At 38.1% G+C, this 71,159-nt stretch overlaps 3 protein-coding genes across 10 annotated transcripts; 2 read left to right on the forward strand and 1 right to left on the reverse strand.

Annotated features, from left to right (window-relative positions):
* Window positions 1-7,990: 7,990 nt before the first annotated feature.
* LOC121798784 (U-box domain-containing protein 33-like) lies at window positions 7,991-13,900 on the forward strand. Its single transcript, XM_042197963.1, has 9 exons — window positions 7,991-8,582; window positions 9,117-9,238; window positions 9,535-9,656; window positions 10,082-10,186; window positions 10,413-10,809; window positions 11,049-11,186; window positions 11,521-12,051; window positions 12,240-12,995; window positions 13,157-13,900. Exons 1-9 carry the CDS (start codon window positions 8,297-8,299, stop codon window positions 13,337-13,339), a joined length of 2,640 nt encoding a protein of 879 aa, XP_042053897.1. The 5' UTR covers window positions 7,991-8,296; the 3' UTR covers window positions 13,340-13,900.
* Window positions 13,901-34,157: 20,257 nt separating this feature from the next.
* Window positions 34,158-39,006, reverse strand: LOC121798785 (SKP1-like protein 21). Of its 8 annotated transcripts, none has more exons than XM_042197972.1 (11): window positions 37,788-39,006; window positions 37,660-37,706; window positions 37,206-37,427; window positions 36,893-37,084; window positions 36,671-36,781; window positions 36,433-36,511; window positions 35,980-36,116; window positions 35,805-35,832; window positions 35,669-35,720; window positions 34,959-35,092; window positions 34,158-34,857 (listed from the first exon to the last, which is right to left on the reverse strand). In XM_042197972.1, exons 2-11 carry the CDS (start codon window positions 37,693-37,695, stop codon window positions 34,754-34,756), a joined length of 1,095 nt encoding a protein of 364 aa, XP_042053906.1. In that variant the 5' UTR covers window positions 37,696-37,706; window positions 37,788-39,006; the 3' UTR covers window positions 34,158-34,753. The 8 variants fall into 8 exon arrangements, with proteins under 8 accessions (XP_042053906.1, XP_042053905.1, XP_042053902.1 ...); XM_042197971.1 differs by having other exon boundaries at window positions 35,669-35,723; XM_042197968.1 differs by having other exon boundaries at window positions 34,158-34,650; window positions 34,798-34,857; window positions 35,669-35,832; window positions 37,788-39,005.
* A 20,456-nt stretch (window positions 39,007-59,462) lies between these two features.
* On the forward strand, window positions 59,463-62,182 carry LOC121797809. The gene is made up of 9 exons (XM_042196537.1): window positions 59,463-59,636; window positions 59,914-59,994; window positions 60,530-60,619; window positions 60,953-61,122; window positions 61,203-61,272; window positions 61,418-61,497; window positions 61,597-61,659; window positions 61,763-61,839; window positions 61,918-62,182. The coding sequence occupies exons 1-9, from the start codon at window positions 59,559-59,561 to the stop codon at window positions 62,016-62,018; spliced, it is 810 nt and encodes a 269-aa protein (XP_042052471.1). The 5' UTR covers window positions 59,463-59,558; the 3' UTR covers window positions 62,019-62,182.
* The last annotated feature ends 8,977 nt before the right edge of the window (window positions 62,183-71,159 follow it).

The following is a 71,159-nucleotide window of genomic DNA, read 5'->3' on the forward strand; positions in this document are numbered from 1 at the left end:
TCCCTAGGAATTATTGCTTCGCTTTCTCCTAGTCGAGTAAGTGCAAAGCAACGGACGTGTACGTTTGATCCAGGAGGGAGTATTTCGCGACACTTTGCTCGTGATTGTAAAAAGATTGAAGCATTTGATGGCTGGGAAACAACAACAATTCAGATGTATTATCATCCACATAAGTATGTTCTTAAGCTCGGGACTTCTGTGGGTGTCCTTGGACTTCGTCAACTTTGTGCAATTCTTGAGGATTTGCATACATTTGATCCGGGTGGGGATACCTCGCCAAAGCTTCTAGTCGCGACACTATTCGTTTTGTCGTGGTTTCTACCTTGAGGACAAGGTGGATTTTAACAGAGGGGGAGTTGATACGAGAATATCTCTACGAATATCCCCAAATCTCTCTTATTTAGTTTAATATTGATTTATCATATATTTCCCATATATTATTAGGATCTTTATTTTCTTGTTCTCTAAGTCAGGGTAGTCTTATAAATAGGAGGCATTGTATTCTTCCCATTCATTCAAGAAATATCAATTATCTTTCTATTTTATTTTCTCTTACTCTCTTTCCTTTCAAACGTGCAAAACGCACAAAATCATAATTTTGACGCCGGATTGATCGACGGGCAAAAGCTCCCGCGACGTTCGACGCAAAATCTACGAGTTAAGGAACTTCATCCTTAACAGAGGCATTCAAAATTTTTGGAATTTAGAGAAGGAAACTTAACGATTTTTCTCGGAATAAACATTGAACATGCAATCATTTTGTTTCTACATCAGCAAGAATAAAACTAACGAAGGTCAAATAACTGAACGAAGAATACTGACTATAAACTATCTCAGAGAGAGTATCCTCTTTAACATTCTGATTTAACCCACACACCTAAATCTAAGTATAAGATACAAACATGCACATATGTTGGTAAAGATTCAAACACCAGCAAACATCGTATGCATCACCACCTCATTAGTCATAATTTCGTCTTGAGAATTCTATGAAAACTGAAGAAACTCCCTGTGAAAGTGACAGCTGAGGTGTTGTGGCCGAAGCTGTGATGCTGTCTGACTTCTCCCAAAGATCGAAGAAGACTCTCATCCACTGGAAACCCCAATCGGTATCCTTATTGAGTCAATGTATGCCAACCAACAGGGGGAAAATCAACATCCGAGCAACATTCACTAATTTTTTTTAACAGTTCCACTGATTTTGTCACATAATATGCATCGATTTCCTCATTGACCCGGTTATTTTTAACGATTGCTGTATTGACCTCATAAGTGCATGAGGACGTACATTAATAACATATCTATTCATTCAAATATTAAAAAAAATGGTCTAAAACTCACAGCTCTTGTACAGAAACACAGCAAACTGAAAAAAGGAACGGTTAGTATGACTTGAATTTGTCTCCTAATTGGGATATGATTATTTTCCTAATTGGGATAGGCTTATTTTCCTAATTAGGATAAGATCTCATGTGTGCCTATTTATATGTGAGTAGATCACATAATTCAGTGATCGTGGTCTTAGATCTGAAATTTGTAACTGCAGTCATAATACAATTTGTTCTCCGTTCTTGCCCGTGGACGTAGCCAATTGGCGAACCACGTAAATTCTGTGTCTTCTTTACGTTCTTTCGTTTGTCGATTACACGATTGCTCTATTTTGTCACAACAAACTAGTATCAGAGCCAGGTTGGCGTTGGGTCTGGTCCGGTTTGAGAGACCCATGTTCGAGTGGGGCCGACGATCCTGACAAGTCTGAGTCGGGCCCATTATGTGTTTCGATGTGGTCTCGGTTTGAGGGGGAGGTTTGTTGAGGACAAACCTATCCCACATCAGAAATTTGAGGGAAGTTTGAAGGTGTATATAATTCCTGTCCAACCTCAATTAGTTTGATGCCTTTTGGGAGTGACCCAAAAACAAATCTGTGCGAGCTAGACCCAAAGCGGACAATGTCAAACTAATGTTGCCGACGCCGACAATCCTAACAAACTGGTATCTAGAGCCTGGTTTTTGGACTAGGGTTTTGAATTCCGCATCTGTTAGGGTTTCCGTGTTAATCGATCAAGATGTCTGCTTTGAACATGAAGGTCGACAAATTCACCGAGAGAAATAGTTTTAGCTTATGGCAAATCAAGATGCGATCTCTATTGAAGCAGCAGGGTTTGTGGGCGTCGCTCAAAACAAAGAAGGCAATGGAGGATGATGAGGAGTGGACAACCTTAGACGAAAAGGCACACTCGACCATCATGTTGTGCCTGTCTGACGATGTTATCATCGAAGTTACTGAGCAGGAGACTGCTGCTGCCCTTTGGACTAAGTTGGAGAGTCTTTACATGACGAAGTCTCTAACCAACAAGTTGCTCCTAAAGCAACGTTTGTTTCGATTATGCAATTAGGAAGATATGCCCATTCGGATCATCTGGAAAATTTGAACAAAATTTTGCTGGATTTGCGTAATGTTGATGTCATGAGCTGTAAGTTGCTCGTGGAGGGCAAATTCGAGGCAAGGATGAAGAAGTTTGTTTGGGCTAAGCAGTTGGACCCACAATTTGAGAAGTTGGGGCGAAATGGGCCAAGCAGTTGGACCCACAATTTATTGTTTTACATATGGGCTTTTAGTTGGACTACTTCTTGCAATTAATAGTGTATTTTGTTTGGGCATTAGATGGTACAATTAACATTTGAGGATAGTACTTTTAAGTTTTTTTTTCTTTCTTATTTCTTTTTTCACTAATTTTTTGATGCTATTAATCAATCAATGCCTAATGTTTTGTCTGGAACAGTACGTACTACATAATTGATGTTAATCATTTGTGTTAGTGTGCACTTTTTTTTATGAGTAAATGAATTTAAATTTTAAGATCGTGTCAGACTCGTATATATAGTAGAAAAACTTTGTATATATAGGCTGCAGTTACTCCAATATTAATTTAAAAAATTAAACAAAACATAATGGAGTACGTAAGAAACAACGAAATCGGCGTGCATCTATTGGTACAAATCAGAATAAATGAATACAGACAATTATTGTAGTGATTACTTTTGAACCAAGCCTAGATCCCAATTTCTTGAACTGACTTGAAGCAACCTTTATAAATTGTAGTAGAAAATTATATACTGAGTATCAAGTAATGGTAAGTGCATTTGAATAATTAGGAGAGAGAAAAATAATAGAGAGAAAGCGGTGAAATTGAATAATTAGGAGAGAGAAAAATAATAGAGAGAAAGAAGAAATAATAATTGTTCATGTTATGAAAAGTACTAGAAGGGAACCCATTTTATAGATAAATCAAAATGAAAATATAAGACTAGGTTCTAGTATTTTCTTAAAAGATCATGTTTTTTTTTAAAAAGTATTCATTCGGTTCTAGATAAACCCATTTTTTTTGTCTTGATACATTTCTTAAAATGAAAAGTTTATCTATTTTATTATTATTTTACTTTTCACTGTATAAAATTTTAGATCATTAAAAAAAAGATTATTTTCGTTGAGATGGTTAGGAGAGATTATATTTCGTGTTTACTGATCAACAGATGTTCGTGTTAGTAGTAAAATGTGATGAATTATTTATTTGAGTTAGCGTATGAGTGAGTGACCAAAAATATTTACACTCAAATAATTAAAGCAGGCCGTAGACGACGACGATTTAGTAGAGGAGAACCTTTTATGGACAATGGAATATTCCTGTATTTTATTTTTTTATACATTCTCCAATGGTTTTGACCTGTTAACCAAATAAATAATACTGCTAGTGAGAGTAATATTTTTTTTATTTATATCAATTTATCAAGGGAACTATCGACCATTAAATAGCCAGAATATTACTCATACGTTCGAACTCTTTTTGTTAGAATACGACATCATACATACATCGACACATGTGGATTTATTTAAAGGAAAATGATTTAGAGACATGATGACAATGCCATAACGAGGACTATATAGTAATTGTGCATTATATTATTATTTTTATTTGAAATAATATTATGTTTAAATACTTTATTACCCTTTACATTAAATTGTTCATTAATATACTTATTTAAGGACATTGCTCTAATTATGCATATTCAATTCTTTTGTTAACATGCAAACCATACAATTACGATTGATGACAATTCTTTTTTTATCTCATCTTTCAATTCATTTATTTAAACACACATATTTAACGTTTTAAAATATTATAATTCCATTAAGTCTATATATTTAGTGTTCATTTATTTATTAATAAAGGAATGATATACTTTATTAGCAAATAAATTATAATGGATTTCTTATCAAATTATTTTTATAATTTTAATTAAAAATAAATAAATAGCTACATAAAGTATTAAAAAAAATTTATCTAACTTTAATTAAATGTAAATAATCATATTTATAACATATGGCCAGAAATAATTACATTATAAATTTTAATATTGATAAATTTATTTTTTGTCACTTTTTATTCACAAGAATCTTTATAACATATGAGAGTTTTTTGCTCAATTCACCATAACATGCTATACATTTAAATTTGATATATGATGTAATAATACCAATCGAATTTAAGAATTTGATTTTAAAAAATATAATAATTTTTTATTTTTTATTTTCTTTAAATTCTTAAAATTTGGAACGTTAAAATCGGACCTCAATCAAAAAATAATCACACGTCTTAACTCGTCTCTTTAACATTTTAAATATATGCAGATAATATTTTCTGTTTTTCTTAATAAATTCACAACAACATGCAACAAATTAAAATTTAATATGTGGTGTATTAATACTAATTGAGTATGTGGTTTTGAAATAATTTCATAATTTCAATTTTAATCGTTTACTTTAAAAAATTATAATTTTTAAAATTTATGATTTTTGGAACGTTATGTTGAACCCCGATCACAAAAATAATCAAACGTTTGTAACTCATTTATTTTATATTATAAATATATATAATTATTTCTTTTCTTTTCTTTGTAATATATTAGAGTACTTAGCTCAAATTCATTGTAATATGCAACAAATTAAAATTTGAGTATATGAGTGTAAGAGTATTAACTAAGTTTACGGTTTTGATTTTAAAATTTTCATAATCTAAATTTTAATTCTCTACTTTCCAAATTTTAAATTTATTTAAACTCTCAACTTGTCCACTTTTTTATAAAATAGTACGATAAGACTTCTTGGCTCCACTAACTTATACAACAAATTAAAATTTGATATATAATAGTATTACTAATTAAGTTTAGTGCTTTTATTTTAAGAATTTTATAGTTTTAATTCTTTACTTTCAAAAATTTTAATTTCTTTTAAAATCTTAATTTTTGAAATATTACATCAAACCTCAATAAAAAATAATCACATATTCTTAACTCATCTATTTAATATTCTAAAGACATATACTTAAAGTTTTATCTTTTTCTTTACAAAATATTAGAGTTATTGGCCCATTCACTATGCAACAAATTAAAATTTGATAATCATACTGATTGAGTTTGCAGATTTGATTCTAATTCTTTATGTTCTAAAATTTTAATTTATTTAAATTCTTAATTTTTGGAATGCTACAATCGGCGATAACAAATATAATCGCATATTCTTAAAAGTCTATTTAATATTTTAAAGTTATATAGTTAATATTTTCTCTTATTTTAGTATAAATATTACTATAATTCTTAACTCAGTTCGATATATCATGCAACAAATTAACATTGATATATGACGTGGAGTATTAATACTTGTTGAGTTTGTATTTTAAAATTTTCATAATTTTAATTTTAATTTTTTTACATTCAAAAAATTTAACTTCTTTAAAGTCTTAATTTTTTTAATATTACAACTAAGATCATATAATCATATGTTCTTAAAATTTTAAAGCTATTTTAATATTTTCTTCCTAACTCTTTATATTAGATAATATTAATAAAATGAGTTTATGATTATTTATATTCTTAATTTTAAATTTCAATTAGTTGATATATGATACAATAAATAATTTAAAACGTGAGTAGTAGTCAATCCAATTATTTTCATAGTATTAAATAATTCCTAAAATTATGGAATATAATCTTATTTTTTCGGAAACCATAGTAATAGTATTTATCTAGATATATTGATGATGAGAACAAAATAGTGCATATTTCATGGTATTGTTAATGTTAGGGTAAAATAGTCTCAATCTAAAAAATAGTTATGGCAAAAAAATATAGGGGTATTATGGCATGGAGACATTATGTCTCTAAATCACTACCCGTTTTCAGTTTTCATAAAGAAACTCAATTCAACGTTATAAAGATGTTATTTCATTTTATTTGCCACTACATAATTGCACAAAAACTCACTATTATTTGCAAGTTTTAAGCTAATAAAAAAATAGTACGTGAAGCCTTGAAGGTGACTTCCTTTTTTATTGCATAATTGTCTATTGAAAACCAAATAAAATATTTCATCCTGCCTCCAGAAACGCGCAAAGATTAAAAAAAGTCGAATTGATCGATAAAAAAATTTCTTGATTGTTGACGTCACCAGAAAGTTCCAGTAATACATCATTTAGATAATGGAAACATACGATTACTGGGAAAATAAAGAGATTTCTAAATCTAATGTCAATGGTTTATCATAAATTTGACCATGGAGTAACTTTAAAACGACCACCCATCCATTGTAGTCACATTAGTATTAGTACGTGCAAATTAAGTGGGTGTTCGGTTGACAATATTAAATCTCATGATTAAATATGTATCATGTTTGGTTTATAAGATTGAACCTCACAACTTAATTCTAGATGAATAGTCTCATGATATTAGTAATGTCAACCGAACGCTACCTAATTATATGAATTATACATGGATAAATACTACAGACTTATAGCTCAGCAGTAGTACTAGTTTTTTTTCATCAAAAATCAGAAGTTTATAATTTATTATTTACATTTTAAAAGGTTTGAAACACATCAAAATTGGCTCAAACTTCACCATTTGAAGGGAATCATCCTTTTTTCATATTTACTATTTGTACTTGCATCTACACGATTGCCAATCGTCGAGTCTCTTAGTTTAAAATAATTATGCTATTATTATTCTGTCGACAAATTAAAGATAGCTCTTTTTGCTGACTTTACACATATATATTCCGTAGCCACCATCTAAAGCTATCGCATTTGATTTTTTTTCTATTTTCTTATTGTTCTTCTTCCAATTTCAGTTACGTGGACTAAAACAAATCATTATTATAATCCACATAACTAATTCTGAATATTTATGATAACACAGCATCTTAGGTCCATTGAGTTTGTTTAAGAAGTTATATGGAATAAGTTATTCCTCTTATCGTTCTACTCTATTTGATACAGTACATTTTTTTTGAGACGTCCACTCCATTTGATCCATCTCCTAAAACGATACATTGCTCTATCCATGCTATTCTAATTTCTATTTTATTTTTCTCCTCATTTAATTTTAAAATAATAATGCATGAGCTATCATGACCAATAGCAAATGTATCCATTAGACTGAGGCTTAAAATATAATGAGGCAACCATACATGATATTTAAGTTGAAAATGATTTTTAATTTATAGTACTATTTGAAAAAGTTTTTTTATTTATATTGAAATAGGATAAAGGAAGGAGATAAAAAAAGTAATAGTATGAAATTCTTATCGAAAGGCATCCAAAAAGTTACTACTAATATACTCCCTCCGTCCCAGTTACTAAAACATTAATACGTCACATATTGTGACAAAATACTACTCTCGTAACTATTTTGAAGTGTATTCTGTTAATGGATTTTCACGTAGTAATCTTGAGTATTTATTTTGATTAAATGTAACTGAAAAAACAATATAAAGATAGATGTCAATACAATCAAATACAAACAAAATAGTTAAGAATTAAATATAAAAAAATACTATTCCATATCGCAACTCTTAATTCATTTAATCATACTAAAACGATCTCAAATATAGTAATTTGAACATCAATCAATTAATATTTTTGATCAATTAACAAGACAGATTCAGCTTGACTTGCTCTCCAAATCCACTTCACCAAGACAAAACCTTCGTAATTTCCCAACAATTTCATCGACTTGTTTATAGATAAAACCTCATACAATTAAAATTCGGCCATCATCAAGTTATTTTAACTGTTTTTTTAATCGTATACAGCCAATGATTCCGGACAAGTAACCCCTTTCAGCAACCGCCATTTCTGCAAGCTAAAATCCGACCCACTAAAAGTCTCTTTCCGTTCTGGCATTTCATCATCCATGTTAAATGCATAGTTTATTTTTCGATGGAAACATTTGAGATTTTGTGATGGCTGTGATGGAAATTCCGGGGGCCGTTAACATAATTCGGTACCGGGAGATCGATTTGGCTCGTTTGAGTTTGAGAGGAAGTATGAGGGGTGAGCCGGAAATTGTGCAAGAATTGGAGCCCAGAACGACGCCGTCTCCGGCTCTTAGGGAGGAGATGATGTATGTGGCTTTGGGGAAAGATGTGAAGGAGAGTGAGAAGACGCTGATGTGGGCCTTGCATAATTCTAGAGGGATGAAGATTTGTGTTCTTCATATCCATCAACCTGCTCAGAAAATACCAGTGTGTTAGTATTCATTTCTTGCAAAATTCCTTTTTTTTTGATGGGATAATTCTTTTTCTTGGTGCATTGTGTACTCGTTTTCTTGATTTAGAGATTGGTCTTTTCTTAGTTGTTTTGGTATTTTTGATTGGATGATGATTATCTACTATTATGTATGTAGTTGGGTGAAATTCACCTAGGTTCGGTGTTTGGAGTTGTTTATTTTTTTCTAGTAAACCAATGTCCATCTCTTTGTTGGATTTGTTTTTCCTGTTTTTTATGCCTATTTTTACTCCAATGATAGCAATTATCATCGTGCCATTGTTATGAACTTATGATTGTAGTTTTCATTTGGATGACATGTTGTTTTGAAGGGCCCATGTCACCCAGAAACAAAACAATGCAATTCAACTAAGTTTTGAGGAAAAACGCTAGTTGAGGTCTAATCATTTGGCTCGTCTCGACAATATCGTTTGAATGTTTGCATATGGTTTTGTTTGTTTTGGTAGGTCACAAGTATGAATGGCTGACTTATGTTTTTTGCTTATTGGTTTGCAGTGGGTACTAAGGTTGCAATCAGTAGGTTGCAAGAAAATCAAGTAAACGCGTATCATGAAAATGAAAGACAAGATATGGTTAAGATTATTGACAAGTATATCCGAGTATGTGAACGATCAGGGGTATGAACTGGTCCTTTTGCTTTCTTAAAGTTTTTCTCTCCTGAAACTTTCATTCTAGCAATCCAGTTTTGTCTTTACAACTTGAAAATATACCTAAAACGACAACTGGTGTGGAATTTAGCATGTGATTATCAATGCTGTATCATATTTAACCTAGGATAGACATAGCTGCCTTGTGCTCTTACTATATTGATATGGAGTATTGTTTACTGAATTTGGTCTTTTGTTTAACATGCATCTGGAGATAATGCCATCTGCGCACTTCTTCTTAGTTCTGATTTCTTTTTCTTCTTTAGGTGAGAGCTGAGAAACTGTGCAAAGAAATGGACTCTATTGAGAAAGGCATAGTCCAGCTCATATACGAACATCAGATAAAATGGCTTGTCATGGGAGCAGCAGCTGATAAATCTTATTCGAGGTATAATGCGACATGTTTGATCTATACAATACAAAAATCTGGAATTTTATTGAACTGTGTAGATCATGTACACATTAGTCATTAGGGCTAAAAATTCACAATTTTGGAGATGTCTCTGCATAGTTTATATGGCCAATTATCTGGCCAAATGGACTTAGTGCCCAGAAAATCGGAATCAGTTTTACAATCTTATGGCAGCTTTTGATGTATCTTCCTAATCAATTTCTAGCCTACTTAATCAATTTGTAATCATATGAGATATGACTAGTGAATATTTGCCATTTGCTATTCTGCCTCATCATTTGAAGGTGATGGCAGCTTGTGACGTATCTTCCCTTGGCTTCATAGTTTCTTGACCTTCTGTCGTGACTTTGTTTTTCTTTTTATTGTCGTGATTGTATAACTTTATTATGTATACTTTTCAGAAAAATGAAGGAGCCCAAGTCTAAGAAAGCAATCCATGTGCGCTTGGAAGCACCTCCTTTCTGCCAAATTTGGTTCATATGCAAAGGAAACCGCATTTATACAAGGTATGTTAATAGTGTTGTATTATTTTGAGGCTCCTGCAATTCCTGTTTCCTAGTATAGAAACCATGTGTTGACTTTTGAACTAAATAGAGAGTGTAAACCCTATCATTTCTGGTTGACAATCAAGTTCTTTATCTGATTTTCTAGTGAAGATTCCTTCACAGCATGGAAAGTCTCTGTCAGTTTTCTTCGATCTGATGACTAGTTCCATGATTCATTTCTATCCAGGGAAAGTAAATTAGATGGAATTAACATAGATGTAGACTCTCCACCAGTTCAAGCAAGTCCGAATTCTGAAGCTGTGCAGACCTGGAGATCACGCTCACTTGCTGAAGGGGAAAGGGGTCAAATGGAGCTTCAAAGTTCAGCAACCAATCATCGTAGGTTTATGTCTGAAAATAATGGTATGCACTTTAGCAGCCCGGGAAGAGGTTCTCCTCATAGCAATTTGAATGAAGAACGTAACTCTGACTGGGACAACCAATCAAGGAGAACTCCTTCAGTAGGTTCACGCTTTTCTACATGTTCGTCTAGTGAAATAATTGATGATTCGATTGTAAGCCGCCTTTCAAGCACTCACGTCCATGGGGAGTATCGTTCATCTTCAGTGACATCCAGTGCTATAGTGAGTATTTCACTGAAGTTTAATAGAATTTTCTTATATAAGCAGCATTGTCTACATGCCTCTAACAAATCGAACACAGTTTACATTGCTCTTCCCATGAATATATAAAATAATCCTCAATTGTATGCAATATGGTGGTTGTGGATGTCTGGAAAGGTTGCCAAAGTGTCGTGAACTTGCAAATACTTCTCAGCAGGAGGTAATTTATGTTTTTCTGACTAGTTTATGAACTTGATCAGGATGGCAATATGGATGATGAACTGTATACTAGGCTTGAGCAATTTGTAGAGGAAGCACAAAGTTCCCGGAAAGAAGCTTATGAGGAATCACTCAAGCGTAAGAAAGCTGAAAAAGATGCCATTGATGCTTTTTGCCGAGTAAGTCTTAAGCACCACTGCTATCCTCTGGTTTCTTGTTCAGAAAAGAAGAATCAATTTCGTACACAGACAAGTATTATGTTGCTTATTCACATTTTAATTGCACTGGTTCTCCATCCCAGCCAATTTTTATTGGAGAAATTATTATTTTTGTCATGTGCAAATACTTTTTTATCAGCTTGCTTGAGCTGTTAAGATTTAGAAAAAAATTGCAGTTTTAGTTTTGGCGCTGTGATATCCTCCCAACTAATTTTCAGGGTTGCTAATCTTTTAAGCTAAGCTCTCATCAGTAATGACTTGAGAGAAGCTAATGCATGTTGAATTTATATTGTAGGCCAAAGAATCTAACGCGATGCATGTTGAGGAGCAAAGACACAGAAGAGAAATCGAAGAAGCACTATCAAGAGCTAGAGAAGAAGCTGATAATATGAAATGGCAACTCCGTGAGGTCACGGAAGCACTCAGAGTTGCCAAGGAACAGAAGCTTTCCCTAGAGCATCAAATTGCGGATTCCGATAACATGGTGGAGCAGCTGGAACCAAAAATGTATGCAGCTGTTGAACTTTTGCAGAGGTACAAAAAGGAAAGAGATGAATTACAGGTTGAGAGAGATAGTGCCCTCAAGGCGGCGGGGGATCTGAGGAAAAGACAAGCCGAGGAAGCATCAAGTTCATCTGTATCTCAGTTCTTTTCCGAGTTCTCTTTCTTCGAAATTGAAGAGGCAACAGCACACTTTAGCCAAACCTTGAAGATCGGTGAAGGCGGTTATGGGAGTATATATCGAGGGGAGCTTCGACATACTCAAGTAGCTATAAAAATGTTGCATCCAAATAGCTCGCAAGGACCTTTCGAATTTCAGCAGGAGGTAAGTTGTTAGATCTCTGCTCATTCATACGATAAGTTGTTGCACATAATTTGTAGGTCTTGTTGGTTGGTCGTTAGTTATGCGTACGCCACTGCCCTGATCCCACACCCTCGGCCTCCCAAATGCTGCAGTTAATATTTGATGAACACAATTTCAATTTTAAATGGACTCATGACACCTTGTTTCAGGTACATATCCTGAGTAAGCTGAGGCATCCAAACATAATCACCTTGGTAGGAGCTTGCCCGGAAGCTTGGGCCCTCGTTTATGAGTACCTATCTAATGGAAGTCTTGAAGATCGCCTCGCTTGCAGAAACAATACACCGCCATTGCCATGGAAAACTAGAATCTGTATAGCAGCAGAGCTATGCTCTTCTCTGATCTTTTTGCATTCTTGCCGCCCTGAGGGAATTGTCCATGGTGATCTGAAGCCTGCCAATGTACTGCTTGATGGAAACTTTGTTTCCAAGCTTAGTGATTTTGGAATATGCCGCAAGCTCCCCCATGAAGAATTATCAGAAAACACGACGCTATGTTGGATGACAGAACCAAAGGGGACACTTCTGTACATGGATCCGGAATTCCTCGCAACAGGAGAGCTCACTTCAAAGTCTGACGTGTATTCCTTTGGAATTATATTATTGCGGTTGTTAACAGGACGACCTGCACTGGGGATAACCAAGGAAGTCCAATATGCATTAGATAACGGTAACTTGAAAGATCTACTCGACCCAACAGCTGGTGACTGGCCATTCGTGCAAGCAAAACAGTTAGCTCACCTCGCCCTCAGCTGTGCTGACAAGAACCGTGGTTCTCGGCCAGAACTTGCTTCTGAGGTGTGGAGGGTGCTCGAACCAATGAAAAGATTCTGCGGAGGTTCGTCCATCCTTGGCTCTGAAGAGCAGAGACAGATTCCGGCATACTTCATCTGTCCTATCTTTCAGGTCTGTACATACTGCTTATATATATACATATGCTTTTAGACACCGTTGATCATAGATTTTTCCAAGAATCTTGAAACCAAGCCATCTTTCACTACCATAACTCCACAACTGAGTGTAAACCTTAGCATTTATTGTCCTAACTTCACCATTGCTATGTGCAGGAAATCATGCAAGATCCTGTGGTTGCAGCTGATGGGTTTACGTATGAATTGGAAGCGTTAAGGGGATGGCTGGAGAGTGGGCATGATACATCACCCATGACTAACTTAAAGCTTCCAAACTCCGATCTGGTGCCTAACCACACTCTCCGTTCTGCAATACAAGAGTGGCTGCACCAATGTTGAAGCCACTCTCTGTACATTGTCATATTAGCAGCACCTGTTTCCAGGCTTATTACGCGCGCACAAATACATTTGTTGTACAGTAGTTTACTACACCTGATTTGCTCATGGGATTTCAGTTTGTGCTTCTCTTTGTATCGTAATAGTGGCACCTGTTTATAATTATGTATAGCATTTTGAACAATGTTTTGTAATCAGATTTATTTTAGAGTAAAGGTCAATTTTGGTCCTAGACATATGACAAAAATACGAATTTGGTCCAAAACATTCTTTTTTTGACAAACAGGCTCATAACAAATGAAATCCTTGTCGAAGTGGTCCTTTTTACGGTTCCATCAAAAAACTAACGGTCATGCCACTGTATAATTAGCATTGACCATTAGTTTTTTGACAGAATCACAAAAAGGACTACTTCAGTGACATTTTCATTTGTTATGGGCCTGTTTTTCAAAATGTTTTGGGCAAAAATCGTATTTTGGTCATATGTTAAGGACCAAAATTGACCTTTACTCTTTATTTTAAACTCTTGATTCTTCAATAACGTATATACATTTTTTGCAGACAGATTTAGCATATTTTTTCCGTTCTATGCTGTCTGATTAGTAAATCATTTGTTGAAACTGCCATAAACAAATAAATTTGAATATTACATTTAACTAAAGAAAGTATGAAGTGACTATGCGCTATCCTTAAAAAATGAGAAATCCCGTTTACTTCACCATAGCACTGATTAACACCCGTAGTTACTCAGAGGCGCAGCCTTCTCCGTCTATACAACATACAGAAAGGCGACAAAACATCGAATGTTGAAACAGTTTGATGATCATCAGCCATTGCCAGTCTACGTGTTGGAAAGCTAAATTGAAGTGTTCCAAAGAGGATGTGGAGTCCCAACATGTTGGAAGTGTATAACATTTATTATGGAGGGTTCCAATAAGTATAGTTCCTAGAACATTTATATCTAGAGTCCTATATAATGTATCCTCCACGTACTCTCAAATAATCAAGTAAATAAAACATCTTTCTTCCTATCTTTCTTCATGGCATCAGAGCAGAGTAAAATCTGGCTCAGAAAAGATTCATCATAGCCAAGAAACCATACCAATCTCGGCCAAGAGGCTGAAACCGATCCCAAGCCAAATACCATACCAATCACGGCCAAGAGGCTGCCCAAAAATCCCTACACATAAAACATGTCAGGATCAGATTCCGAAGGAGAAAATAAACCCACAATCAAACCATCCAAGATGAAAACAAGCAAGCACGTCACTGTTGCATTCAAACTAAATGGGAAGAACTATCCTTTATGGGCCCGACTAATGAAAGTCGCGATAGGAAGCCGAGGAGGGTATTCCCACATCAAAGATCCACCGCCAGAACCAGAGAACCCCGGGTATGCCGAATGGGAGGAGACTGATCTCGTGGTGTTTTCGTGGATCATCGACAACGTCGAAAATGACATAATTGCCGACTTTGCTCACCACCAAACCGCAAAGGCAATCTGGGACAATCTCGCTGTAACGTTCGAAGGCAAGAAAGATCCGTATCTTATATACGATCTAGAGGATAAAGCCATCGCACTCCGCCAAGGAAGTCTGGATCTCGAAACTTACTACAGACGAATCCACGGACTGTGGATCAATGTAGATAGGTGTCGAAAACAACCGGTGGATTGTTGCGACAAGGGGGTCAAGCAGTTCCGAGAGTTCTCAAACACCATGAGGCTATTCAAGTTTCTCACTGGACTTAACCCTGAGTATGATACAATTCGAAGGGATATCCTCAAAGAGGAACCTTACCCCTCAGTCGAAGAAGCTTACGGAAGGGTCCAGAGGGAGGCGGCTCGATTGAAGATCATGCCACCGGCATCCTCGACACCTACCGAAGTTCCTGGCGTTGGAAGCGCCGATACATCATCGGGGGAGATCGGCTACGGGTACGGAGCACAGAGAGACCGGCCAATCAATCGAGGACCACCGCGACCGCCACCCACCAGAGCCAATCACCAAGACGGAGGAAGAATCGACAAAACCAAGCTATGGTGTTCACATTGCGGGAAAAACAAACACACGAGAGATACCTGCTTCCTCCGTGTGGGATTCCCCGAATGGTGGGACGATAAACAGAGGGCACGAGCACAAACGAAGTTCGCTGCCGTCGGAATCGGCGAAACAAGGCAGGGGAATCCCCAAAATCAACCCAGAGAAGGACCAAAGGGAGGACCGAATCCAGGTACCCCAAAATACCCCGGTGATAATGGCGGTGGCAGCAGTGGCGGCGAAGTTCGGGTTGGAAATTTCGTCGAGAGAACGGAAACTCAGATCGAGAGACAGAAATGGAGTGGAGGCGCAGCAATAGGAGGTATCGGGTTTGGTCAAGGATCAAACCCTAGATCTATCCCTTTATTGCATTTTAATCCCCAGAATATGAAAGTCATGCAATTTAGTCCGCCACTTATTGATAATCCCAAATGTGACCCCCCAGATCTGGATATTTGCGAAACCAACCCCAAATTCCCTAGAAAGTCCGACTTACGCCCCCCAATTAGCCATATCTCCACACATAATCGGTTTACACCGTTGATGAATTTTTCCGCTGCTTTATCTGTAAAAAATACAAAAAATGTTGATAGGAAGGGATGGATTTTTGATTGTGGCGCCACAGACACTATGACACCAGAAAGATCTGATTTTAGTAATTTTAAAGAGGTTACTAAAACTTACATTAGAACTGCCAATGGGGAATTCATTACTGTAGCAGGGGCAGGAACCATAAGAATTTCCCCTACTCTTCGATTATCAAACTGTCTGTTTGTCCCTAGCCTGTCTCAGCGGCTAATGTCAGTAAGCCACGTAACAAGGGAATTAAATTGTACACTGCTAATGCATCCAACTTTCTGCATCTTACAGGATATTCGGACGAGGAGGATCATTGGGCGTGGCACTGAGGATCGAGGACTCTACTACGTGGATGGGGTAGCTCAACATGGCAGTGCGATGCTGGCTCACGGGTCCACGAAAGAGGAGGCTTGGCTGTGGCACAGAAGACTAGGACACCCGTCTCATGGTTACTTTAAACTTTTGTTCCCAAATTTTTCTTTACCTAAAGATTTTTCTTGTGAAACTTGTGTTTTGGCCAAAAGCCACAGACAGAGTTTTAAACCTTCAGATACCCGTATGAAATCCATGTTTGATTTAGTGCATGCTGATGTGTGGGGGCCGGCACCTGTTATTGGGGGTAGTGGATTTAGATATTTTGTGACATTCATTGATGATTGCACGAGAATGACTTGGATCTATTTCTTGAAACATAAGTCAGAAGTAATTGACAAATTCATTCTTTTTTTCCATATGATACACACCCAGTTCCACAAAACCATAAAAATTCTTCGTTCAGATAACGGGAGGGAATTTGTTAACACCGCTATGTCCAATTTCTTTCATAAACAAGGTCTCCTCCACCAAACATCCTGTGCTTATACGCCCGAACAAAATGGGGTAGCTGAGAGAAAAAACCGAACCATTCTGGAAATGACCCGTGCCCTTATGATTGAGTCCAACGTCCCAAAATTCCTTTGGCCAGAAGCCGTTGCAACCTCTATCTACCTCATAAACAGACTACCCACCAAAATTCTAAAAACCAAAACCCCCCTTGACATCCTTTCCCAACAAGCCCAAATACCAGAATCCCTTAGCATGCCACCAAAAGTCTTTGGATGCACTGTCTATATTCATATCCCTAAACATGAAAGAACCAAATTTTCCCCTTGCGCAACCAAATGTGTCTTCGTGGGATATGGGGTCAACCACAAAGGGTATAGATGCTACGATCCAAACACTAGGAAAATCATCACCACCATAAACTGTGACTTCCTTGAAACCGAGTTCTTCTATAAACACCACCTTAACAGTCAGGGGGAGACATCCGAAAGTAATTATGGGGACTGTCTAAGTTGGTTTGTGCCACTTCCAAGCCACTCGATTGAGGATCCACCCGAGACAGTTGTCACTGTCGCCGAGCAAGCCCCTCCAGAGTCTCCTCAACCGCGCCCATCTGACTCTCCTTCACCAATATCCGAGGTATGTCCGGAACCAGTCTCTGAGGAAAGTTCTACAGTTAATACTAACACTGCAGAAACCGAGGATAATACTGTAGACAGTGATACCGGGAGGTATGTTCTCCCTCCACGAAGTACTCGAGGAATTCCTCCAAAGAGATACTCTCCGGAGAGAATTGGAAAGAAAAGCAGATATGGAGTGGCAAACTTTGTTCAAGGCAATCTGACGAAAATGGCCCGAGCATTTGAGGCTGCATTATATGAAGAACAGGAGATCCCGCAGACTGCTGAAGAAGCAATGAAGTACAAACATTGGAGAGAAGCTATGCTTACCGAGATGAAAGCCTTGATGAGGAATGATACTTGGGTGAAAGAAAAACTGCCAGAAGGAGTGAAGGCTGTGGGATGTAGATGGGTGTTCACTATCAAAAGAAGGCCAGACGGGTCAATCGAACGATATAAGGCCCGACTAGTAGCAAAGGGATATACTCAAACGTATGGAGTCGATTATTCCGAGACTTTCTCCCCAGTAGCAAAAATCAACACCGTACGAGTATTATTCTCGATTGCAGCAAACAGAGACTGGCCTCTCCATCAGTTCGATGTCACGAACGCATTTCTACACGGTGAACTACCAAAGCCCGTGTTTATGGTTCCTCCCCCAGGGTTCACTAACGAATTTATGACTGGAGAAGTGTGCAAGCTGAAAAGAACGCTATATGGGCTGAAACAGTCCCCAAGAGCCTGGTTCGGCAGGTTCACCGAAGTAATGAAGAAATATGGGTACCAGCAGAGTAACTCAGATCATACATTATTTCTCAAAAAAAGGGGAGGAAAGATCACGTGTCTCATCATCTATGTCGACGACATGATTATCACAGGAGACGATGAAGAGGAAATAGGTGAATTGAAAAAGAACTTGTTCACAGAGTTCGAGATGAAAGACCTAGGCCTCCTCAAATACTTCTTGGGCATTGAAGTCTTGAGATCAAACCGGGGAATCTTCATAAACCAAAAGAAGTATGTGCTTGACTTGCTTGCAGAAGTGGGAATGATAGATTGCAGACCTGCCGACACTCCAATAATACAGAATCATGGATTACAAATACGTGAAGGAGGAAAGCTCACCGACAGGGGGAGATATCAGAGATTGGTAGGAAAACTCATCTACCTTTCACATACTCGACCAGATATAGCATATGCAGTAGGTGTCGTCAGCCAGTTTATGCACTCACCGCAGGAAGATCATTGGGAAGCTGCCATAAGGATCGTTCGATACTTGAAAGGAACGGCAGACCATGGGGTGTTGTTTGAAAAACATGGTCACTTGGAAGTACATGGGTTCACTGATGCAGATTGGGCAGGAAACCCGAATGATAGAAAGTCAACCGCCGGGTACTTCACTTTTGTAGGAGGAAACCTTGTCACTTGGAGAAGCAAGAAACAGAAGGTGGTTGCGTTATCAAGTGCAGAAGCAGAGTTCCGAGGCATAAAGAGTGGCCTCACCGAGATATTATGGTTAAAAAGACTCATGGCTGAACTTGGTCTTCATTCATCACAACCTTGTAAGTTGTTCTGTGATAATAAAGCTGCGATTAGCATCTCAGAAAACCCGGTTCAACATGATAGGACTAAACATGTGGAGGTGGATCGACATTTTATAAAGGATAACATTGAAGCCAAAATTGTCGAATTACCGTTTGTTAAGTCCGAAGATCAATTGGCTGACATATTGACTAAGGCAGTGAATTCGAAGTCGTTCCGAGAAGCACTTGACAAGTTGAGTGTTGGAAATCCCATCACTTAACTTGAGGGGGAGTGTTGGAAAGCTAAATTGAAGTGTTCCAAAGAGGATGTGGAGTCCCAACATGTTGGAAGTGTATAACATTTATTATGGAGGGTTCCAATAAGTATAGTTCCTAGAACATTTATATCTAGAGTCCTATATAATGTATCCTCCACGTACTCTCAAATAATCAAGTAAATAAAACATCTTTCTTCCTATCTTTCTTCAGGAAGCGACTTATTCTCATCTTCTATCCACAAGAATATGTATTTAATGAGGTTTTGGCTTAAATCCATCGACAGCAAAGTTCCTTGTAGCTGCAGGTATGGCTAAACGAAGTCCATCAAGTTCGGGTTTGGCGATTATTTGACAACCTAGACGAGATCTGTGGGACATATAATTGGATATATATAAGATAGGTACACAGACAAAATGTCACTGTGTCCAAATGCGAGATCTAGCATGTCATTTTCCTCATCGGTTGGCTCAGATAATTTGTTATATTGGTCCACGTCCTGCCAAACCGATGACAATAATAGAGTTGGATTAATTTGAATGTTCCACGTCCGCTTACCAGTGAAAAAATAAAGACCAGGAGGGTGAGCGGCATGACGTATTTCACCAAGAAACATAGGAGATGAAGAGGGTTGGCTGTCATAAAGAAAGATGAATATCGCTTCATGATATACTCACCATCATGATAACATGACACTTTTATGCTCTGATCTAAGATACACTAAATATAACATTTTAATTTGATAGACACCTGCGACAACAAACTAAAATCTTTGGAGAAAAACATAGAATAAAATAAGTAGAAAGAGATGAAGGATACTTGAGGATCGCCGGTTGACAATTAGTGACGGAAGAAAGATGTAATTTATGATCATATACAAATGATCTTTAACTTTTTGGCTCTATTTTTGTTTTCTTTTCTTTTCTATTTTAGTTCAAAGTAGTATATGCATTGAAAGTGTATAATGTTGTCATCGGTCACCCCATTCCTATGTTATGATCTCTAAGAACTTCAACAATGGTTAATAATTTCTAGAGTCCTAGTTATACATTACTACTCATCTCGCGAGTCTTGTAACGACACAATAATCATTAAATTATTGGTCTTACAAACCAAAAGCAGTTATTGGAGTAAAATAGGGATATGATAGTATTAGACAAGATAATCAAAAGCACATTACCGTCAATTACTTTATACCCTAAAATTTTAAATAGTTAGCTACTCATAGAAAAATAGACTTAATTATTACGGAGTACAAGATGATATAAAGTAGTATCGGTAGAAAGGGGTTTGTATTCTTTCTTAATGATTTCATTATACACATTACACCAATATATAATACTAGGAATCCCTATACATGGTAAGTCTAATTAGCTTAATTACATGATTGCAATCTTCTATCTTTGGTAAGAGAATGATTCTCGAGTATCCTCCGTCTGATATTACGCAATCTTCTCCAACACTCCCCCTCAAGTTAAGCGACGGGATTTCCGATGCTCAACTTGCACAACACTTCTCGAAATATCTTCGAGTTTACCGCCTTTGTAAGAATATCGGCCAGCTGATCTTCGGATTTGACGTACGGCAGTTCCACTATCTTCGCTTCGATATTCTCCTTTATGAAGTGTTTGTCTACTTCCACGTGTTTAGTTCGATCATGTTGGACGGGGTTCTCTGAAATGCTGATAGCCACTTTATTGTCACAAAATAACTTACACGTTCGAGACGAGTGTAAGTCTAACTCTCGCAGAAGTTTTCTTAGCCATAGTACTTCTGTTAGTCCACTCTTAATCCCACGGAATTCAGCCTCCGCGCTAGATAGTGCGACCACCTTCTGTTTCTTGCTTCTCCATGTCACAAGGTTCCCTCCAACAAAGGTAAAATATCCTGCAGTAGACTTCCTATCATTCGGATTGCCAGCCCAATCTGCGTCAGTAAATCCATGTATTTCTAAGTGTCCATGCTTCTCGAACAGAAGTCCATGTTTTGATGTACCCTTCAAGTATCGGACGATCCTCACCGCCGCTTCCCAGTGCTCCTCTTGCGGTGCATGCATGAATTGACTTACTATTCCCACGGCGTAGGCAATGTCTGGCCTTGTGTGAGATAAGTAAATCAATTTCCCAACTAGCCTTTGGTATCTCCCCCTGTCCGCCAGTTTCGCATTTTCTCTCATCTGCAATCCATGGTTTTGGACCATAGGGGTGTCTACAGGCTTACAGTCTATCATTCCAACTTCTGCCAAAAGGTCGAGTATGTATTTCCTCTGGTTTATGAAGATTCCCTTTTTCGACCTCAGTACTTCTATTCCCAGAAAGTACTTAAGGAGTCCTAGATCCTTCATCTCAAACTCATTGAACAAGTTTCTCCTGAGCTCGATCATCTCCTCTGTATCATCTCCAGTGATAATCATGTCATCTACATATATAATCAGACAAGTAATTTTACCTTCTTTCTTCTTGATGAATAGGGTGTGGTCAGAGTTGCTTTGTTTGTATCCATACTTCTTCATTACCTCTGTGAACCTTCCAAACCATGCCCTCGGGGATTGCTTAAGTCCGTACAATGTCTTTTTCAGCTGGCATACCTCTCCAACCTGGAATTCATTGGTAAAACCGGGTGGAGGCTCCATAAAAACCGGTTTTGGCAGCTCCCCATGTAAGAAGGCATTGGTCACATCAAATTGATGAAGTGGCCAATCTTTGTTAGCAGCAATTGAAAACAACACCCTCACAGTATTAATTTTTGCCACAGGTGAAAAAGTCTCATCATAGTCAATACCATAGGTCTGAGTGTATCCTTTTGCCACAAGTCTAGCTTTGTACCTCTCGATCGTGCCGTTCGGCCTTCGCTTTATAGTGAACACCCATCTGCATCCAACGGTCTTCACTCCTTCAGGCAATTTGCTCTTTACCCACGTATTGTTCCTCATTAATGCTCTCATCTCTATGTTCATTGCATCCCTCCAATGCTTGTGTTTCATTGCGTCCTCTGCCGACTGTGGAATTTCCTCTTCTTCATACAGTGCGGCTTCAAAGGCTCGGGCCATCTTTGCTAAGTTCCCTTGCACAAAGTTGGCTACTCCATAACGGCTCTTTCTGCCAACCTTTTCGGGAGAATATCTCTTAGGTGGGATTCCTCTTGTAGTTCGATGGGGAAGAATATACTTTCCCGTGTCACTATCCACAGTGTTGTCCTCTTCCTCTGTACTTATAGAGTTAGGAGAAACTGAATCTTCATCAGGAATGGGTTCAGGTGTTACCTCGGATATCAGTGGAGGAGGATCTGTGGGACGCGGATGAGAAGACTCTTGCGGTGAGACTTGCTCGGCGGCAATGACAACTGGTTCTGTTAGATCCTCAATCGAAGAGTTTGGAAGTGGCACAACCCAACTTAGATAGTCCGACGAACTATTCGGTTCACTCTCCCCCTGACTACTAAGGTGGGTGTGGTAGAAGAACTCGGTTTCTAGGAAGTTATAATTCATGGTGGTGATGATTTTTTTAGTGTGGGGGTCAAAACATCGGTACCCTCTCTGGTTTATCCCATACCCAAGGAAGACACATTTGGTTGCACAAGGCGACAGTTTGGTCCTCTCGTGTTTCGGGACATGGATATAGACGGTGCAGCCGAAGACTTTTGGGGAGAGGTTAAGGTGTTGAGGAATTTTGGTTTTTGTGGATAGGACGTCAAGGGGGGTTTTTTTGTTAAGTATTTTTGTAGGAAGTCGGTTCATGAGATAGACAGAGGTGGCAATGGCTTCGGGCCAGAAATGTTTTGGTACTTTGGATTCGATCATTAAGGCTCAGGTGATTTCAAGGATCGTTCGGTTTTTTCTTTCTGCTACCCCATTTTGTTCTGGAGTGTAGGCACAGGATGTTTGGTGGATCATTCCTTTATCTTTGCAAAACTGGGTCATCGAACTGTTAACGAACTCTCTCCCATTATCGGACCTAAGGGTTTGGATGGTGGTATGGAACTGTGTTTGGATCATTTTATAGAAAAGGATAAATTTTTCGACAACCTCAGATTTATGTTTTAAAAAATATATCCACGTCATTCTAGTGCAATCATCCACAAATATCACGAAATATCGAAAATTACCCCCACCAGTAATTGGTGCAGGGCCCCACACATCAGAATGTATCAAGGAAAAAATGGAATTCATACGAGTATTTGTGGGTTTAAATGACTGTCTATGGCTTTTGGCCAAAACACATGTTTCACATGAAAAATCAACAGGAATTGAAATGTTCGGAAAAAGAAGTTTAAAGTAACCGGAGGAAGGGTGTCCTAGTCTTCGGTGCCACAACCAAATTTCTTGTTTCGTGGATCCGTGAGCCAGCATCGCATTGCCATGTTGAGCTATCTCATCCACGTAGTAGAGTCCTTGCCTCTCAGTGCCACGCCCAAGAATCTTCCTCGTCTGAATATCCTGTAATATGCAGAAAGTGGGATGCATTAGAAGAGTACAATTCAAGTCTCTAGTCACATGACTAATTGACATCAATCTCTGGGATAATGTAGGAACATGCAAACAGTTTGACAAACGGAGAGTGGGAGATATATCAATGGTTCCCGACCCAACAACAGTAATTAATTCCCCATTTGCGGTTTTAATGTATGTATCAGATACTGTCTCATAGCTACTAAAATCATCTTTTTCCGGGGTCATAGTGTCTGTAGCTCCACAATCAAAAATCCACCCTTTATCCTTCGATCTATCATTATTATAGACGTGCAATGCAGCGGAAATATTTTCTAGTGGTGCAAAGGGGTTTTTTGACACAAAACTACAAGTATTTGGGAATTTTCGAGTTTTAGGCAATATCTGGGGTGGTAAATGATATTTCACAGAGTCTGGGGGTCTAAACTCAATAGGGTGGGGTCTATTTTCGAAATAAACATTCTTTATGGGGGGTAATTCAAATTTAGGCTTCTTTATGGGGGGCAATTTAAAATAAGGAAAAGGATTAGGGTTTGGTGTTAAACCAAACCCTTTACCTCCATTACCGCCGCCTCGCAGCTCCTCGGCTCTCTCGGCGAAATTGCCGACCCCCCTCACGCCGCCGCCGCCGGTCGAAGCTCCCGGTGGTTTCCCCTGGTCACCGATCGGTTCTCTGTTTCCGGCCGCGGATTGTCCCTTTTCGTTTATGGTGACCGCCATTTTTGCTTGAGCCGCTCGCGCCCTCTGCTTCTCCTCCCACCACTCCGGGTATCCGGTTAAGAGGAAGCACTCCTCCTTGGTATGTCTCGGTTTCCCGCAGTGAGAACAGACCAATCGGGATTTGTCTGGCTTGCTTCCCGGTCGGTAGGTGGCTGTGGTGGGTCTTGGTGGTCCGCGGGAGGTCGGGCGATGGCTCTGGGCAGCGAGGCCAAACCCGATTCCTCCAGCCGGCGAGTCGGTTGTTTTGCTGTCATCGTCTCCGGCGGGTGGAGGGGCCGTGTTGATGCTCCTCCGGGTAGCCTCCCTCTTCACCCAGCCATAGGCTTCTTCGAGTGACATCTCTGGTCCCTCCTTAAGGATGTCCCTCCGGATTGAATCATATTCTGGATTCAACCCCGTGAGAAACTTGATCAGTCGCTTGTTGTTGTAGAATTCTCGGAATTGGTCGATGCCCTTGTCGCAACATGTGATTGGTGATTTCTGGCAGCGATCAATATTGATCCACAGCCCGTTTATTTTCCGGTAGTATGTCTCTAGATCGAGATTTCCTTGTCTGATGTTGATTGCTTTTTCCTCCAGGTCGTAGATGAGATACGGATCCGCCTTGCTCTCGTAAGTCACCCTCAGGCTGTCCCATAATGCCTTCGAGGTTTGGTGATGTGCGAAATCTGCGATAATATCGTCTTCGATATTGTCGACTATCCATGAAAAGACGACCAGATCGTCTTCCTCCCAATCCTCTACCTCTGATCTTGACCTTCATCAATCTGGACCAGATTGGGTAGTTCCTCCCGTTCAATTTGAACGCAACAGTAATGTTTTTGCTGTCCCTCAGCTTTGTTGATGCTTTCGGATTCGTTTTCGTATCTTTCTCGGCGTCTGACATTGTTCCTGATGTAGGATTTGATTTCTGTGTTTGGTTTTGGCTATGGGTCGAGAATTTGGTATGGTATGGCTATGATGAAATCGTTCTGAGCCAAGATTAAACCTGCTCTGAGGCCATGATATAAAGTAGTATCGGTAGAAAGGGGTTTGTATTCTTTCTTAATGATTTCATTATACACATTACACCAATATATAATACTAGGAATCCCTATACATGGTAAGTCTAATTAGCTTAATTACATGATTGCAATCTTCTATCTTTGGTAAGAGAATGATTCTCGAGTATCCTCCGTCTGATATTACGCAATCTTCTCCAACACAAGAGAAATCATGTTCAACATAAAGTAAATGATGGGGTACGTACTAAACAAGCCCAATAGCAGTGACGGCCCATCAGCCCAAAGCCCAAGGAAGAGTATCAGTTCGGCATTACCAAAGAGTTCGGCCCCAGCCTACAGCTCGGTAAAAGCCGACCCAAGGAAGAGTATTAGTTCGGCATTACCAAAGAGTTCGGCCCCAGCCTACAGCTCGGTAAAAGCCGACCAATCAAGCTCTACTCTCAGATCGGAAAAAGCTGCTCGGCAATAGTTCAGCAGTTCGGTCTCAGTATTCGACCGAACTGGGAGATAGTGGACCCATGCAGGATCTCATGACCACTACACGATCTATTTAGTGGTGTCAAATCATGCAGGATCTCATGCGGGATAAGCGGACCAAACAAAGAGGTAGTGGACCCATGCTGGATCTCCATGACCTCCACGACATCCACAACCATCATTAGTGGTGATGCAAGCCACGATCTTAGTTCAATGAATAAATAGAACTTAGATCAGATAGACAGAGGTTAAGTTCTCTAGAGATCAAAGATCAAATAGCAAGTCTGTATTGTAAGCTGTAGAAAACAGATCAAGCAATACAACTCTGCCCTCTTTTCTTCCCGTGGACGTAGATTTACCTCAGTAAATCGAACCACGTAAATCTCTGTGTCGTGATCTGTATTTTCCAGCATTCATCACCATCAAAAATTCGCCCAACCATCACTGGCGCCGTCTGTGGGAAACAGAGAACCAAATTTGTGATAAAGCGAATTTTTGACCCTTTTTCCACCCCAAAAAAATGCATACCAGATCACACACTACCCGTAATACCGTTCGTGAAAACCATGAGGAAGCTAGTCCAGCCCGCAGGTCCGGAAAACAGCCTCGGGAGACAGCTACTTCCAGTTTTCACGATGAAGGAACAAGCCGCTCAAAAGGTCCACACACCGAGTCTTCCCAGCAGCCTGATTTGAATGAGGCTGTCAAGCTGTTCTTGGCTGAGAAGCAGGATGAGTTCTTAGCCTTCCTGCAAAAGAGCCAACAGCCGAAGACGAAAACGGTGGATTCTCCCTCCTCCTCCAGACATGAAAGTCACTACCGCAGTAGTGTCGTGTCTTCCAGGAAGAAGAATCCTCCACCCCGACATGTTCCTGTCCCTCCTCGGTGCCGAAATCACAGGAGATCTCCATCTCCTCCATACCGAAGAGATGTCGGGTTCGCCATGTACGGAGCATTGAAGACTCCGTTCTCGGACGATATCACCCGAACTCCCCTTCCACAGAACTACCGAACTCCGTCGATGACTTATGACGGGTTGGTGGATCCTCATGACTTCCTGGGACGCTATCAGTATAATATGGCGAACCAGGGTCTCAATGAGGTCCATATGTGCAAGCTGTTCCCCGAGCTGCTTATCGGGAACGCGAGAAGGTGGTTCGATAGCCTCCCCCAAGGCAGCATTAGATCTTACCGAGATCTAATGGATGCTTTCCACAGGAGGTTCTTTCAGAAAGCGGAAGCCCGGATCACTTCGGCTCAGCTGCTTTCTATACGTCAAGGTCGCGACGAAAAGATCAGCGACTTCATGACGAGATTCCACAAGGAATGCCTACAAGTAGATGATCTCAACGATCTACTTGTCATTTCGGCATTCCAAAATGGAATCCTGCCCGGAGCTCTCTACAGAAAGCTCGTGGAATGCAGTCCGCAAACAGCTCAAGAGATGTGGGACATTGCGGACCAGTTCTCCCGTGCCGATGAGGCAGACCGTCGCAAACGGTCTTTAGACAGCTCATCCCGAGGAGACAGGAGGAAGCCCGATCATAGCGATCAGGGACATCCTCGCCGAACTCCTTTTGGCGATCAGGGACATCCTCGCCGAACTCCTTTTGAAAGGATTCAAAGGACTCCGGTGCAAGACCGATTGGGGCCACGTCTCAATCCTGAGAAGCCGCCCGCTCAGTTCGTACCATTGAACAAGTCAAGAGCGGAAATTTTCGAACTGCATTCCGATATGTTCGAAAAGCCAAGGCGGATGACGAAATCGGCCGCGCGCCGACCTCAGCATCAATATTGCTCCTTCCATCAAGACTACGGTCACGATACCGAGGAGTGCCGACATTTGGCTGCAGGTATTGATGCCCTTGTGAAAGCAGGGACGTTAAAAAAATACCAAAGCAAGCAGCCGAAAAAGAACAAAAAGCAGGGAGGTGCGAACTGCGCTCCTCAGGATCCGAAAAGGCAACAGGATCCCGAAGACGATAACGAGCCGCAATATGATGGAGTAATCCTAACTATTGACGCTCTCCCTGCCGGGAAGACTAAATCGTCTCTGAAGTCATAGAGCAGAGGTTTAAAAGCTCGGTCTCCCACCCACAAGCAAACGGACTGAAGCCGTGATTCCGGTTGAGATCGGCATACCCAGTCCCCGAACTCTAAATTTCTCCTCAGAAATGAATGATGACGGACTGAGAGCCGAACTAGATCTGGCCGAAGAAAGAAGAGAATTGGCCTGCATAAAAGCAGCCAAGTACAAGGAGCAAGTAGCCCGGTATTATAACCAAAGGGTGAAAAAGCTGCAATTTCAAGTGGGAGATCTCGTCTTGAGAAACAACGAAGTAAGCCGAGCAGAAAAGCTGGGCAAACTCGAACCCACATGGGAAGGTCCATATCGGGTGTCAGAAGTCCTCGGCAAAGGGTCTTACAAATTGACTCACATGTCAGGAGAACAAGCACCCCGAACATGGTACATTTCCAACCTCATGAAGTTCCATTTGTAAGAGACAGTCCGGTCAGTCAGTCTTGTGTCCAGTTCGGTCCTAGGGGTATGTGCTTTCTTTGTTTTTTACTTGCGTTTTGTTTGTCTATGTGCGTTTGGTTTGTCTATGTGCGTTTTTTCTGTCTATGTGCGTGTCGTCTCTTACAAATGTTACTGAGGTATCTTGTTCTTCAAAGGCTGATCCCCTTTTTAGAACATATATAAGCCAACGATTGTGAGTCCAAGCTTCTAAGGAGGATACAAGACCACAATTCAGCTTAAAAAACAAGCAGTTCGTCTGAAACGAACTGCAATAATAAGCCAACGATTGTGAGTCCAAGCTTCTAAGGAGAATACAAGACCACAATTCGGCTTAAGAAACAAGCAGTTCGTCTGAAACGAACTGCAACAAAGGGAAAGTCCGATCCACGCGATAAAACTCGCCGAATTAGGACAAGGGAAAGTCCGATCCACGCGATAAAACTCGCCGAATTAGGACAAGGGAAAGTCCGATCCACGCGATAAAACTCGCCGAATTAGGACAAGGGAAAGTCCGATCCAAGCGATAAAACTCGCCAAATTAGGACACAAGCTTAGTCCGGTCAAAGAAATTTATTTCATCAGACCAAAGACGAGTCCGGTCAAAGATGTTTATTTCATCAGACCAAAGACGAGTCCGGTCAAAGAAGTTTATTTCATAAGACCAAGGACCAAGTCCGGTCAAAGAAGTTTACTTCATAAGACCGAGGACAAGTACGATGAAATTTTTTCGCTAAGCTGTAAATACAGAGTGTTAGAAGCGAAAACAAAATTTCATTTTTCAAATCTTGTTCGGCACACAACTCCGCTACCCTACGAGATGGCGTTACGCTATTACAAAGGACTATTCTACTGTCCAGGGTTGCTAAAGTTGAGCCATCTATTCACAAAATCCTCGTGAAGCTGAGTTCGGGCGTTCCGGGCAGCTGCAGAATAAGCAGGTCGACGAGATGCTCTAATCGACCTGCCACCTCTTCTCTGAGCCCGGGAAGCCCTAGCACCTCGGCGGCGAAGAGTCTCTTCACGAAGCATTTGCCGATCTTGCTCACTCATAACCACAGCTCCTCTGCGAACTTCAGTCCGTCCTCGACTTGACGTCTCTGGTTGTCCCTGAGTTCGTTGCTGACTTGGAGTAGGGCTTTGAGCAAGTGAATCAGAGGTTTGAGCTGGAGTACTAGCATCTGTTGGCGGGAAATGCCTGAGGAATCTCTCAATTGAGGGACGCCGGGAAAGAACTATGTCGTACCGAGAAGCCCAGCGCCGCAATGATTTCACGACTTGTTGGCAAGCCGAGCTCTCCAGCGCATTGTTCCTCCGGAGTACATGATATTCCTCTCACAGTTCGTCAACTCGTTCTTGAACTTCAGAGATGGTCATTCCCCCACGCCTGCAGATGAAATCCTCATACGCAGTCCTCTCAGCGACGGTAGTGTTCAGCTCGGCCTCCAGATCCTTCTTTTCGGACTCTAAGTCCTTATTATCGGCCTCCAGCTTCATTGAACGAGCCAAGAGTTCGTCATTCTTCATCTGGTCAGCTATAGCTCTTTTCTCAGCTTCGTCTAAAGCCGAAGAGTACAGCCGCTTCCAGTGAAGTACCTCCAGCTCCTTGAGAGTTAAGAATACAAAGCAGCTACGTCAGTTCGGCATTTCAGCTTACCGAGCAGGTAGTAAACCACAACAGGAGTAAGAGAGTACGAAAAGCTATACGAAGACACAAGGGTAGACAGAAGAATTTTTTCATACATAAGGAAAAATTTTTTTACACAAGGAGGGCTTCAAGGCCATCTTACAAGAAGGAAGAAACTAAACTAGGAGAAGGGAGACGAAATCATACTCCGCCAGCTTCGTCTCCGGCTCCTCGGTGAGGTTCAGCTTCCTTCTCCTTGTCTGCCTCAGCTTCAGCCTCGGCCTCCTTGCTCCCCCCAGCCTGCTCGGCGCCCCCATAGCCGATCTGCTGCGCCTCCTGCTCGGCCTGCTCATCACCGACCAGCTGCTCAAGCTGCTCGGTCTCACCCTCTCCGTGGAAAATTGGAGCGGGTGAAACTGACCCTATGGAGGCAAAGATAGCCTCCATATTCTCATCGCGGTCAGCTCGGCAACTACGAACTTGGTCTGCAGAAAGCAGGACCGAGGACGAAGCAAGCTCCTCAAGCACCGGCAGACTCTGAAGCCGAGCTGCTATCTCTCGGCCGTACAGCGGCAGGATGACTTCGGGACCCTGCTCGGCTTTATCGGTCATCAGTTTCAGCAGATCACCGACAAAGGCTGAAAATTGGTTGCTCAGAAAGAGTTTCTCCGCGAAAGCACGGAGAACCTCCCCTTGGGCAACCACGGCGGCAGCATCCCTCCGTTTCGTCTGCTCTCGCTGGATGACGAGCTGGTTTTTGGCAAACTGAGCTTCATCTTGGGCCGAAATCCTAGCAGCTCTGGCTTTCTCAAAGTTTGCCTCAGCCTGCTCGGCCCGGTGACAAGCAGCCGCCAACTTCCTCTGCATCTCAGCATAGTCGTTGGACGCTTTGGAGAGTTCAACGGCGACGAGCTTGGAGAGCATATCGTTTCTCTGAAAATGGAAAAAGCAAAAAGTCAACAAAGGGGCCACAAAAAATATAGGAAAAAAGCAAGGCCAGAAAATCAAGAAGAGAATTCACCTCGGCGAAGTCCGTGGGCCATGCAAAAGGCTCACAGACATTTTCCGAAGGCGGCCCCATGACGATGTCTCTCTCCGACGCTCTTGGGGGCTTCTGGGCCTTCCCCTTCCCCTTTGCCGAAGTCGACTCCGGCTTCTTCGGATCCGAAGAGGTTTTTTGCCTCTTCGGAGTCCTCTCGGCATCAGACGCCGAGCTGGTGGTTTTCGGCCTCTCCGGCTCCTTGGACTCCGAAGATTTGCGGCTCAGCTTATTCAATATGTTCACTACCGAAAAACAAGGAAACAAGGTTAGTTTTCGCCGCTAAAGCAGTAAGGCATAAAAAAGAAATCCTCACCCTCAGTCTCTTCGTCCGAAGACGAGATATTGAACACGAGGTCGCCCTTGACGAGCTCAGTTTCCGAGTATTGTTTCCTAATCATAGGAATCTTATTGAGCTCGCCCTCGAGCTCGGCCAACGGTTCTAACCGAGGATGGGGAATCACGGACTTCGACCCTCTCCAAGGAAAGCCCGGAGCCGAAGTCCTATTATAAAAAAAGAAACGGTTTTGCCATTTCGGCCACTTGGTTTTGCAGAAGGCCCTAAAAGGCTGTAAGGGGATCAAGTAAAACCAAGATCCCTTCCTTTTAAACTGGAAAAAATTAAGGATTGCCCGCAGAGACAGATCCTTATCTAGCCTACGGAGTTCGGCAGCAAAAGCCGACAAGTGCCTCCAAGAATTCGGAGTCACCTGACCTAAAGGGAGTTGAAAAAAATCAAGAAGCTCTACAAAAGGTGGGGGAAGAGGGAAACGAAGCCCGCATTCTAAGCAGGCTTCGTAAACGGTGGCATAACCCTCCGGCGGGTCGTTAGCCCTATGATCATCGTCGGGAACCACCGCCTTCCCCCCGGGAAGAAGATATTTTTCGTGTAGAGATATCACGGTGTCCTTACTCAAGACGCTGTGAAAGTATTCTACAGTCTTCTCCCCGGACTCTTTCCGGCTAGAAGACCCCTTGCCCCCTTTCCTACCGCTACCTAACTCAGAAGAAGAAGAAGAAGACATGGTTCTTACTCTTTGCAAAATCTGAGGAAATTCTGAAGAAATTCTTGAAAGCGGAAGGAAATTTTTACGCAAAAGAGACAGAGTGCAGAAGAAGCAACAGCAAAAGTATTCAAAGGATGAAGAAAGGGCGTATTTATCAGATTCGGAGAAGATTTCAAAATCATCGCACCGTTTCGAATCCCACCTTTTTAGGATTCAACGGCCGGATTTTACTGTCGCATTTAATGCAGTCACGCGCAAGGCACGTCCCCTGACGTCAGCCTCCCCCGTACCTTTATCCAGAATGCCGAAGTGACTCGCTTCGCCGAAGTGATTCACTTCGCTTTTCGGGGGGGGTAGTGATGGGGTACGTACTAAACAAGCCCAATAGCAGTGACGGCCCATCAGCCCAAAGCCCAAGGAAGAGTATCAGTTCGGCATTACCAAAGAGTTCGGCCCCAGCCTACAGCTCGGTAAAAGCCGACCCAAGGAAGAGTATCAGTTCGGCATTACCAAAGAGTTCGGCCCCAGCCTACAGCTCGGTAAAAGCCGACCAATCAAGCTCTACTCTCAGATCGGAAAAAGCTGCTCGGCAATAGTTCAGCAGTTCGGTCTCAGTATTCGACCGAACTGGGAGATAGTGGACCCATGCAGGATCTCATGACCACTACACGATCTATTTAGTGGTGTCAAATCATGCAGGATCTCATGCGGGATAAGCGGACCAAACAAAGAGGTAGTGGACCCATGCTGGATCTCCATGACCTCCACGACATCCACAACCATCATTAGTGGTGATGCAAGCCACGATCTTAGTTCAATGAATAAATAGAACTTAGATCAGATAGACAGAGGTTAAGTTCTCTAGAGATCAAAGATCAAATAGCAAGTCTGTATTGTAAGCTGTAGAAAACAGATCAAGCAATACAACTCTGCCCTCTTTTCTTCCCGTGGACGTAGATTTACCTCAGTAAATCGAACCACGTAAATCTCTGTGTCGTGATCTGTATTTTCCAGCATTCATCACCATCAAAAATTCGCCCAACCATCAGTAAACTAGAAAAATCCTTGCAGAGAGAATTATGTCGATTTCAGTTTTCCTTGAATCATTGTTTTATTTTGCTTGATTAATCCCCATAGCTCTGAGAATGGTGTTTGTATGTATTTGTGATATAAGTCCTAAATTGATATCTGACTTCAAAACTCAAAAGTCTAAAGTGCTAGCAAAAAATTTGCACTTTTCAGACCAAATTAGCGGACCGTTGAGATTGCTTTAGATTCTTTGAACATTTCCAGCTGATCGTTGGGTTGGACACTCACACTTGGATGCATGCGAAGTCAGTGAGCCTCTGGATCTTCCATGTCCTTAGTCAGCGTGTTCAGCGAGCCACTGAGTTGGTCGAAGCCAATCAAGTGGATCGATAGAAAATCCATGTTCTCGGATAACACTTCCCACATACCACCAAATGATGTATTTTCCGTTCTTGATTTCATTTAAGCTTTTTCACTATGAAAACTCAACATACTTGTTCAACAACCAATTAGTATTAATTAAAAGATTCAAAACATGTAAAATTTGTGTTCATCACCCCTTTGTTCTTTTGGGCCTTTGGTTGTTCTATGCTGATTTTTACTTCTTGGATGAGGCAGTGTTAGCCTCTAGTCTCTTTGTTGTTTTCATTCTTTGTTAAAAGTGTTGTTCATTTCTCTAGACTTGGTCTCTGATTATCTGTCGTTGTTCTTGATCTTATCTAAAGTTTGAGGTATCTGTTGATAAGTCTTATTCTTGCTCTCGCTCTTAACTGGAGTTGTTGATTCCTTGTTATTACTATTATTCTTCATCTCATATTGAGTTTAATTGTTTTTCTATGTTAGTTGATCTAATTAATTGATAGTAACATGAAATAATTAATAATTTATTAAATTAACCAATTACCTCAGCATTCTTCTAAAAATAGTGTATACCGAGCAAATGAGCAATTATGTCATTTTACATGTTATGTACACAATCTAGGATAAATGTTTCGCTTGTCATAATTTACATATCTTGCTATAGATGTTCGGATACCAAGCAAGCGAGCCCAAATATATTAATGAAAGTCTGAAATATTGGCAAAATTGAACCATGAATCCAAAAGGGATTTAACTTTCAATAATTAAAGAAACCATCAACCCTGTTGATATTTACAACACTTCAACTCAGTTGACTGATGACTTCCAGCATTATGATCTCTAATCCAAAATGATTTGTACAACAAGAGATAAAATTATGACAACCAACAGTCAGTATGTAGGTCAGCTAGAAAGGGAAGAAAAGGGAAGAAGCTTAAGAAATAAGATGGTGAGAATCAAAATTGGCTGGTATCGGCATCTTGAAAGCGCGTCCTTTCCCTTATTGTTTGCTGTCAACGTCAACTCAAATGTCAAAATTGAATCTCGAACGATGTCAAAAAATTTCCCAATGAACTTGAATGTCAATCCCATTCTGATGCCAAAGCTCGAACGCCACAACCAACCTGTGTCTGTCGCGTGCCGACCATTTTCTCTTATCTGGCCAGTTGTGTCCACTTTGAAGTTCAAAGGTGTTTCCGGGGTATCATTTGTGGGGCTGATCTGAACCTGGGGAAGGGAATGAAACAAACGTGAGGTTCTTTTCAATCATGCATTCTTGCACCAAGCAGAGTTCAAGGTGATGTTTCTACATATGAAGCTCATGTAATTTTCAGTAGAGCAAATGACAAGAGAAAAGGGAAGAACAAGAGATACAAATCATATAAGCGGCCATATTTTGCTTGACGTGCAAGATGTTATTGCCACAGATTCCTGCTACAAGTACAAGCAATGCAACTAATGAAAAATCCCTAACCAATAACAGAAATGCAAGTTATTCATTCTAAAATGTGTAAATAACAAGAAAGAGAACCTACTTGTATATCTCCTCAAGGAACCATTTTTATTAACTGATAATGGTAATGGTCTTCTCTCCTGACTCCGAGAAAGAATATCTTGCATTATTTCTGGCCAATCTGAATTTAACCTTCTCGCAAAGTCTTCTACTTCCCTGATCAGTCAAATATAACAAAACAGAACATTCATTCAAGTACGGAATGTATCGGCAACCATAATTTATATTTTCCCCTTACATTATTCGCAGCAGTCAACAGAACAAGTGATATCAAGCAGCATAGAAAGACATGTCAGAAAGCAGCTTATATAAGTAAAAGGAGCTAGCAAACAATTTGACAATAAATATTAATCCAATAAAATAATTTGAAATTTATTATGGCAGTCCACAAAAGAAGACCATTTTAGCTTAGCGCATGATGCAAATGCAGCAATGAATTGTGACTCAAAAATGAGTAATTACATGTCCAAATAATATTATTGGCATCTTAATGGAAGCGATTATATAACGATAAATACACACAAGCCCAAAAATGGAATTCCTAGTTCAATAATGAAGCTCAGTGGCAGCAATATTAGAAAAAGTTGGCAAATGCATCCAAGAATCCAAGATGTGACGGAAAAACTCCTTGCTTTTAATTTGAAACAAGTGATAGCATCAAGGCAGGTATGTTGCCCATTGAATAAACATGATAATAGCAAAGGTTAAGTGAATAAGAACATGGGAACATACCTATCAAGTTTTTCTTTTAATACAGGATCAATCCCATCAAACTCATCTTCAGCTGCTAATCCATCATTTTCAATGTCGAGCAACTTAGTTGCATTACAAACATCATTAAGAAGCTTGTTATGTAATGAAGGATTACCAGACTCGGAATGAAGCTCATTTGTTTCCTGCATCACATAAGCAAAGTCAGCTAAAACAAGTTAGAAAAATGAGGCATTGATACCACCAGCCATTGTCCTCAGTCAGCTAAAAGTACACAATCTATCAATAAGCAGTATTAATCCATAAGCAAAAATATTTGCAAGGACTCCCACCTTCTTGTTCACATCTACATCATTGCTTAAAGAAGAGGTATTGTTTGAAGTACTCGTGCACTTTGAAGAAGCATTCTTGAGATCTTTCCTTTTACGGCTCTTCTTTTTATTCTTAGAAGTTCTGGTCCCCTTAGAATCTGCAAAAAACAGTACATATTAAATTTCCACCCTAATATGATAAATAAGGGATAGAAGGGCGCAAAAGTATGTGGAGCTCATTTATACTTCTTCATAACTTGAGGAGCTACAAGCAAGACATAAATGCTAGGAATACTAGTTACAACATACCCTAATTATCATTGAGAATATTATCTTTCTCAATGATACAGGTATTATGCAGGTAACGATTATAATTTGACTGTAGTTACACACAAAATCTTCTAACAGAACTGAAGATCTACTTCTAATATGAATAAATTAATTGTTTTCAAGGAGTGAATTAACGATTAATACCTTCACCACCTCCATTAATAAATGATAACAAGTCATCGACTGAACGCTCATCCCCACGTTCCTCTTCAATCTCAACATTCTAAAGAACACATTAATGCCAGTGTCTCAGTCTCAATTATCACATACTGAATACCACTTTCAAGCAGTTTATTGAGCTGAACATCTCTGTACAATGGTGCACAAACTTAAAAGAAATAGTGGTTGGATTACATGACTGTAAAAACAATGACGTGATCACCTTCAATCTCTCTCTTTCCTTTAATTCTTTCCTCTTCCTAGCATACAATCTATTCAATAGCCGAATCCTCGGATCATCCATGGTGTTTTTGATAGGTTCCAACTTTTCCTCCTGTATTTACAGGGAAAGAAGTCATATAAGAAAAGGAAGATAAGAATAACAGGATTCTCCCGATAATGAAAAGGACATTAAGCATGTACACTGCTGGCAACGACAGAACACCTCTGTAAGATCATCAGGGAGATGAAATATCTCTCGGATCTCTTCTGGAGTCTTCCCTTCAATTACCCGTGCAAGAGCCCGACTAGTGAGATCAACCAGTGACTTGAGCTGTAGGCTGTCAGCAGCAGATGTGAGTTCACAAAGCCTTTTAGTATCCATTCGAACAAACTTCTCATCGAATGACTTCCTCTCCTGCAGTGAGGTATAACAAAAACCAAAAACTTATTTTTCCATATCATCAGATATATTGTGTCACTAAGTATTCACGAAAAGTGAACAGGCCACAGGGAAAAGCAAATTTCAGCAATACAACCTTGTTGGAACGTCCTGGCACTTGATGGAATCGGCAGTAATCAAGTATCAAGCTCAGCATGGAAGGATTGACACGTGAAGGAAGAGAGATGGGATAATTCTTGGAAGACCCCATGCCAGCAAGTATTTCTTGAGATATAAATGGGCAATACATGGCAACTTCTTGCTCTACTTGCTGTATCGAACCATCAGAAGTTTGAAGCCACACATATGCCTTTAGCATCTGTAATGTCCACCATGAAACTAATCTCAATGAGCATTAATTAAAGAGCCAATGAAAATCAATATCCTATGACCTCGATCAGGCATTGTGAGTAAGTTGAATGAATATGCAGAACTATTAGAAAGCATATGGTAGATAATACGGAAAGAGGCTTAGGTAAAATATGATAAGGTATAAGATATGCAGACATAGGATAGTTGAGATGCCGTCGGCGCAAAAACAACAAGCACACCTCTGGTTTTATAATTTCACTATCAGCTTCTGTCATTTCATTCAAAACTGCGATAATAGGAAGTGAAGAACCTTCAGAGCTATATTATCTGCAGGAAAGAATGCAAAGAATTATGACAACGTACTTACCTCAACCACAGAGAATGATAATATGCTCTCCTGTACCGATTTTGGAAGCCTAACCAGAGATTTTGCTGACAAAGAATGCATTGTCTGACGTCCAAAATATTGTCTTAACCTGACCTAATATTCAGGATTGAAATAGCTATTGACTCATGCAAACTCGACCTATAAGTTAATTAAACATATCCAAAGTGAAATATCCACTATGTTATAAATTTATGATAAGTGGGTATCTCAAATAATGTGATCTCCCACGTAGTACTTTAAAGTTGGTAATTTTAGCATCCATAGTACGAACGTGAAATACTTATTCTCGATTTACTGCACAGACATATACCATGATCCTAAGTCCTGAGACCACCAATCAGATTAAAAATAAATACTTCCGAGTTCCAGAAGCTAAAGCATGCAGTTACGGTGAAGCTCATATTATGATACATCCAATTCCCCAATTCATATTATCAATAGTCCCCATTTCCAAAATCTCCGTCTTGTTTCATTACATCTGTCCAGAACCAAAAAACTCTTACAATATTTAACAAAACGCTGGGAAGCATGATTGTCTTACTAAAAAGACTACACATTAATCAAACTGCACAGCTCAAAACCAAAATCCAAGCCCACCACAACAATTTAAAGTCCCAAACACAATAATATGAACACTCAATTCTATATTCAAGAAAAAATACAGCCAACCAATAATAATCAATAAATGCTGGTCAAAGAAAGTCCTAATCCCCAATCACCCCACCCAATTCAAATTCCAAACCCCCAGTAATTTTCAGCCCCCATTATGCAATAAAAATGAAACCACAGCAAGAATAAACAGCGAACTGAAGTTTGAAAAATAAATAAAGCAATCACAGCCGCTGCCCTCCATCAAATTCGAACGTACAGAATGTAAATACGAGAACTTGCCTCGTTATTCACGTAGACAGCGGAGAAGATAATTTATCCCCGCACCTGAAAATTGGAAAAAGAAAGAGCAGTTGGTGCTGAGACCGAAGCTTTGAAGTGTGGAAATGGCGGTGGGGAAGGAGATTGATTAATAATTACAGACAAAATGGAGATGTGCAGAGATTTGTAGGTATAAACGGGATGATATTTTTGCTGTGTTTAAGTGGAAGAAATCTATGGATAATATACTCAAAGCCAAAGGAGTTGATATATCTGTTGCTCTGCTTGTGTGATTAGATGTGTGTTTAGTTTAAGGGTGAAAATTGAAATACAGGTGCGGCTTCGTCACCACTCTTATATTGTCACGACTGACCTTACTAAGATAGTAAAGACGGGGAACTCGCGACTAGGGGGAATTAAGAAGTGGGGAAGAGGACAACATTTAATATGAAAATTCAATTAACTTCCAAAAGAAATATTTTAGTCTATCGAATAGTTAAGCAGCGGATTAATGTCTCAAGGTAATTAATGATATAGCATAGTATGGGAAAAAAACGGAAGACTTTTAGAAAGAAAGCAATTTCAAACAAGGTAGCGGAAATAAAGTATCTAGAGGGACATAGGATGACGCTCATGTATGAAGACACGACGCATCCGGGAAATCTTAAGGCTCGACTCAACATCCGCCGCAACATCATCGCTCAACCTGCACATAGGGAAAACATATGCAGGGCTGAGTACTTAATATACTCAATGGGCTCATGCCGAAAACATTTGATAAAAGTTATGTCATCCATACCATAGTGAACTCGAGTTTTACATTTAGAAGAGAAATATCATCGAGTATCACAAAAACAGTTTCATAGTCAGGCTAGACAAAACAATCTCCACACTTTCTCAACAGTCAATCATTCACATCCTCATACCATAGTGCGACGAAAGTGTGGCCACACTATTCGCCCACGAGACTGGCCGACTAGCAAGGACGGCTCACGATCCCACCAGTGTACATAGCCTGATAGGGTTTGCGGCCCTACTCAGACCCGAATTCGTTTAACACAGCCCTATAGCCTAACGGAGCAAGCTCAAACGAACTAGGCATCAGGCAACAATCTCAACATCAAAACAATCATGGCATGACATAACACTTTAAACCACCCTTATAACACTGTATCATACTTTTGAAAGCGTAAAAGAGTTTAGTAAAAGAAAGCCCACCTCGCTTGCTTATACAACACAATTCACAACTTTAATGCAACCCTTGCTCTTTGTACCCACGTACGCACAACAACCCTTGTCAACACCATAACACAATCTGTTTTTCCATCAACACATTTATCATGCATGCCCTATCGTTCCTTTCATCGTTTTCTTATATTGCCCATCCCAAACGTTCACCAACATAAACGAAATAAACACTCTAGCATACATCAACGTGCAACACATAACCACGTCATAGGATACGTTCCTTATTCACACATGTATCATGTAATGCATTCAAAGCTTGTCAACAAAGCTTATTTCAACAAAACCAGAATCTGGCAGAACAACGCAGTATTTTTGTAAAAATCATTAAAATTCCATCCGATCTCATATGAAGATAAACTTTGTTCACCACACAGTAGACATATAAAGGTTTGTCCAGTTAAAATTTCACACCAAAATCATATCTTTTGATCGGTCAAAACAAAAACGAAACTCACTGGACGAAACACAATTTCTGGCAGGACTGCGTAGTTATATTGAAAATTTCGTTATAAATTCGTCCGTCATCAATTGAAGCTGAAATTTTGACACAACACAGAAGACATCTGAAACTTCATCCAGTTAAAAATTCATGTCGAAATAAGATCGTTTGATTGGTCAAAAACTCATCGGAACCTACTGTCCGAATACAACAGTTTCCATGCTCAACATTCATTCACACATACATATTCATGCTTCCAACACATAGTCATGCTTCAAAAACGAGATTACAACCATGCTTTCCTATTCGCACATAACATTCACAACGATTCATCCACACACTCACACACAAGTACATACACGTACACACACAACCATTCATGTGCAACCATCCTTCCCAACCAATAAATTCTTAGATTTACGATTCTCCACATGCATGAGGTGTTCAAGAATCATGGATTCAATGATAAGAAGGGAAAAGGTGGATCAAAAATTATACCTTTCTCTTGAAAACAATCAGTAGAAAAGACAATTGGTGCGATTCCTCAACGGATCTTGAGTTTCCAACTCCAAATCGATGCAACAATGAAGGATTGATTTGGAGCACTTGAGAGAGAGGGGAGGGGAGGAGAAAAACGTGTGGGGGAGGAGAGGAAGAGAGGGAGGCGTGTGGAGTGAAGATCAGGGTTTTCTTAATTTATATTCAGTAATTATTCTCACACTTAATTAAACAATTAAAATTGTGGAAGAACAAAATAGAGGTCAATGAATAAGCTCCACAATTAAAAGAAATAGGCGTGTAGTGTGGGGGGAATTTTTCGAAAATTATGGTATTACTTGGAGAGAAATATACTCACAAAAATGGGTAAAAAAATATTGACCATCCCATAAATAAGGTAGTAAAAATAATTCAAGAATTCCCCAAGTAGAAAAGGGGGGGCGTGTAAAATAGAGAGTGGTCAAAGGAAATATTTAAATCCCCAAATTAAATAGGAATAGGATTTAAATTTGGTAATTTCTTGTGGAAATGGCTCCCATAAAATAGGTAACAATTAAATTAATCCCCCAAGGTAATTGAAAGGCATAAGGGGCGAAAATTTATGAGGTCTTAAAGAAGGAAAGAGTCAAATCCTAATGAAAATAGGATATGAAGAGATTTAATTGGATTTTTAATTCAAGGAAGGAAATAAGTAAGGTACCAATTAAATCTACAAAATAATTTATTCTCCTAATTAATAGGAGATTTCGAAAGACCAAGAAATGGGCAAGGGGTCGGAAATTATATAGAATAACATAGGGATAATTTGGTTTGGATTTAATTTGGATAATTATCCCAAAACAATTAATTAAATCCAAGAAAGAAAATACTATTTCAAATAATTAGGAGGGCCGGAAAATATCAAATAAAATGGCTAGAGAAAAATATGCATGATCCCATTTAATTTAATTCACACATTGGAACATAATTCGCATTATTCCACATAACTCACAACAACTAATTCCACATAATTAACTCAATCACCTAGAAAATCAATTTCCATAAAAGAAATTCTCATTCAACATCCACATTAATAAAAACAAAAGTCGCAAATTTTTCGGGGTGCTACATATATATATATATATATATATATATATATAGGGTTGTGATCAATGTCGAACCAATTTTAAAGACCGAACTAGAGACCAAATCTGGGCCATTAGATCTAGTTTTTTTGATGAGATGTGTTGTTGTGTAAATTTTTCGGTCTTCATTACAAGCCCATTTTTCTTCATTGTATAGGTTTATTACTTCATTCCGTACGTAATACCTTGAAACTACAACATGTTTTTACTTTCTTCCAGTAGGTTTTGAAATGATTCAACATATGTTTCATTTGAATTCATTGACCTGAGTTTTTAATTTATTTACATTAAAAAATGCTATTTATTCAAGTGTGTTTAGTCCTTCATTCAGAAACGTTATTACTTCATTGGATAAGGTTTTCACTTCATTCCAGTAGGACTTCAAATGCTTCTACACATACTTCATTCCAATAATTTATTACATCATTCCATGTGTTTATTACACCATATCAGCGTTGTGGCGGTAGTGATAGATATTGTAGAGAGAAAGAACGGCACACGACGGCGAAACCGCATTTAAGTACTGGAATGAAGTAAAAACCTACTGGAATGAAGTAAAAACCTACTGGAATGAAGTTAAATCTTCGTAACATGTTAGTATGACTTATTTACCTTCGGATGAATTAAAATAGGCTCGTGATGAAGGCGAAAATAATTGATAAATTTGTGTCTCTCATCCATAAAAAACTAGATCTAAAAACCCTAATTTGGTATGGTTCGGTGGTTCGGTCTTTAAGAGTGGATTTGTGAATAATGGGACTCTATATATATATATATATATATATATATATATAGGGTCATGATCTATGGCAAACACCCCTTAAACCTATAACTAGAGAATAAATCATGGCCACAAGATCAAAAAAATCAAGGGCTAGTATTAATTTTTGAATTTAAGGAGATATTAACTCCCTCAATCACAAATTTACTCCACAATAACAAGGCAGGGTATAATTGTCATTGCAGCCAAAATTATGTCATTGGCAAATTCACAAATTCAATTCTTTGAGAACGAACCCGCGTTCTTCGTTGAGCTCCGAGAATCCGAGCAAGCGGAAGTAGGCGGCGGAGAAGAAGCCCTACCGCGGGGATTTCGGCGACGGCGTGCCATTTTTTTCGTTTTGGCAATTGAATTGCGGCGGGTGGTTGGCGGCGTGAGGTTGGGGGAATTCGGAGGGGTGTGAGAGTGAAGGGATAGGATGTGTTGGGAGATAAGAAGGATGTTTGGAGCGGCAGGACTGCAGAGTGGTGGCGATGGCTCTGCAAATTCTGAGCTTCAAATTCTTTGCCATTGCTATTTTAAGCTGCCATAGAATGCAGTGTAAAAGGATTTAAATATTGAGGGAATTGAAGCTCACTTTTCATCTACCCTGGTTTTGATTTTTTTATTTTTGTTGGTTTGAAGATTTAAAGCAAAAAGATGTAAATCTGGTGGGGAAATGGAATTAATTATAGAGAAGGTATTTTTAATTTTAGTTTCTTGATGAAATTAATTTAGTGACTCATGTTTTGTAAACAAGAGTGAAGTAAAATCATGCCTAAGAGTGAAGTGTTTTGTATACAAGAGTGAAGTAAAATCATGTTAAGAGTGAAGTGTTTTGTATACAAGAGTGAAGTAAAATCATGTTAAGAGTGAAGTGTTTTGTAAACAAGAGTGAAGTAAAATCATGCCTAAGAGTGAAGTGTTTTGTATACAAGAGTGAAGTAAAATCATGTTAAGAGTGAAGTGTTTTGTAAACAAGAGTGAAGTAAAATCATGTTAAGAGTGAAGTGTTTTGTAAATAAGAGTGAAGTAAAATCATGCTAAGAGTGATGTGTTTTTTAAACAAGAGTGAAGTAAAATCATGCTAAGAGTGAAGTGTTTTGTAAACAAGAGTGAAGTAAAATCACGCTAAGAGTGAAGTGTTTTGTAAACAAGAGTGAAGTAAAATCTGAGTAAGAGTGATGTGTTTTGTGAACAAGAGTGAAGTAAAATCTGAGTAAGAGTGATGTGTTTTGTGAATAAGAGTGAAGTAAAATCTGAGTAAAATTGATGTGTTTTGTGAACAAGAGTGAAGTAAAATCTGAGTAAGAGTGATGTGTTTTGTGAACAAGAGTGAAGTAAAATCATGCTAAGAGTGATGTGCCAATTTATCCATATTTTTATAGAGTTATCCCAAATTGATATTGACATTCATTATCTGTTTGAGTTTAGATACATAAAAATCTATTTTCACAATTCCTGCATGAAGTAGGGTGTTATTACCATGAACGTATATATTATGTGTTGAAAATTGATTCCCTCTCTATTAAAACTATTAACCCTCTTTTGGAAAAACAAAGCTAAGAAATTGCGAAGAAATCGTAATCACACAGATCTCCTAAATTAAAACTTATTCAATTATATCATACACTACGCGATAAAGCATACACACAAGAAATCTGCATTCTAAGCAGATGATCCAGAAACACTGCCTAAGGCGCAGAGGAAATTCTGTGAATCGGCGACGTAATTGATGCAGATTGGAAGGAGAAAGAAAAGGAAACCACGTAATTTCCGCATTCTTGACGACGCAGATTTCCCTTTCCGGAAATTCGATCCCGTCGTCTATGGGTCGTGATTTTCGCATTAACGTTAACCACCACAGTGCCCCCTCCTCGCCGACTGCCACCACCCACCGACCGGAAACACCCACCGACCTCTCGTCTTCGTTCAGCGAGATCGGAGGACTCAATCGCGATGAGCTCCGCGAAGCGGCCTACGAGGTCTTCTTCAATTTGTGAAGAGAGGAATTCACTCAACTAGCGTGAAGAAGATGGGGGAGGTTTAAATTTCATATTGTAATTTCCTAAAATACCCTCATCATATTTTCAATAATTAAAATAAATAATATTTGTTCCATTAAGATGTGTGGCTGAGATTTGTTCTCTAGTTATACACTTAAGATTAGTTATATCTTGATCACTATCCTCTATATATATATATATATATATATATATATATATATATATATATGCCTTCATTATTTCTTCTCCATTTTCACATGTTTTATTAGATTATCAATTAATAATACTCCATCCATATGTCCCATATTAGGATTATTAATATTCATATTACGAGTATAAACTTATTAATCGATTCTCAAGTAATTTTTTAATTTACAGAACATAATTATGATAACAATAATGATAATATTATTTGTTTATTGTTAAATTATTATTAATTAATACTTTTTCATCCTCAAATAATAGTCTATGTTTATTATCTTGTTCTATCCTTCAAAATAAGTCCATTTTCATTGTTTATAAATTTTCCTTTATGATACGGTAAACCTCATTCTCCGTTAACATTCCAATATTCATTTTTTTTCTTTTTATATCTCTCATGTTTATCAATTTCACATTAAAATATTTTTAATGTGCCGTTTCCAAATTCTCTATTTTCATAGACGAAAGAAAGTCTTTTGTCATTTAAGGATGTCCACATTTAAAGACTCGTTCACTTGTTTTTCGTTTAGGATAAGTGTATATCGCACTTCATTAGAAAATTAATATACGTATATAAAAGTAAACCATCACTTTATTCCCTTTTTATGCTAGCTTGATCTTACATTTTTTTAATTCAAATGAGACTTTAAATCATTATATAGTAGTAGGATTGCTAAATTTTATCTATATTTTAAAATTAAGAATCATATTTTATAATGTTGTATCGTAATGAAGTTATTATTATTCGTTGACGGTTTAATAAAAATACTTTAACTATTAAGATAATATAAATTAATAACATATTTTCTTAGTAATCTGATGAAATAGGAATCATATCAAAAATCATATTATACTAATATATTATTGATAATTGCCATGGTAAGTAACTCTAAAAGACTAGAATACACAGAATTTCATAAAGTATATAATAGGGAAATGCTATGTGGCCACATTATGGCCAGCCATAAACTGGTTTAATAGCAAAAAAATCGGTTTACTTAGAATATCCGGTTTAGTTAGGAATTGATTTTACTTCTATATCCTTTATTGTTGCAAATTTAATACTATCAAAACATAGATATATAGAGTAATGAATTATTTTCATTCAATTATTTGATTGGTAAAAGAAATTTTATTGACATTAGTATTTGATTAAATAATTATTTTATTTGATTAAGATATAATATCACAAGATAAATAGAACAGTTAATGAATTATTAAGAGAAATTCTAATATCATTAATATTGATTAAGTTGATTTTTTTAATATGATTGAATCTATATGAATATACATATATATATATATATATATATAATAGTAGTAATAAAATGAAATATGCCAATGAAAAAGAAGTATACGCCACCTCTTGTATTAAATGATGATTATATTTTAGGAAATGAATTACACTAATAGCTACTGTAATGTAATTTGTTTTGTAAAATTTTATTGTTAATAAATATTATCGTCTTGAATGTAAAAGATTTTGGATTGATTTTTAACTTTGAAACTCTATAATGTGTAATTAATGTATAACGTTAATTTAAATTTTCAAAACTTAAAGGGGGATTCTAATATAACCGAAAGTATGGTGAAGGGTCAATGAGTCATTTTAAGTTATCCACTAACTACAATTTATATTTTAATATATAACTAATACTACAATTTACTGATATAAATCATATAACCTTGTGTGGCTGGCCATAATATGGCCATTTAGCACTACCCTATATAATATTCCACATAGTTATACTCTCAAAATCATTATTCAACGAGATTATTTTTTCCTCTAAATAAATAAACGTGACCACTGAGTTAAGGTAACATGTATGTGCAAATGTTAAAAAGTTGTAGTAGTGCAACTACGTCACATTTTTCCACTGTAAACTATAAAACTAAAAGAAGTTTGGAATATTTATATATCCGAGGATAGGGGGTGAATAATTGCTAACTCACTATCTAGTTACTAATTATAACTAATTTAAGACCATATGATTTAAGAAATCTAGTGGTCTAAAATTTGTCACGTGTAATTTTCGTTTTTATTAATTAAATTGAAAAAGATAAAAAAAACTACCAAATTAGGGTTTTGGATGAAAATGTCAATATAGTGTTTTAAAAATATTACAAAAATTCAAAAAAAAAATCAATTTTTGACATCGGAATATAGGCAAGTGAGATTTCATTAGAATTCTTATAAAATTATCTTTAATTTGATATATTTTATGTAAAAAAATATAAATTGGGATAGTTATAATCATTTAAAGTTTTGGGATATTTTTTAGAAGTTGGTTATAACTAACTTTTTATTAATTGATATTAATACTCCTAATTGACATTTTTTATGCATCGTATTGATATTCGTGGATGAATGATATTGGACATTGATTTAATGATCTAATGCATATAATTTAATTGTAATTAGTAATTTAAGAGAGAGTTGGCAATATAATACACCCCTCCGATAATATAAGCATAAATAAGTAACGATAAATACATGTGCAAGTAGAGGATTCAGGGAGGGAGCAGAGGGGGTGGCCGCCCCTTCCCAGTGACTAGTTACCATGGATCTAGAAGTAAATTTACCATGACCACCCCCTCTGTATGCTTCTGACATTGTTCCAAGGAAGAAGGGTGGAATAAAAATGGGACTTAGAGCATCCCCAACGGTGCTCATTCTGAAGGACACCGTCCGAGCCGACGGCGCGGCACCCTGCTGTCTGCCGCTATGCTCTTGCCGACGGCACGGTGCTGCTCGATGTATCGAGCACGTCCATGACGCTGAGCCGGGCGACGTGGCAGCACACCATTGGCCAACGGCTTAGCCGTTGGCATTTTCCATTTTTTTAAAATCAAATTTTAATTTAAAAATCGTTTTAAATTTAAAAACAAAATCCTACTTCCCAATAAATTATATCCGTTTTCTCACAACTTTTAATTTATTTTTCATTTTTTTCCCCCAAAATTCACATTTTTCATCTATAAATACCCTCATTTCCACACAAAAAATTTCCCACCACACTATACAATTCTCATCTAAATTCTCTCCTCAATTCTCAATCTTTGACTTCACTCTTGCAAAAAAAAATGTCCGGCTCCGGCGATCACCCCTCCGACTCCCGTGGTTAGAACCACGAATGGTTCCCTAATCCGGAAACGGAATTCTCGCCCCCCTCTAACCCAAGGTTCTCGAATTCCGGGTGGCTACCGTCCTTACCCGGTGGACGAGCAAGATGTCCCCGATGGGCTATACGGGTGGGCACCCGAACAAGGATCGCGAGAGAGCGGCGGCTCCCAAACTCCTCCTATTCCTACTCCTTGTAGTACTCGTGTTCAGGGTGGTGGCAGTGACCCTCACGTCCGCATCATGTACACTCCGAGGGAGATGGATATGTTATTCAAAACCTATTTGGAAATATCGAAGATCCGGAGGTTGGCACGAACCAAACCGGGGATAGGTTTTGGTTCCGCGTCTCTCGCCGGTACAATGCTATCCTACCGGAGAGAACCATCGAGCGCAATGAGAGTATGTTGCGCAATGTCATCTTCAGAGCCAATGAAGAAATCCAAAATTTCCAGGGGATTTACCTCCAGGAACAGGATTCGACGGGGAGTGGCAAGAGCGAGCTCGACATCATCAGTGCCGCCATGACGACCTACCAATCTTCTTATTACAAACCATTCAAGTACCTCACCGCTTGGCAGGAGGTGTGTACGCATCCGAAGTATAGGGGAGACTTATCATCCTCTTCCAGCTCCTCCAACAAACGATCGAGGTCGTTATCCGACACCGGCTCGGAAGAGGTGGCTAGCCACCTTGCCGCAACTAACTTGGGTAGCCCCGACGCCGACCGCAAGGAAGGAAACAGGTGACGACCAACCGTCGTCGCACCGCTGCCGCTCCTGCTCCCTTTGTGCCACCTCAACCGCCCACCAACTCGTTGTGGGCCCTTTTGGCTCAACTCAATATGGCCAATACGTCTCACATGTCTCCCGAGCAACTTGATGCACATTTTGCAATGATACGAGGTCTCCGAAAAATATTGGGGATAGAGTAGTCTTCCACGAAGGTATTTTAAGTATGTAATTTTTATTTTTTAGGATTTTAAATATGTAATTTTTATTTTTTAGGATTTAAGTATGTAATTTTTATTTTTAAGTATGTAATTTTTATTTTTTTAATTTGTAATAGTAGTTCGAGTATTTTTATATTGTAGAAATATTTTTAGTAATTGAAGTATTTAAATTAAATAATGGAATGGGGGGACCCTTCAGCATGTCTTTGTGGAAGAGCATGGATGTGGGTGTTGTGCTCTTGAGGAAGAACATGGAGTACAAAATTAATGAATGTGGGTCCGGACTCACATCCATGCTATTTGGCAAGAGCATGGATGGGGATGCTCTTATGACCAAATATTTAATTATAAATCAAGGGAAAACAAATTCCAAATAACTCTTGGTTACTATGAATTTGAATGAAAATCTAATTCACCAATAGAGATTTATTGGAGTATAGATGAACATGCAATGCTATCTAAGACATTAGTACATAATGGAAATGAATACAATAACATGTATAAAGAGATGCACCCTGAAGTCCTTATTTATAATAAAGGGTCAATCATCAAACTTTGCTCACCATTCTCCACCATCAATCCATCACCGACCAACATGCATGTGTAGAAATACATGCAGAGCTGATGATAAGGCCTATTTCATACATCGGTTTATTGGCGAAATGTATGCTACTTGATCAGTTTATCGCGCAAAGCAAGTGTTAATTGTGCAGGAATGCCGCTTGACCAAGGGTAATAAGGCCAAGCTGATCAAGCTGGTGTAGATGGCGAAAAAGGCTAAAAATCGGGTGGAATGATCAAGGGGTGATCAAGCAGTTAGACGGGGACCATGCCATTCTAGAAGAGAAGCACGTGTAGCTGATGCGTTGGATAGGATCATCAATCAGTTATCAAGAACGAAGGAGAATCCTCATTCGATTGCTGAGGGACCACCGCATTCTAGAAGAAGGGGCATGTGTCAATTGGTGAGATGCGCGATCCTAGCGTGAGCGAATATTCTCTGCTTAAATCGTTATCTAGCTGGAGGTCGTTGCGGGAGCTTATAAATAGAGGATGTGCCACCGGAGTTCGGGAGCTTCAGCTTCTTCTTTTGGATCTTCCTTTTTATCTTCTTTTCCATTGTAGTTTAGTTTCCAGTTCCGATGAAAGCTTAGTTAGAGAAATGGTCAGTTAGAGAGAGCGACCGAAGGGAGAATATTTGTTCGGCGCTGTCTCAAGTTTCTGACCGAGAACTTCTCGGCTTTACTCGTTTTCTTATGTTCTGAAGTTGTTAGCATAGTTTGATTCTGTGCTGTTCCGTAGTTAAAGAATCGATCTTTTTTGCATTCCGCATGTTCACAGTACATGTTTTGGAGTTCTGAATATAAAATCGGAGTTGTTTTGTTTTCGTCATCTTGTTTACTGTTCCAGTTTAGTTTCATTTTTAAGTCTCTGATCCAGTGTTTCATTATGTTGAATGTCAAGGTTTTTCGCAGTTTCGTAACACGATTAGGTAGTTAAGTTTTTTTATTCCAGCCTGTCGTTTACTTGACCCGTATTTATTTCCAGCATGATGAGTGCCTTGATCAAGTAGATAGTTTATTTTCTGCCTAGCGTAATCCAGTAGCTTAAAAACTCCCAACTTAAAGCGTGGCAGCAGTCGACCCCTGTTCACTACTCACACACTCAACACACCGGTTTCTCTGTGGGATCGACCCCGGACTTGTCGCTTTACTGTTAAAGTATTGCAAATTTGGGAGTTATAAAAATATATTTGCGGTGGGAACGAGAGATGACGCCTTGATCAAGTGGCAACGACATTTGCTAACTGATCCACTCGGTTCAGTTATCTTCCATATAGCTTGATCCATCTGCGTTTCTTAAATCGCGTCCGACCAAAATGGCGCCGTTGCCGGGAAAACATGGTGTTATTTTATGGATGTGTTTAGTGCATAGGTGTAAATAGTTTTATTTCCTTCTTTTTCTAATTTGTTTTTCCTTCTTTTATGAGAAGGTACCACCGCGGAGGACACTGGAATCATCCTCTCATCTACAGAGATACAAACGCTCATTGGAGAGTCCAGGAAGCCGGTGTCGTAACCACTCGTTACAGAGCCACGTTAGAAGCAGCAGCCGCTGAGCAATTGACCAGCGAGGAAGAAGGAGAACAGAACACACCACCAAAGCCACCACCACTTGAGCAAGCAAAAGCAGAGATGGCCCTCGTCGACAACGACTCAGGAATTGGCTCCCTGCACGCTCATGACGAGAAGGAGCCCACCCATGCCATCGCTATCACTCCAGGAATGCGCACAATCGCAACCAAATCAAGGGTGCTAGCCGTTTTGTCCAATTTCTATGGCCTCTCGAATGAGTGTCCTTACTATTTTCTTCAGGAATTTTGCAGATACTGTGATATTCAGCCCGTGCCGGCTGGATCCACTTCGGAGGATTATAGGCTCAAGGCTATTCCCTTCGTCTTGAAGGGCGACGTAGGAGTCTGGCTGTCGAGGTTACCAGAAGGATCGATCAGGACATGGGCCGAGTTCCGCATGATATTCTTAGACCGCTTCTTCCTAGTGTCGAAGACGAGTGCCCTGAAACGGGAGATTACAGAGGCCAGGCAAGAGTATGATGAGCCCCTGGGCCAATACTGGGATAGATTTCAGGGGTTGCTTCAAGCGTGCCACAACTACAAGATGGGAGATCGTGAGGTCTATTCAACCTTCTATGGCGGACTTACGGTGTACAACAAAAACGATCTCAACCTAGCAGCCCAAGGGGATTTCTCAAAAACCCCATTCAGTCAAGCAAAGAGTATTCTGGAGAGGCTAATCGAGGCAAAGAGGTCATATGAGACCTCTCGTGGCCAGTACAGAAGAGGTGTTGTGCACGCAGCAGAAGCAAGAAGTGACGAGAAGCTGGAGGCTCGATTCGAGCAGGTGGAGAAGAAGCTGCTGGAGGTAGTAGAAAAGTCCAGAGCGCCTCCACCGCCTGCACCCAAGGAGAAGCCTTATGTGCCACCACCACCGGAAGAGCACCACTACTATTATTGCGAATTCCCTCCTGAAGCGGAACCGCAACCTCAGGTGAATGCCTTCGGCCATTGGAACGCAAGTGGCAACTGGATCCAGGGGAAGCAGAGGGATGCTCCGTGGAGAGATCATCCCAATTTTAGGTGGAGTGACCAGAACCCAAGCCAACCCCTCCCCATTACAGATTTTGGCTCCCCTCCCAATCGGATTCGTCGTGTTCCTGGTTCACTTGGCAACCATCCCCATCACCGGAACTGGTTTCAAGCCTTGGCGCAGCCATTATCTTCAACAGGGACCATGCTTGGGATGACTACGTAAGTCATTAATCACTACACAAAATGAAGCGATCATCTTTAATGCAATTACTAACTTATGTATGTATCGTGCCCTGTTGCAGTGGATCTTCTGGGTCGGACCGTTCATCGGAGCTGCACTCGCTGCCCTTTACCACCAGGTGATCATCAGAGCCATCCCATTCAAGACGGGCCACTAAAATTCAATGTGTGAAGCTGCTGAATATCTTGGTTTTTCTTTTTCCCATTTCACACTGGTCTATTGTAGTTTTATTTCTATGTATTTTATCTACGAACCTATGTTTGGCACACATATAAAGATAATTGTATGATTTGGGATTTCTTATTGTTTTGTAATTCGGCCTACTTTTCATCAAAGTAATTTCGATTTTAGGTAAATGTGCTTATCTTATTGGATTCTATGCATGGGCTGACGCAGTAAAGGGAAGAGGAGGGCTTAACCCTTCCCCAAATTCTTATTTTTATGTTTTCTCTACTTCTAAAATTTGCAATTATTTTTAAAACGGTCATTAGCCCTCACCAAATTTAGGTTATTGAAGAGTAAATCATCAGAAATTGAGTAAGAAGAGGGGATGAATTGAATATTTGCAGCGGTAGAAAGAAATAATAATGGCAGCTGTGTCTTGTTGAGGAAGAGACTTAATTTTAAAAAATTAAAATATAATATTATTTTATTAATAAAGCATCGGCTGCATTAAATGATTTCACTTATTAGCTTATTATTTTAATTTAAAAGTCCAACCAAAAATTCAAATGTATTTTTAATAAAACTGATGCTTTAGGCCATCCGCAACCCTGTCACTTATCCGTCCCTTAACCATCCCTTAAATTACTATTCATGAGCGCCACTGTACTTTTTTACTCCATCTCTTAACTAAGTTACGGAACCTGCAACCCTCCATCTCTTATCCGTCCCTTAACCGTCCCTTAAATTACTATTTATTCAATTTCATTTTTTATTTTTATTTCTAACATATTCAATTAATAAAAACACACTTCATTAAAAATAAAATAAAATTACAACATAAAATAAAAATACAACTTAGAATTCAAAAAAAAAAATAAAAAAACACATAATTAAAATCCTAAAATAAATAAAAATTACATAATTTAAAATACAATTTTATAGAAAATAAAAAAACTACTCCGCCGGCGAATAATCCCCCGAAGGCGGTGGAGGTGCACTGAAGCCACCTGGAGGCGGAATACCAAGTTGTCTTGCCATAAACTTAATTCCGGGAGGATAGGCTTGGTATTGGGGAGGTGTCATGCGGGAAGTGTCTGCCATTGTGGCGGTCATGTACATGGACATTAGGGAGTTCGAGGGTGCCCCCGAGCCCGAGCCCGCCTGGCTTGATTCGGATCGGCCCCTCCTCCCTCTAGCCGCCTTCGCCGCATTTCTCCCTTGCGTCCGACGGCACCCACGGGAGCACCCCCCGGCATCGTCTGCCGTGCCCTTGATAAGGCTAATTTCATGCATAGGTCTAGGGGATAAATTCGTGAATTTGCTGGGTCTAACACATGTCTTAATCCAGGTGTATAGAAGAAATTCGCCAGGTCCAGGAAAAGAAGGAGACAATCACACGCCCGAGGAAACCGGCGAATAAGTGAACATTGTGAAAGAAATTGCAAGACGGACTAAATCTCAGAACTGAAGGGTAGAATGGAGATTTCTACGAAGGTTCTAGAAGATTATGTTCGTGTCTATAAAAGGAAGGATGTATGCATTCTGGAGGGATCTTCTGAGATGGAGACCTCACTAACAGTCTGCAGCTAGTTCACTTTTCTATACACTTGGGTTCTTCGAGGGAAATTCAGGGGGTTTCGCACTTGGGTTCACTTTCTGCTTTCTCGTATTTTCAAGCTGTGGTGTAACACCGTCCTGTTGAGGGCGAAGAAACAAGTTCCCGTTTAATTTCTCGCATTTTATGGTTTCCACCGAGCTTCGCTGTTCGAAGCTCGGCATTCTGTTTTATCGACTATTCCCGTGTTTTATGCAAGTTTAATTTTCTGTTATATCGATAATGTTGATTTCTGTTTTTGCCGTTGTGATTTTCTGGTGTTTGAGCTAGCTTACTTGTTTTGGATGCGTTTCGCAATTGTTTACGGAAACTGAGCAGAGTAATGGCTGGAAGTTTCCGACGACCAAACTTTTACATTCTGTTCGAATCTGGGTATGTGCTCTGTTTACTCCATCTTCGTGTTTAAATCCGTTGACGAAAAGCATGCCGTTGTTAGTTATTTTCTCAGTCAGTTATTTGCAGCTTTTCTGCTGTACTCGCTATTTCTGGGTCATGGTCCCCACTGTTAGTTGTTTTCTGTCTAGCTAAATTAGGTAGTCGTTTACACGGTCTAGGAAGTGAATTTAATATATCGAAGTCTTGATGATGTTTGGTCTCAGCATGTTTACAGCTTTCTAGGTCAAGTGTTTACATTTCCTACCTAGGCCTAGTAGTAGTTATATCTCAACCCTGTTTGCGTGGCAGCAGCAGCCTTTGTCAAGAGTCTCTAAATGCTTTCTTACGTATCCATCTTCGTGGGATCGACCCCTGCTTCTATATACTAATCCATAGTATTCGGGTTGAGGGATCTTTGAAGGGAAGGTTAGTGTGTATAACGGCAGAGTATTCCGTGTACCCTTGAGTTCCTAGACCAAGTGATCTAGTGGATTCATAGGTCTTGGTATCTCGACCCAGTGTAGCACATCGCATTTTTACTAAAAACACACCCGCTCCTATACATTACTTCCTGCACTTCAGCCCTCAACCTCCTGCAAGGAAAACTCTTGTGCGGCGCTGCCCGAACCGCCCTCACTAGACAAGTATTGGCCATTCGTCGTGTGCTTCGTGCGCTTCGAGGTTGAGCCCGAGCTGGACCGGACACCGCCGGCCCACCTTTCCTCGTCTTTGACGACCTCCCAAACATCGACATATTTGAATTGTTTGGCGGTGTCGTCGTAGTAGACTCGCAAAGCCGACCTCAGAATGTCGGCTCCCATGGCTCCGCTTTGGTAATGAGCCGCTTCACTCTTGTAGATGGAGCAGAATTTTTTGACCTCTCTGTCGACTAGGTCAAAATGAGCGCAGAGCATCTTATATGTGCGGCGGCGGGACCCCTTCGGCTTAATCTCGTGGTAGGCCTCGGTGACCTTTTCTCAGAAGTACTTCCGGGGTTGTTGATTCTCGACGATGGGATCGTACGAGACACTGATCCAGGCGTTGTACACCGCCAACGTTTCTTTGGGGCTATACGGATGCCAGCCTAGATCCTCCTCCTCCTCGTCCGCCTCCGCCCTAGAGCTTCCACCGCCTCGGACTCCTCCCTCGCCTCGGCCTCCTTCACCGCCTCGGCTTCCTCCTCCGCCTCGGCCTTCTTCCGCAGTAGGTTCAACAGAATAATCCTCCTGAATCTGGGATAATCTCTGCGAATACCTCGGGGCGGAGGGACGGGTGTATGCATCCACATCAAAATGAGGTGGTTGGTACCCCCCGGCGTCGACTAACCCTGGGTGCCCGGCGTCGACGAACCGGATCCACCACCCAGGACATTGTACATGCCCCCCAGTCGCCGAACGCGTTGATGTCGAACCCGCCGGAGCCGCCACCGCCGAGTTTCCGTCACCGGACATTTTGTGATGAGAGGTTAGATGAAAATTGGAGAGGAAATGGAGATGATTTAGGAAGAATAGATGTGTATTTGTGTGTGAAATGAGGATGAATTAGGAGTATTTATATAGTAAAAAATAAATAAAAAAAGAAAAAAAGGCAATATAACGGTAATATTACCGTTTTTCATTTTTAAAATATTTTTTTAATTCGGATTTAAAAAAAAATGATTTATTGCGTCAGCGTGACGATGCCACTCGCGGGTCGGCGAGTGGGCGTCACGCATGGCGCCGGAGCGCGCCACGTCGCCCTGGCGCGTGGCGAGACGTCTCGCCATCCGTCACGGCGGGACGGAACGTGTGGCGGACTGGGGACGAGACGGGGCTCTGCAACGCGTCACGCCGCCGTCTCGTCCCTTAGTGACGGATTACGGGCTACCCGCGTGACGCGTTGCGGGTGGCCTTAAAAAGTTCATCGTATTAAATTCATCTTTTTATTTAGGAGTGCACACTAATTTATGGAAACATTTCTATTTCACTCTTACTTTTATAATTTATGAGTTCTATTATTTATTACTCTCTTCGTCCAAATTTTAAGAGTTTCAGTCACTTTTACGCACTCGTTTTATAAAAATGATAATCATCTCAACATTATTTTCTCTCGTACTTTACCATTTCTCCACTTTAATTATTTATTGTTATTTTTTATAAAATGGGTGCCCAAAAGTGACCGGAAACGAAGGGAGTATATTATTTTATATTTTTTCTCATTCTCTTACTTTATTAATTATGTATTAAAATTTATGCCGTTCTCAAATTGCCTATTTTATTGTGGATGGAGAGAATATAGTATAGCCTCTACTATCGAAAATTTCTGCGTCCGCCCCTGATTCTATGCCATGTGCTATCTTGTTGGTATGCTAAGCCATGTGCGTCGGTTTGGTAGTTCGGTTAGACAAAAGTGAAAGCATTTCTATTTTAGCGTAACAGTTCAGGTAGTGACGTATAGTAATTTAAATTGTACTCCGTGAAATTTTGTCACATTTTTTCATTTTCATTCGTCTCATAAAATTTGTCACATTTCACTTTTTATCATTTTCTGTAGTGAACCCCACATTCCACTAACTTATTCCCATTCACATTTTATTACTACTATAAAACTAATATTTTAAAAAATAGGACCCACATTATACCAACTTTTTCAACCAACTTTCTATTATATTTTTTAAAACTTATGTCCGATCAAATTGTGACAACATTTGGGGGACGGAGAGAGTAATAGAATTCTTACTCAGAAAGAATAAAATAGAAAAAAGAATAAGAGTAAAGTAGAACGTAGAAAAAGGTGTAAATTAAATTTAAACTTATAATCTGAATAATGGACTGTGTAAATTAAATTTTTTAAAAAATCAATAATGAGTAAAGTAGAACGTAGAAAAAGGTGTAAATTAAATTTAAACTTATAATCTGAATAATGGACTTTGTAAATTAATTTTTTTTAAAATCAATAATGAAAAAATTGCAACCGTATTGATGGAATTAATAATGAGAATATGGATTTAGGGTTGTTCAACTGTCATATTTATTTTTATTGCATTATATTTTTTAGTAATAAATGAACGTAAATTTAATGGTTGCGTCATGGTATACTTAAGATCATGTGTTAATTTTATCTTGTCTGATTACTTTTTTTTAAAAACTCAGTCTATGATAATGTATCTTGGTCCATTTACACAATGTCAAGATTACAATGTATGTCACGAACAACCATCTCACCTCCATTCCTATATCCAGTTTAATTCAAGACAAATTTCTTTTTAACTTATTACACATTGTATCTCACGATTATCTTGTGTTATGAATCAAACGCCATCTCACTTGATGAACGAGATATCCTAGTTGCCTAAATTGGAGAGGTTTTTTGCAATGCAATCTTATGCATGAAGCATATTTATACTATCGACAATGACAGTAACATTGTAAAATCTCCTCGGGCCATTTAACAGAGAAGACTATAGAGAAGACTATAAGTTACAACTTATAGGGGACTACAGAAAATTAAATAGATGTGTCTCATTCAATAACTAGAGTACAATACATAGAAGACTATAATTTACAGACTTACACTTTACTATAAATAAAAGAGTGAACTACATAAATGGTACATGATCTTTCACTTTCGCATATAAATGATACCTGATCTTTATTTTATATCGTTTTTGGTACCCCATGACAAAAATAACCCTAGGTACCAAACATGTAATTTTTTTGTTATGGATGATATTTTTAGAAATTTCAATTATAGTACCAAATATGTAATTTCTTTTTTCTTCTTTAGTTTCTTCTTCTTTCTTTTTTCGTCATATTCTTCTTTCTTTTTAGTATTTATCTTCCTTTCTTCTTTCTTTTTTCTCCTTAGTTTACGTTTCCTCATTTTCTATTCTCTTCTTTTTCTTCTTCCTTTTTAGTGATTTATACATACATCTAATTACATTCATAATTTAAATCAAGAACAAAACACATAATTAAATTAATTATTTAAAATAATTAAATATTTTTAATTAAATTATTTTATACCCATTTTAGGGTTGAAACACCTAACTAAAAATATTCAATCGTTTATATCATTATGAATACAATTCACAATTTAAAATTTTTATTAAGACTATATTGATTAGTTATTAATTTAATATAAAATACTAATAATAATAGTTATTATTATATAATATTACACGATTCATAATTTAAATAATTATACTACAATTATTTATTAATTAATAGTAATTTTTAGTATTATAACAATAATATTATTATAGTAATAATTAAATATAATTATAATTAAGTATATTTCAATGATATTAAAAAGTAAATTAATTATTAATTTTTAACATCAAAATAATAATATAAAGAGTGGGGAGAACGAGAGAAGATATTATAATATCACTTTTAGTACTAGTTTTGTGTATGCCCAAAATAACCTTTATGACACAAATGAGAATATGCATTTGTTTAGAGGGTATTTTGGGGTGAAAATTGGATCAGGTACCAAAAATGTGATTTATAGGTACCAAAAACGATATAAAATAAAGACAGGTACCATTTATGTGCGAAAGTGAAAGATCAGATAGTTCACTCTAAATAAAAATGGTTTAGTTCAACTTATATTTTGAAAGGTAGAGTGCTTTTAAAATTGCTGCCTATTTTAGGGTTTAGGGTCCGAACTCAGAACACTCTTTTTTACTCAGGTGAAATGGTTTGCACAAGACACGGGTTATTGCCTTAGATTTTATGGGCAAATACCATTTTTGCGTTTAGGGTATCAGCAGTGGGGCGCCCTAAGGCGCGCACCCGCAATGGGGCGGACGATGGCGGGAGCAGATGATGCGCGCCATCGGGCGTGCCATCGTCCGCCCCATTGCGGAGGGCCTTAGCCCAATAAAAGGTTCATCAATTTTAAGCCCATTTGACTGAACATTTTTGTACTATCATTTTGGTGTGGCTGTGGCGGGTAATAAATCGCTATTATCTACAAATTATTCGCCTTTTATTTATCAAATTTATTTAAATTCTGTTCAATTTCTGAAAAATCAAACACACTCATGGCGGATCTCTATGCTCTTGACTTTGATGGGGTGCTCTGCGACAGCTGTGGAGAGAGCTCCCTTTCAGCTGTCAAGGTTTTGCTGAAGTGATGTTTAATTTTATTGCCATTTTGCTTCAGAATTTTGGTTTCACTTGCATTACTTCGTTCCAACTACTTGATTTTGCGTTTGCTGTTGGAAATTTTTTATTGGTTTTGGTGTAGTTTATTGCACGGCAGCTGATGTTTTTAGTTTTTCTCCACATTTATCTACTTCATGGAATTCAATTGACCTAATTAGATGTATATCTGTTTGTATGTGCGTTTTGTTTCCAACTTTTGGAACTTACTTGGTTTTTCAATGTCTGTTTTAGGCGGCTAAAGTAAGATGGCCAAATCTGTTCAATGGCGTGGACTCACAATTAGAGGATTGGATTGTTGATCAGATGCGCACAGTTATTATTTCTTCTCTCTCTCTTTTGTCTATGTGAACAAGTCTGAATATTGGTCGAGTTCTCGATTGTTTAAATTGAAAATTTCCATTAATAGTAATATTGGAATTGCCTAGATTAACAAATGCAATGCATATCTAAAAGCAAGAAAATGTAGCTATTTCTCTCAGCATTGTGTTACAGTAATATAGCTATAGACTTCCATCTCACTCGTGCTTGATGAAAAGCTGTGATATAGCTAGAAATTTTGAGCTGAAATTCTGCCCAAGATTTTGGATATTGAGTAATGTTGGTATTGCTGTGACTGAGCCTTGAGATTTGCTTATTTGGGTTCCCTTTTTCCCTGTCTAACTAATGCTAACATGATCACATGATAAGAAACATGTAGTGATGCTCGATTGATAGTTATCTCGATTGGTAAATGATGACCTCCCTTATTAGGAGTACTTGCATCTTTAAAATTTCGGTTTCTTTGTTAATATACTTGGAAGAAGATGCTCTGGTACTGGTCAAGGAATTAATTTGTTTGTTGTTTCAGATTCGACCCGTAGTAGAAACTGGATATGAAAACTTATTACTCGTGAGATTGCTGTTGGAGACGAAGATTCCCTCAATCCGGAAGTACTCAGTATGTATCCAGCCCTTAATTTCTATTCATCTTTACTTTACAAGGTCAAAATATGCTAGCCAAACCCTCAATTCCATCATTGTGCAGCATCTCATATTTGCATCTACAGATGATCACCACATGTAAGAAATTTAAAAATCTAAAAATTTTGCGCATAGAAATTCATGAAAAATGGTACATGTTGCATGTGCGGAAAAATTTGGCAGATTTAAAAAAAAAACTCGGATGCATGACACTCTATGTACCATGTAGAGGCAATAGGAGATGTTACATATTGATGGCTTGAAGATTGTGCCTTCTTAGATGACACCTAGCATTATATATTTGCGTAAGGTTGCAGAGGGGCTCACGATTGAGGGAATATTGGAGAACTGGGCAACTATAAAACCTGTGATCATGGCAGAATGGGATGAGAATGACAGGGATGCACTAATAGATCTTTTTGGAAAGGTTAGGGATGAATGGATAGATAGGGATTTTCAGACATGGATAGGTGCAAATAGGTAATGATTTATGTCCTCGGTTTATCTTATGTTGTTTCTTCTGCTGATATATATTGATCAATTTGGTTTATAACCAGCAGATTTTATCCAGGCGTTCCAGATGCTTTGAAGTTTTCTAGTTCCAAGCTCTACATCGTCACAACGAAGCAGGTATATACTAGTACAAAACAAGGCACAATGCATAATCGCAACATTCTTGTGATGAATGGACGTTTGGCTTCTAACTGCAACTAGTGAGGGATTTTTACTGAGACAAAGTCGCCCTGATTCTTACTGGTTCAACTTTCTTTTGCAGGGCCGTTTTGCAGATGCTCTGCTTCGAGAGCTTGCTGGAGTTACTATTCCGCCTGAAAGAATCTACGGGTTGGGAACTGGGTGAGTATTTTCAAGATATAGACTAACATAAATGCGAATTAGTATTAACTAATATCCTCATATGCATAATGCTGTCTTGATGAATGTAAAATCTATCAGCCCTAAAGTAAAAGTTCTGAAGCAGCTTCAAGAGATGCCGGAAAACCAGGGCCTAACCCTACAGTAAGATATCTGGATCATAACTTATATGGATGCCTTTCAATATGTTTATCTACTGCTCTACTAGAATAGAACTTAACACAATTCCAACCCTCTGTTGTAAAAGCTTTGTTGAAGATCGATTTGCAACTCTGAAGAATGCCATCAAAGAGGCAGAGTTGAACAAATGGAACCTATATTTAGGTGATTAATACCACAAATTTTTACTGACTAACTGATCTATGACATTATTTGGTTTCCTAATTCGAGTAATTGAATCAGGGGATTGGGGCTATAACACTCAAAAAGAGCGAGATGAGGCTTCAATAATCTCCAGAATTCAACTTCTTCAGCTGTCAGACTTCAGCAATAAGCTCAAGTGATCTTATTTTCTTTGGGGTTAGTGTCCTCATTTGTTAGTAAACGCATTAACCACTCCAAACTAGAGGAACTGTGAAGTAAGATGTTGATTGAACATCATTCTTGAAACCGTTCATTGTATGGATATATCTCTATTATAACTTGCAGTAAGAGAGTGTTTCAATAAGAAACGTGTAAACACGGCATACTCTAGCACCTCGCGCAGAAGTGTCTGTTTTGAACTGTGATGTTATTGCAGCTATATTTTTAAGTGTAGATATCATGTTACACTCACAAGAACTTAAAAATCTATGTATCACTATGAGCAGAAACAGTTCATTAACTACATTAAGATATCTGAAGGAACAAGAAAGTGTAATAGTATATCGATGCATATCCAATTTTATCAGTGTAGTCAAATTAATCTTTTGATAAACTCATGCCTTAATATTTATGAACAGTATGTTGGCAACAAAAACAACGTATACATTGTATACATCAAATTTGGTGCAAACAAAAAGTAAAGCTAGCTTTTTCTGTGGGACAAGACTTGATTTTTATTTGCTTAAATTTTTTTAATCATAATGCAAATTTTTGTCGCAGTCCACAAAAGTGTTCTTAAGCTTTTTGTATGGCAACTTGGATAACTTTACCTTACAAATGTTAGTAGGATCAAATAGATTGATTTTGCCATATTAGTTTTAATTTTGTCAATTGTGAAATAATAATTACAAATTTAAAATTGTGATTTTTCTATTTTTCTTAAATTACTAGTATAATTTAAAAGTCCATAAATAATTGTGATTTAAATGGCACTCATCCCAAATTCAAAACATATCATTTTTATATTTAAATGAAACAGAATCAATTTTTTATATGATAAAGCATTGTATCTTGGTCGTCAACGTGTTAGTATATGAATCCAATCAAACTTATATTGAAGCCTAAAATATGAATTATAATCTAGATACATTTATAGGGTTATAATCTGTAACATCCTTGACCAAAAATATATATTATTTTATAATTGAATATATTATTTTGGCATTTTATACACATGAATTATTATTTGGTTTTATAAGTGATGTTATTAAATAAAAATGTGATAGTATAATGGAATTAAACTAACCATACGTAATATAGAGTTAATGAATGAAGTTAATAAATAAATAAATATATATATATACATATTACGTCTATGTGCATGTGTTTGGATTTTTGTCCAATATTTTAATAACTAATGTATTTATACATATGCATAGTTTGTTTTCAATAATAAGTGTCATAGATTGTAGTTTTTCGTGGATGAAATAGGACAGGTGTAAGAAAAGAAAGTGAGATGGCAATTTTTATTTCATGTGCAACTGACGTGTGTAGTTTTGAGGTAGTAAGAATCACTTTGTATTCTTTGAAAATAGAAAGAGAGGAAAAGGGAAAAAAAGGAAGAAAATATGAAAAGAGAAGGAAAAAGCCTCGTGAGTGAGAAAAAAGTGTTAAAAAGAAAATTGAGAAGAAGGCTCAACGAGAAAGCACAAAGAAAATAACATGGATCAAGGATTGTAGAATAAGAAGAGGAATCTGGAGTTCGATTGGGATACCTATTATAAATAGGCGAAGGAACCTATAGTGCGTTTTGGAGACAAAGGAGTGAATCTAGAAGGTAGAGAAGTATCAAGATGAAATATGCTTATGTTCATAAGCCTAAGAGGTAGGATATCCTTACTATGAACTTTACTTCTCTGGTTTGAACTATGTGAACTAAATGTATAATAATGTGTTTTTCTATGTGATAATTGTATATATGTCATTAGAAAACACAATTGGAATTATTATGATATTTATAAACCTGATATGAAAGTTCTACAAAGAAATGGTATAAATATAATTATATGATGATGATAGAAATAATATGGTGTGAAATGTGACAATATGTGTTGAAGTGTGTATGAATCACGCTTTTAATTTTACATATATTATGTGGTTGATTGCTATATGTTGATTGTGGTGAATATTTGGGTTATATGGTGTGAACTAAATATGGTTATGCGTTATTTGATATTGATGGTGGAATACGATATGGATATGTGATTGGTGCAACAGATATATTTAATATGTTATATTCGAATTATTTGGTAGGATAAGATATGGATATGTGATTGATGAAATTGATATGTTTTGCATATGATATTGGAATTATATGAATCATTCGACTAAAGAGGATCTGTGACGGTCTTGCCTTGTATCTGAAATCACAGTGGACATATTGGGACCTACGGGTCAATCATATTGGGACCTTTGGGTCAAATCATATTGGGACCTTCGGGTCAAATCATAGTGGGACCTTCGGGTCAAATCATATTGGGACCTACGGGTCAATTATATTGGGACCTTCGGGTCAAATCATATTGGGACCTACGGGTCAATTATATTAGGACCTTCGGGTCAATCATATTGGAAATCCCGGGCAGATACCAGGACTGATCCGTCACAGAATAATAAAAAGGAATAGAGAGGCATATGTATATGGATATGAATTTGTTTATGATATGTGTTGTATATTATTTCTGATTATATGTATTTCGGTATATGAGTACCTTGGTGATCGTTATATGTGTTTGAAATGGGTTAACGTTTGCGATTTGTCTGCGTTGGTGTGTGGATAAGAATGTGACATAAAGTTATAAATGACTGAATGACTTTGGATATGGAAATAGGACGTATGACAGATTATGGGAAGTAATATGCTTATAAGATAAGAATAAGTGTGAATAAATAATAATTAGATAATTGAATAAATTAAGGAATTATATGGAAACATGTCTCTTGTAAGTAAGTATATGAAGAATTATAGTGCAATGTGATAGTATTGATATGAGATATTATCTGGAAAACACGGTGAACGTATAGATGTTGTGATAAAGTGATATGTGGTAATACAAGAAAAGAATGATGATATATGATGTCTTAAGAAATGACAACATATGGAAGGCGATACGGAAATTAATATGTGTTGACGAGTAAAAGATTAATATAGTAAATTATGAAAGTGGGAAGTGCTAAGAATGAATGGTTATAAGTAAAAGATAAATAATGTAAAAGTCTCAATATAGTTTAGATTAGAGAATTGATTTTCATAGTTTGGATATATCTATTGAGCTGTGGAAAGCTCACTCATATCTTCTTTTACCCCCTGCAGGTTAGAGTTGATAGTATGTCAGTGTGGTTGCGCAGCTTTGCAATTTTTGGCGGGTCACTGGTAGTCAACATGGTTAAAAGTCGTGGCATGTTGTTTAATAGTTCAATCTTTGATCTTCCGCTCGATAAATGTTAAGTTTTTAAATGTAATAGATTTTAATTGTGCTTTTTAAAGAAAATAGGAAAATTTCAGTACGGGTTGTCGATACTGAAACGTGACATCCAGTATTCGGTGGGTTTACCTACCGGGTAAGGGGTGTTACAAGTTGGTATCAGAGCAGAGGTTTAGGCGGTTCTGGAGAGAAGTGATTCAGTAAAGTGTGTAGAAACATGCGACATAGGAGTAAATGTCTGTTAGTACCAGTGACTCGATGCAGCTGCCTATGTATAAAGTGGAAAGAAGTTAGCAAAGTACGGGACATAGTTTCCCGTGTGACTGAGAAAGATGTTATATGAGACTGGCCACCTCATATAGCTCGGCTCTCGGTAACGTTATTTTGTGTAAAAGACTTAAAAAGTACAGGGAGGGTGTGTCTGAAAATATTGATGAAAAGTGTGTCCTAATGAAAGAAATGAGATTTGCTTCAATCATATTATTCGATAATATGTCAAAATAAGATGTTGGTATGTTATGTTGAGAATTGTAGGAAATGAGTGTTAATATATGAAATATGATGTGATCGGAGATATGATACGCGATATATGGTGTGATGGGAGGAACTGATATATGATATACGGTGTGATAGGAGGATTCGATCGGACCTCAAGTGGGGCTATATGATGTGATTGAGATGATATATGTTATGCTTGAGTTCTGTATGGTATTATACGATGCAATTTGGTAGCTTTATGATATGATTGGTTTGTTGTACGATACGATTAGTAGTTTCTGTTGTAATTGTAAATGATGTTGGGATGTTTTGTAAATGCTGAAATTAAATAGTTGAGCACGTAATGAGTATATGGATGTGATATGTGATATTGATGTGATGTGTGGATATCACGTGGAATACTTGATGATTGTGTGAATACTGATGACTGTTGACATGTTCTGTGATTGATATTGCCTACTACTGGATTGTGGGCACTTGTTGGTTATAGGGAAAATGAGAAATAAATGATGGGATCTGAATCTGTGTGCCCTTGAATGGGTTATATGTGCGCTCGAGATCGAGCTATGTGATGTAAATGGAAGTATGAATTCTGTATAGATTATATGTGTGCTCGGAATTGGGCAATAGGAAATATGATGTGATGCGATAAAGATATAAGCTAAGTAATTGTACATGATATAAGATATGTGATACAAAATGTGACAGATTAGAATGTGAACTCCGTAAGAACTATGTGTGCGCTCGAAGACGAGCTAAGCGAATATGGAAAGTTAAGTGAGGATTTAGAAATGAAATGGAAAATGAAAATGGGTGCTCTAAGTGAGCTATAATATATATGAAATGATATGTCTAAAAATGTGAGTTGTAAATGAAATAAATATATGAGCTTGAAATTGAGCGATATGAGGAAAAAGGGTACTATGCTTGAAAGTATGGAATCCAATGAATCATATGTGTGTTGAAAGAATGTAAAATGTATTGATGGCCAATATATGATGAAATTTGAAAATGAAATGTGGTATATGGTGCGACGGGAGTATTCGATCAGCCCATGCGGGTGTACTTTGCTTAACCCATATACCTGTGTGTTACCACTAAGCACTTGAGACAAATGAGTGCAAATATTTGAGGTGCAAATATTTGAGGTGATCGGTATGTATTTCTATATATGATTATGTGCACATGGGATAAAAATGCGATATAATATGTGGACATATGTAACGTATATGATAATCGTGATATGTGATATGTGACATGTGATTTGATGTGTCTCGATATATGTGTGACTTGGGAATTGAAATGTGATGATATATGGTCTGATATGCCTGGATATATGGTCCATGTATTTAGATCTTGTTATATGAGTTTTCATTGAGTTCTGATACTAGTACTAAGAGTTCGAGATTTAATATTCTGATGATGAATATTGAGATGTGAATGTGTGGAGCTATATAATGTTTTGGATGAAGTGATATATGTGACTGCGTGCTCTAAATGGACTATACGGTGCTAGAAAGTGAGCTATAGGCATATAATGTGATACAATGGAAAATTTGTGCGCTGCATGAGATAGATGAATGTATTCGAAACTAAGTCATATGAGGAGAAATATGATATGATTGAAAGAAAGAGATTCATATGAATTATATATTTGAAAATGAAATTAGAATGTAAAAATGCTTATGCTCGATATATGATGGGATTTGAAAATAAATATGGTTTTTGATGAATATTGACTTGATATTTGAACTTTGTTGTGACTTGTTGGTTTGATAAAAAAAAGGTAATAAGCGAAAATAAGTATAATGGAAGTGATATGTAGTGCAAGGCGACCTAAAATAAAAGTATGTGATACAATTCAGAGAAATGTATGTAACTATAATGTGAATAAATGGTTGTGATAAGATAGAAAGCATGATGTGCTAAATGACTGATAAAAGATAGTAATAATATTATTATGTGATTGTGAAATGTGGCTGTGTTAAGATTGTGATATATTCTTTGAATTAACTCACAATAATTTGTGTGGTATGCTATTATCAAGTTGTGCACTTTTACTATTATATTCTATAAATTTTATAAAGTGGCATAGGATTGTGATTTCGGTAAGTTCCAGGAAGTCAAAGTAAGATTGGATAAAGTAACATGTGATTATAAGAGATTAAATGATGTTATATGAAAATACGAAGGTTGTGCGAAATTAAAAGATAATATGAGATTAGATGATATGATACGATAAATGTTTATATCGATTTAAATCAAGGGAAATTTCGAGGACGAAATTCCTTAAAGGGGGGAAGAATTGTAACATCCTTGACCAAAAATATATATTATTTTATAATTGAATATATTATTTTGGCATTTTATACACATGAATTATTATTTGGTTTTATAAGTGATGTTATTAAATAAAAATGTGATAGTATAATGGAATTAAACTAACCATACGTAATATAGAGTTAATGAATGAAGTTAATAAATAAATAAATATATATATATATACATATTACGTCTATGTGCATGTGTTTGGATTTTTGTCCAATATTTTAATAACTAATGTATTTATACATATGCATAGTTTGTTTTCAATAATAAGTGTCATAGATTGTAGTTTTTACGTGGATGAAATAGGACAGGTGTAAGAAAAGAAAGTGAGATGGCAATTTTTATTTCATGTGCAACTGACGTGTTTAGTTTTGAGGTAGTAAGAATCACTTTGTATTCTTTGAAAATAGAAAGAGAGGAAAAGGGAAAAAAAGGAAGAAAATATGAAAAGAGAGGATAGAAAAAAAAGGAAAAAGCCTCGTGAGTGAGAAAAAAGTGTTAAAAAGAAAATTGAGAAGAAGGCTCAACGAGAAAGCACAAAGAAAATAACATGGATCAAGGATTGTAGAATAAGAAGAGGAATCTGGAGTTCGATTGGGATACCTATTATAAATAGGCGAAGGAACCTATAGTGCGTTTTGGAGACAAAGGAGTGAATCTAGAAGGTAGAGAAGTATCAAGATGAAATATGCTTATGTTCATAAGCCTAAGAGGTAGGATATCCTTACTATGAACTTTACTTCTCTGGTTTGAACTATGTGAACTAAATGTATAATAATGTGTTTTTCTATGTGATAATTGTATATATGTCATTAGAAAACACAATTGGAATTATTATGATATTTATAAACCTGATATGAAAGTTCTACAAAGAAATGGTATAAATATAATTATATGATGATGATAGAAATAATATGGTGTGAAATGTGACAATATGTGTTGAAGTGTGTATGAATCACGCTTTTAATTTTACATATATTATGTGGTTGATTGCTATATGTTGATTGTGGTGAATATTTGGGTTATATGGTGTGAACTAAATATGGTTATGCGTTATTTGATATTGATGGTGGAATACGATATGGATATGTGATTGGTGCAACAGATATATTTAATATGTTATATTCGAATTATTTGGTAGGATAAGATATGGATATGTGATTGATGAAATTGATATGTTTTGCATATGATATTGGAATTATATGAATCATTCGACTAAAGAGGATCTGTGACGGTCTTGCCTTGTATCTGAAATCACAGTGGACATATTGGGACCTACGGGTCAATCATATTGGGACCTTTGGGTCAAATCATATTGGGACCTTCGGGTCAAATCATAGTGGGACCTTCGGGTCAAATCATATTGGGACCTACGGGTCAATTATATTGGGACCTTCGGGTCAAATCATATTGGGACCTACGGGTCAATTATATTAGGACCTTCGGGTCAATCATATTGGAAATCCCGGGCAGATACCAGGACTGATCCGTCACAGAATAATAAAAAGGAATAGAGAGGCATATGTATATGGATATGAATTTGTTTATGATATGTGTTGTATATTATTTCTGATTATATGTATTTCGGTATATGAGTACCTTGGTGATCGTTATATGTGTTTGAAATGGGTTAACGTTTGCGATTTGTCTGCGTTGGTGTGTGGATAAGAATGTGACATAAAGTTATAAATGACTGAATGACTTTGGATATGGAAATAGGACGTATGACAGATTATGGGAAGTAATATGCTTATAAGATAAGAATAAGTGTGAATAAATAATAATTAGATAATTGAATAAATTAAGGAATTATATGGAAACATGTCTCTTGTAAGTAAGTATATGAAGAATTATAGTGCAATGTGATAGTATTGATATGAGATATTATCTGGAAAACACGGTGAACGTATAGATGTTGTGATAAAGTGATATGTGGTAATACAAGAAAAGAATGATGATATATGATGTCTTAAGAAATGACAACATATGGAAGGCGATACGGAAATTAATATGTGTTGACGAGTAAAAGATTAATATAGTAAATTATGAAAGTGGGAAGTGCTAAGAATGAATGGTTATAAGTAAAAGATAAATAATGTAAAAGTCTCAATATAGTTTAGATTAGAGAATTGATTTTCATAGTTTGGATATATCTATTGAGCTGTGGAAAGCTCACTCATATCTTCTTTTACCCCCTGCAGGTTAGAGTTGATAGTATGTCAGTGTGGTTGCGCAGCTTTGCAATTTTTGGCGGGTCACTGGTAGTCAACATGGTTAAAAGTCGTGGCATGTTGTTTAATAGTTCAATCTTTGATCTTCCGCTCGATAAATGTTAAGTTTTTAAATGTAATAGATTTTAATTGTGCTTTTTAAAGAAAATAGGAAAATTTCAGTACGGGTTGTCGATACTGAAACGTGACATCCAGTATTCGGTGGGTTTACCTACCGGGTAAGGGGTGTTACAAGTTGGTATCAGAGCAGAGGTTTAGGCGGTTCTGGAGAGAAGTGATTCAGTAAAGTGTGTAGAAACATGCGACATAGGAGTAAATGTCTGTTAGTACCAGTGACTCGATGCAGCTGCCTATGTATAAAGTGGAAAGAAGTTAGCAAAGTACGGGACATAGTTTCCCGTGTGACTGAGAAAGATGTTATATGAGACTGGCCACCTCATATAGCTCGGCTCTCGGTAACGTTATTTTGTGTAAAAGACTTAAAAAGTACAGGGAGGGTGTGTCTGAAAATATTGATGAAAAGTGTGTCCTAATGAAAGAAATGAGATTTGCTTCAATCATATTATTCGATAATATGTCAAAATAAGATGTTGGTATGTTATGTTGAGAATTGTAGGAAATGAGTGTTAATATATGAAATATGATGTGATCGGAGATATGATACGCGATATATGGTGTGATGGGAGGAACTGATATATGATATACGGTGTGATAGGAGGATTCGATCGGACCTCAAGTGGGGCTATATGATGTGATTGAGATGATATATGTTATGCTTGAGTTCTGTATGGTATTATAC

The sequence above is a fragment of the Salvia splendens genome, chromosome 4, assembly GCF_004379255.2.
Source record: "Salvia splendens isolate huo1 chromosome 4, SspV2, whole genome shotgun sequence".
Classification (NCBI taxonomy): domain Eukaryota; kingdom Viridiplantae; phylum Streptophyta; class Magnoliopsida; order Lamiales; family Lamiaceae; genus Salvia; species Salvia splendens.

Bases quoted from the DNA above. Each gene is read 5' to 3' on its own strand.
- LOC121797809 (XM_042196537.1), top strand. From the start codon at position 59,559: ATGGCGGATCTCTATGCTCTTGACTTTGATGGGGTGCTCTGCGACAGC. The intron at 59,995-60,529 runs GTTATTATTTCT...TTGTTGTTTCAG, and splicing joins TTGTTGATCAGATGCGCACA to ATTCGACCCGTAGTAGAAAC. The intron at 61,273-61,417 runs GTATATACTAGT...TTTCTTTTGCAG, and splicing joins ACATCGTCACAACGAAGCAG to GGCCGTTTTGCAGATGCTCT.
- LOC121798785 (XM_042197966.1), bottom strand. From the start codon at position 37,695: ATGACAGAAGCTGATAGTGAAATTATAAAACCAGAG. The intron at 36,117-36,432 runs GTATTAATCGTT...TGTTTTTTGCAG, and splicing joins TATTAATGGAGGTGGTGAAG to ATTCTAAGGGGACCAGAACT. The intron at 34,858-34,958 runs GTAGGTTCTCTT...TTGTACTTGTAG, and splicing joins TTCCTTGAGGAGATATACAA to CAGGAATCTGTGGCAATAAC.
- LOC121798784 (XM_042197963.1), top strand. From the start codon at position 8,297: ATGGCTGTGATGGAAATTCCGGGGGCCGTTAACATAATTCGGTACCGG. The intron at 9,239-9,534 runs GTATGAACTGGT...TTTCTTCTTTAG, and splicing joins GAGTATGTGAACGATCAGGG to GTGAGAGCTGAGAAACTGTG. The intron at 10,810-11,048 runs GTGAGTATTTCA...GAACTTGATCAG, and splicing joins CAGTGACATCCAGTGCTATA to GATGGCAATATGGATGATGA.